The following is a 72,089-nucleotide window of genomic DNA, read 5'->3' on the forward strand; positions in this document are numbered from 1 at the left end:
CCATCTCTAACCTTAGAAATAAACGTTACCATCTCTAACCTTAGAAATAAACGTAACCATCTCTAACCTTATAAATAAACGTTACCATCTCTAACCTTATAAATAAACGTTACCATCTCTAACCTTATAAATAAACGTTACCACCTCTAACCTTATAAATAAACGTAACCACCTCTAACCTTATAAATAAACGTTACCACCTCTAACCTTATAAATAAACGTAACCATCTCTAACCTTATAAATAAACGTTATCATCTCTAACCTTATAAATAAACGTAACCATCTCTAACCTTATAAATAAACGTAACCACCTCTAACCTTATAAATAAACGTAACCATCTCTAACCTTATAAATAAACGTAACCATCTCTAACCTTATAAACAAACGTTACCACCTCTAACCTTATAAATAAACGTAACCATCTCTAACCTTATAAATAAACGTTACCACCTCTAACCTTATAAATAAACGTAACCATCTCTAACCTTATAAATAAACGTTACCACCTCTAACCTTATAAATAAACGTAACCATCTCTAACCTTATAAATAAACGTAACCATCTCTAACCTTATAAATAAACGTTACCACCTCTAACCTTATAAATAAACGTAACCATCTCTAACCTTATAAATAAACGTTACCACCTCTAACCTTATAAACAAACGTTACCACCTCTAACCTTATAAATAAACGTAACCATCTCTGACCTTAGAAATAAACGTTACTATCTCTAACCTTAGAAATAAACGTAACCATCTCTAACCCTATAAATAAACGTTACCATCTCTAACCTTAGAAATAAACGTTACCATCTCTAACCTTATAAATAAACGTTACCATCTCTAACCTTAGAAATAAACGTTACCATCTCTAACCTTAGAAATAAACGTAACCATCTCTAACCTTATAAATAAACGTTACCATCTCTAACCTTATAAATAAACGTTACCATCTCTAACCTTATAAATAAACGTTACCACCTCTAACCTTATAAATAAACGTAACCACCTCTAACCTTATAAATAAACGTTACCACCTCTAACCTTATAAATAAACGTTACCATCTCTAACCTTAGAAATAAACGTAACCATCTCTAACCTTATAAATAAACGTTACCACCTCTAACCTTATAAATAAACGTTACCATCTCTAACCTTATAAATAAACGTAACCATCTCTAACCTTATAAATAAACGTAACCATCTCTAACCTTATAAATAAACGTTATCATCTCTAACCTTATAAATAAACGTAACCATCTCTAACCTTATAAATAAACGTAACCATCTCTAACCTTATAAATAAACGTAACCATCTCTAACCTTATAAACAAACGTTACCATCTCTAACCTTATAAATAAACGTAACCATCTCTAACCTTATAAACAAACGTTACCATCTCTAACCTTATAAATAAACGTTACCACCTCTAACCTTATAAATAAACGTTACCACCTCTAACCTTATAAATAAACGTAACCATCTCTAACCTTATAAATAAACGTAACCACCTCTAACCTTATAAATAAACGTTACCACCTCTAACCTTATAAATAAACGTAACCATCTCTAACCTTAGAAATAAACGTAACCATCTCTAACCTTATTGTGCCATTTATGTGTTAGTGAACATAATAATGAATGTCATAGGCTTCAGCTGTGTTCACCCTTCCATGACATTCAAAACGGCTGCCGTGCAACGGGTCCCTCATCGTTTATACTGTGAAACTCTGCATTCTGCACTCATGCACCTCCTCATATCACAGGACAACACCAGGCCGTTGGTAAATTCCAGGCTCCGGCTCGTCCTCCCTGCACAGCGGGCTCCTGAGCATAGCTCCTACGCTCTCCGTGTCACTAGGGTATGGAGGCATGTTTTGAAACCATATCTCACGATGGGAACCTTCTGGAACGGGTTCCTCTCTCCGTGCTGGGGCCCGGCGCGCTGAGAGCAGGTCTGGGCATGTCCCCTTTTGCCTCCAGCAGATGGCGATGTTCTGCCGCTGTTCACCGTGGAGGGGACGCGACACCGGGCGCGGCCCAGACGGATGACCGCGTATGAAGGTAATTGATGGTGTGTACACAAAAGATCGTGTCTGCGTAAGCCTCACTGGCGAGCTGGAGGACGGGCGGCTAGGAAGTTGATGTCCACGTTTATTGAGCACATGGAAGCCATTCAATCATCGCATTTTAATTTGTTCACACACCACCAAGCCCAACGCCCGGAATGAATCATTCACATGATGTCAAATAATTCATTTCAGTATTCAAGTACACAACGGCTACTATATGGCCCACTTAGTTGTTTTAACCATGACCTTCTTCTTCTTATTATTCGTGGGTTTTTCTCCTGTGCTTTTTTTTTTTTTTTTAACAATAAAAAAAACAAATGACTGTAACTCTTAAAGGTGGTTAGGGTTATGAATGCACTTTAGCTTAGCTCAGCGTAAAATGGCGAAAGACATTCCATCACTACTCTTTCTATTGTTTGTTTTGTTGTTTAAAATGAATACAATTAATATTTCTTTCAAAAATATCGGATCCTACAGTGTAGGGTACATTACTGTAACAATGTCTTTTTGCCCGGTACAGTACAGTAATACATTTTTTTGATAAAAGCACAGAAAAAACACTAATAATAATATCATAGTTATTAACGACTATGTGGGCTATATAGTGGGTATTTAATACTTTAATGTACTTTAGTACTTTAATATTTTAATGACATTTTTCACATTCTTTGTGAATCTGTAAATCAATTTGTGTGTGTTTCTGTGTGTGTGTGTGTGTGCGCACGCCCCCCCCCCCCCCCCCCCCCCCCCCCCGTCCCACAAGATTGGATTGATCATGCCCTGAGATAATTACAACAGAGTAAACCTTTTAAGATACGTCCAGTACTACGGAAAAAGCAACAAAACACAGTTAAACAACATGAAATAACAACACAACGTGAAGGTTCCCGCCGGGGCTGGGATTTTCCAGAACATTCCAAATGCGATGGATGGGTGAGCGTTTCCTACTGTGTTCTGCACCGGATTTCAACAAAATGAGATTTATTGAGTCCATGGTGGGGGGGGGTTAATTAAAATACAGGTACTTCTCACTTCACGACCGTTCGGACTTAGGACCAGCTCTCTGACCAGTCTGTATTGTGCGACGCGTACGATACCACCGCGTCTCTGCGCCAAGCATCTCATCTCATCACCGTTGTCAGTGTCGTTCCCGCAGTCTGTCAGTATTCACTACACTAGCGTTGGCAATGGCCCACGCCCCCCTTACCGTGAAATAACACAGGACCAATTAGATTAACAACCTGGTGCTAGGAACGGCACACGGTTGTTAAGTGAGGAGTACCTGTACATCGAATGCTGAAATTAAAGGCTAGGACATATAACCAGTCAAAAGTGCCCCAATTGAGCTTCTAGTGCTCCGAGTCCCTCCAAACCCTTCCCCTTGGACGACACCGCTCCCGCCACATTGATAAGTAAAATACACAGCTTGGCTAGAGAGACGCACGGTACAAGGCAATGTGTCAAAGAAAACAATATTGTCAATAAGTACACTCTTTAAATAATGCAAAGGGTTAACTTCGGTAAATACTATGTTTCATGAGGAAATTATTTCTGTCAGGAGATTTTCAAAGAAGTCTTCCAAACATTCTGCCAAAGTTTCCATGTACACCGAGTGGGGTCTTTGGCGATGCAATGAAAACAAATTCTTGAATATTAGTTCTTGAGAGGGCTAAGAAAGAGTTTTGCGCTTAGCGTGAAGCATCGAGAAGTTTAGCACCATTTCGCAATTTTCTGTCCGTCCTTCTGTCTTTCTCTCTCTTCTATTGAGGACAGTTTTTTTTGTTTTTTGTTTTTTTCTATATGGAGCTGGCGGTGATAAAGACATAGATCCTTGCCACGAAGGTGGTGAAGGTCCCCTGCCTCAGGAGTTTCATCTCCACGTCGATGATGAAGTCCTTGGGCTCGCGCACCTGCCGCTGAAGGTAGACGGCGCCCGTGAAGCTGTTCAGCTTCCGTGTGCTGAAGTAACCCTCCTCGTTCCCCTTGGTGACACTGACGACGATGTGGTCGCCGGAGTAGGCGGGCGAGGGGCCGATGCGGAAGATCTGCGCCGGTGTGAGGATGTTGGTCTGGAAGCTGAGCTGGTAGTAGGTGATCCTCAGGGGGGAGTTCTGGCACTCCAAAGAGTTGCTGGGGCAGCTGAGCCTCTCGCAGCGCCTGGAACCAAAACCCAGACTGTCAAGACTGTGTATACCAGGAGGAGTGCCTTGAACCTTACAGTTCTCTTAATAATTTCACCGAATCAGAAGCATCACATGAGCCGTGCAATCTCGATGGTGTTTCCAAGGCCACCTCTTCGCATCATGAATGAGGGACACCAAATCTATACCAAGCCATAAGACCCTTCAGAAGGATTACTACCATAACTGTGCCTTGTCTTCTGCTCACTGGAGCACAGAAGGGAACTCCAGGGCCTCTGCCCCAGGAATCAAAAAAGAATCCGAAGTCAATCATGTTTGATTACAGATCAATCTCCATATCTGCAGTGATGGGGTGGAGTAGACGTGCACACTCGTGAAGATGCATGTATAAACAGTTCTTGGTTCCCTCCCCCACTCTTTTTTTTTAATTTTATTTTTTACTTACAGATGATACTTAAAGTTATGCAAGTAGCTTGTGTGTGTGTGTGTGTGTGTGTGTGTGTGTGTGTGTGTGTGTGTGTGTGTGTGTGTGTGTGTGTGTGTGTGTGTGTGTGTGTGTGTGTGTGTGTGTGTGTGTGTGTGTGTGTGTGTGTGTGTGTGTGTGTGTGTGTGTTCATTCTTTCATTGCTGAGGTTGATGCTGAGCCTGGTTAATTTGTCCCAAGTTTTATCAGGTCTTCACTTTTGACAAAATAAACTCGGCAACTCACGTGTCCGACACCTTCTTGTAGTTAGCTGGGCAGTCGAAAGAGAGACACCGGAATCCTCCCTGAATATTGTAGCAGTTGTGACCATGCGAACAGTTGTGGCTCCCGGTCGTGCACTCATCAATATCTGGAAATGATGAGAGACCGTGCCAGACGGGTTTAAGTACTTTCAAATAGTGAATATGGAGAGGACAGATATATTTATACTGTATGTTATTATTTAATGACAGGTCACAACACAACATATTTGAGCTTGAGGGTATCAAAAATGTTTTGTTAATTCAGCCACCGCCACTTGCATTGATCAAGCGAGCCAGCCCGGCCTGGCTCCGGGTGAAAATACCGCGCTACTCTGAGTGGTTTTAGGCGGTTGTTGTGAGATGCCATGACCACAATATTAGGGACACAATTGACACAAGATGATACGTTTCCATGTTAAATAATCCAACTCATGTTCATGAGCTTAATCTATATGGTGTTCAAGACATTAGAAAGTACGATCTCCAACGAATGCTCTAATAGTTGCCAATAAAACTGCATCAACTGCTCCATGTGACATATTTTAGGTCCATGTCTTCTCATCATTATCAATTTAACAATTATAATGAAATGAGTACAATATGACAGTCACAACAACATCTAGACCTAATGACAATATAGCTGCTTTCACACGTGCACTCCAGATAATGCCCGGACCTGATTATCTGGACATTGTCCAGAGTTACCCTTTCACACATGTAGCACACAACCAGTGATTGTCCGTGTCAGATGCGGTTATACCACCTGGTAATAATCTGTTTGGTTTAGCCGAGGGGCGGCGCCTGGGTAGAGCGTGCAGAAGGCAGGATGTGAGGCAATGACACTGCAGAGTTTTAGCAAGGCTACAGACTTATCGGTAGTTGTTTTTTTTTTTTTGCATTGATACTCAATGTATTTGGACGTATCCCCAATATAAACTACATAGTGGAAAGGAATAATCTTCTCCTCCCAGTGATCTGCGCTCTGCTGTGCCGCTCTGTTTGCCCAGGGCGGTAAAATGTCTAGAACTGGAGCTGGGGGTCCATGTGCCTTTTCTTTTCCTTTTTTGTGTGCCTGCCCCTTTTTAAAGTTTCTGTGTGTGACTGTAGAGTCGGGAAGTGGGGTCCAGAGTTTCTCAACAGCACTGAACGGAGAGGGCGAGAGCCTCCCCCCCCCCCCCCCCGCTCTCTCTCCGCTACAGTTTCGGAGCACGGTAAACTGCACTTAAACACTGCACTTTTAATGCTCGGATTTCTCGTGGCGGATAGAAAAAACATCTGCCTGTCTACCATCAATGTCAGTCGCGATCGATGGAGTCTAACGCTGATAGGCAATTTTAATCGTAAATCTGCCCAAGCCTCAGCAGAAGCTACGCTCCGCGCACGTAATCTGGCCAAAGGTAAATAACTGGTGCACGATAGACGTCGTCAACATGTGACACGCTCACTCGCTAGCTGTGAATGATCACCTGCTCTGTTCACACATACCGTTCAATCTGACATTACCCAGACTTTGTACTCGGGTGCTGGCTGGGTAATGTCAGGGCCAAATGATTCGGACATTTGCCTTCACACATACAGCTCCTCCAGGTAATGTCCAGATAATTTCAGGGTTGCAGTGCGTGTGTGAAAGCAGCTTACGATACTGCTAAGTACTTTACCTTCCCTAATTTTATCTTCATGTCAAAATGAGCCTTAACCAGGTAAGTTGTTGATTTGATTGAATGTTTCCCAAATGGAAACAGAGCTCAGCAGGATTTAAACCGCTGGAATCAGTTCAGCATTTCAAATGCATCTTAAATAGATAAAAAAATCACACTTTCTTATGCAATTGTTCGATTGGGACGCATGCCCAGTATCATAGCGTTAAATCACAGATGTAGAATGGGAGGTTGACTTCCCTCACCCCTGCACGTGCGTCCGTTGGTGGACATGGTGTATCCGTGCGGCGGGCAGGCACACTGGTAGCTGCCAGGAACATTGACGCACTGGAATGCACAAAGGTTGCCGATGCTCTGGGAGCACTCATCGATATCTGCCAAAAATAAGAATAGAGGAACAGGCAATTTGGTGAAAGTGTACTTCCACGGTTCGAGAATTAACCATAAGTATTAACGAGTAAAACTAATTTATAACTGCAAACGCTCATAACCCTAAATAACACCCTTAAAACAGCCACATTCTTGAGCCTCTGGCAGCTGGTCCTCCACTCACCCTCGCAGGCATGTCCATCTTCCTTCAGGTAGTAGCCCTGGCGGCAGTAGCACTGGTAGGAGCCATAGATGTTGGCGCATTCCTGGCTGCACAGGCTTTTGTCACATTCGTTTACATCTGAACAAATGCAGAGGAAATTTAGAAATATCACAGTTTGTATACGGAGGGGATATATACACTAAATGCCCTCTAACATTATTTACCACAAGAGCACCTGTTCTAAAACAGGGGGAGCCAGCAGGGGTTTGAAAAGAGTTGATCTGGGAAGACTTGACTAAATCCAATCATAGTGCATCTGCGAGTCCTATGTGCAGATGAAATCCAGCTCTGTAACCCCAGAGACGGAGAACAAATTGAATTCCCAGAGGGGGGAAAAAAAACCCAAAACATAATTTTTTTTTCCCCCGCCTCCAAGAAATTACAGATACTGTGAAAGTTCGACTAAACATTCCGCTATCGACGTCATCTCTCTAACCACTCCACCCAGCGCTGGCTTTCCACTCAACAGTGTTTTGAACAGAAGCTTACATTAGGGCCTGTGACGTTTTTATTTATTAAAATTTTTTAAGGGAAGGAGTTTGCATGTGGGGTGCCCATGTCAGTCTCTCTGCGCATTTTATTAAATATATTAGTTACCTTCACAGTTCTTGCCATCGAACGCCAGGCTAAAGCCGGCAGTGCACGTGCACTGGTATGAGCCCGGTGTGTTCTCGCAGGTCTGGGCACACAGACGTCCTGGGTAACGCCAACACTCATTCACATCTGGGGGGGAGGTGAAGATATAACTGAAACTGGAAAAAAATGTCCCTCTTCTACAACATGAGTTCCAAAACACGGAGACTCGAGAGTTTGGGTCTGATGGCACTTCGAAGCTAAATATTCGTTGATTATACCGATTGATTAAATGAATTATTCCTTCCATATTGTGCAACCCTAACAGAGAGACCGAGGGAAGGGAAAAGAGAGAATAATAGTGTGCGTGGTCCAGGTAGCTAGTTTTGTCTCATTAGTATGCATGAGCACCCTCAGGTCTCAAACTGGGTCTGTGCAGCCTGGATGTTCATTAATCTGCTGTCAGACTGTTTTAACCCTCCCTTTTCCCCATCATCTTCATCAGCCTCATGGTGTCTCAGACTCTACGTACCAGTGCACACCTGGCGGGTGGCGTCATACTGGTAGCCCGTCTGACAATCACAGCGGTAGCTGCCGGCAAGGTTGTGGCAGATCTGGCCCGCTCCGCAGCGGTGGCTTCCCATCTGACACTCGTCAGAGTCTAGACGGGGAGAAAGAGAGGGATTAAAACCCTGAGCGATGGCCCGGACACCGGCCGGCTGGCTGTTGGGGCTAACATGCTCACTAACACAAAGACAAACTTTGTCTATCTCACCTACACACTTGGCTCCGTCGGGGCTGGCGTGGTAGCCCTGGCCGCACATGATGACCTTCCGCTGGCACGTGTAGGACCCCACCGTGTTGATACAGTTGAACCCCGGGCTGCACGGCTCGCTCAGGGCGCCGCACTCGTTCACATCTGAGACCAGAGCGGGGGAAATTTAAATGTAAATAGCACTCTCCCGTTGTCATTGGATGTATAATCCTGACTGACAGCCGCACTACGGTGAACAATATGTCCTATAATTTAGATGGAACAATGGCGTAATTAAATAGTAACTCGTCGGCGGTGTTCGTGCTTCCTTTGGCGCGTATTCCATTTCCAATATTCTAATTTCGGAGGGACGTCACACAGACGTAAGTAATACCGATGGACCCTTACCGATGCAGTTGCCGTGGGGGTCTTGGGTAAACCCGGTGAGGCACTTGTGTTTGGGGTTGCACAGAAACGAGCCCTCAGTGTTTTCACATTCAAAGCCGACGCCACAGTTATGGGTGCGGACCATGCACTCGTCGACATCTGTGACAAGACATTTCAGAGACACATTGCACATTCCGCAACCATAGACATTAATATCATAGACATAGATAATACTGAATTAATGGAGTAACAAGACAGTTGGGGGACACACTCTGCTTGAGCTTACAGAATTTGTCCAGTAGGTGGCAATGTGGTTGAAGAACAGCACTCACAAATGACTCACAAATTTAAAATCTGTTTAAAACTTAAACTTCTCAAAAGTTGGGCTCATAAAACATAACTTCTGGGGAACTCGTGTAATTAACAAAAGCTGAACAGAACTTCCTAATTGACAGATATTGGGGCATCCATCACTCTAGAAGCCAAAATAACTGTCATTGAACAAGTGTGGAGTGGGTCGGAGTGGAAGATGAGGCGTCTTTCTTTTGTGCCGTCCTCGGGTGTATACGTGTTTTATTGGGTCCTGTGAGACTTGGAGATCTTCATTTGAGCTTTTCTCCTCCAATCACCTTCAAGAGGAGCACGTTACCACGCACAGCAGTGGCAAATTCGGCTCTCTCCCATGCAGCTAATTAGTTTTTCCCCCTGCTAGTTTTCCCAGCCAGTCTGCTAGATATTGCCTTCTTAATCTACATGCATTGATTAGCCTTCCACAGGGTGGAGTTCAGCAGACATGAGTCATAGAGCTTTGGCTATGCAGCGCTGCTGCCCGGTAAATACTGCCTTTCTGGGCGATTATCTCCTTGCACAGTGGACCTTGGCTGCTACAGTAAAAAAATGTTTTTACTAAAGTCCAATCAAATAACAGGTAATAATCTTAGCTCGAGATGGCCTCCAATTTTCATTCTCAATCATCGCTAGTAGACACACAGACAGTAACTAAATGTGCATGTGTATGTTTAGGGGATTTATTTTTGGCTTTTTAGGCTTTTTTTGGGGCTTTTTTTTCCAATATGTTTTGACCATCTCATGCCCAGAAAAAGGGAATGCAAGTGGTCTAAATATATCCATGCGACTACTAAATCTGGGAAAAATAACAATACTATTATTAAGCCCTACTTTGTTCACTTATTTATAATACTGCACAAAGGAAGTCCTTTATGTCCTGATAAGAAACTCACAGACAATTTATTTTGGATTGTCCCACATAGTCAGCATACAGTGCTGTAATGATGGACTGAGGCTTAGAACCTTTGTACACTTAGTTATTTCCGCCGTTGGATCCTGCAGCTTTAATCGCATTGCTCAAAGGCGCCCGATGGCCGCATACTGCACTCAAAACACAGACATCACTCAAAATCAGAGGCATGAACTGGAGTGTAATTTTGAGACTTTTGGGACTGGAGAAACATGAGTCTGACTTGACAGGAACGACTGAGCCAAAGGCGTCGGTCTTCCAACCACTCTTAAAGACACCTATGATAACGGCATTTAGGCCGATCCCCCCGACCCATGGAAACCGTCGCTAAGGCTCTTTGTGCACTAAGCGACATGCGCGATGCCGCGCTGGGGAACTCACCCTCGCAGATGCCTTGCCTGGACCGGAAGCCGGCCGGACACGTCAGCTGCCGCTCGCACACAAACGATCCCACTGTGTTGACACAGCGCTCGGCGGGCCGGCAGCTGTGAGTGTTGGTCACACACTCGTCCACGTCTGCGGGAGGGAGGAAGAGGACAACAGTGAGCGGGTGTTTGTGTGTTGGGGTTTGGAGTGACATTGGGTCACTGGGGCAATAACGAGGGAAACACTGGAGGTGAGGATGAATTGACAGGCTTAGTTGAGGAGCAGAGTCTGAGCATCAGTGAGTCAGCACCAGCAGACCGGCGCGGGCAAATAATTAGGCAGCCAAGCGGACAAAGGGAGGCCATTCTTACTGATAGCAGAACCCGCACGGGGCTAAATAGGGTTTTTATTTTATTTGACCCTGTTGGAAAAACGATGACCGGTGGCTTTTTCAAGTTATGTCACAGTCACTTGTATTTTTTTTACTTTTAACCATACATTCATCCAGCACAGGTAGCACTGGAGGATAATCGAATGACATTGCCCTGGCAAAAAAAACAAAACTTTCTTTTTTTTTTATTTATTTTTTTTTTAAATCTGTTTTATTGGGCTGTGTTTTGTCAACTTTGGAGGCAAACACACTTTGTTGAATGAGGGGAAAAAGGCAGGTCGGCACCAAGGGAGGGGCGGGGGGGTGGGGGCGCTTTGGACCCTACTTTACCTGAGCCTAGTGCGTATGAACACATAAAAATGCATGTGGAAAAGAATCCTAAAACCTTATCAGTCCAACAGCGCTACACCGGGGGAAAGCGATACTGTTGATTTATTACATTTGCGGACCTGTGCCAAGACGATGGATTCGAGCCCCGTTACGGCTCATCTTTATCAAACCGCTGCATTCTCTTATCGCGCATGCATGGAGGATGAGCTGGATGCGCTGCTGGGTCTTAACTGTGCCAATTGTATTATTTACTATTGGAGGGCGCAAAACATGTGCGGCAGTCATCTAGATTCCAAAATCGTTCCTAAATATGGTGCATTCCACGGGGGAATCGCGAGAACCCAGGCATGTGCAAAAATCTGCATCACAAAACAGAAACTTGATCGAACCAGAGGAGGAGCGCTGGTCTGTCTGAGAAATTCTATAATATTCAGTGTTTTTTGTCCCCCCCCCCCCCCCTCTTCTTTTCACCGCAAGGGGAATTCGTTTGAATGGCGGTAAGCCCCCAAAACACCTTCCCTGGGGGTAGGGATGGTGTGGCGGGGCAGCAGCCATCAAAGAGACAAAGCATTAATATGAGGTTCTTGAGAAGACGTTTGTGCCTGAACCCCGTCCCAGACTCTCCTTTCATTTTAGGTTCATTCCCATTCCCCTCCTCCCTACTACACTGCATACGGTATCGCCTTCCATTCGGGGTCCAGAGTTTTTTTTTTTTTTTTTTTTTCTTTCTTTTATTGTATTATGAAATGTCTCTTTGGAAAGGCAGGGAATACATTAGTCACCACAATGACTTTGCAGAACACCCGGTGGACTCTGCAAGGATGCGTGCAGCGGAGCGCTGCTGACGGGTTGTGATGACGATTGTAAATGCTCCTTGTTGTTCCCCAAACCGGGAGACATCTGTTGTCTTTGCTGTAGGCTCTCTCTCTCTCTCTCTCTCTCTTTCTCTCTTTCTTTCTTTCTTTTTTTTTTTCCCTCCCTTTCCCAAACTTTTGGCAGACGGGAGGAGCGATTTCTGCAAGTGTGCCGAGCATCGCCCTTGTCCTTTCAGCCGCTCGGCTTTGGGGACCATCATCGTTTCCAGTGAGTCAGCGTGAGCGAGCCCCTCCTGTCTCCCAAGGAGAGGTTGCGGGAGACTGTCGGATTACACTGTTGTCCGAGGAAAAAGCTCTATCAATACAAAGACTGCTTTAGAAAACACAGACGCTCGGCCTGGCGGAGAGAGGGAGGGCGAAGTGAGACCGGAGAGTGTTTCTTTTTTTTTTTTTTTTTTGTTTGTTTTTTTTTAAGCTAGGGCGGGGGGTCTGAGATACTACAGAAAGCGCAGAGACCACACAACACATTTAGAATGTCTACACTTCTATTCTCCGTTCAACTGGAACCAGCAAGACGATCATATTTTTTTCCCCTCTCTTCTCTCTCTTTCCCCTAATTTGAGTCCTGGAGCAGGCGGCGGAGTTCAAGACGGGATTGGATGAGGTCAACTTTGGCTTGCGAGCTGTAATGCTCGGGGTAGACGGGGCGGGCGGAATAGCGTAGCTGAAGGGCGAGCGGTGGAGAATTAACAGCAACATGAGCATCATTAAAGCTCATGTTCAGCGACGATGGATGGGGGCGTTTCTGAATGACATGACCCGACGCACCCGAAGCTTTCGGTGAGGGACACTTGGAATGGAGGTCTTTGGTGTGGGGGACGACGGCTGTGAAGTGAATTTTCGGTCAGAGTCCAACAGTAATATTTTCCAAGAATCTGTCATGTAAATGGCCGTGGCTGCAGAAACTACAATTAAAAGCCAACGGTATGGAGCAAGGGGCATTTTGTCAGATGGACAGATCAATTTCCCCGTTCATGCAAATAAGTAACGACATTTTTATTCGCTCCTCAATGCGGATCTCACCGCCGCGTTTTAATTGTAGCCAAAAATCGGGCCTTGCCCACCAGAAACCGCTTTGTCCGGAGAAAGGGAATGTCACAGTAGGGACACTTGATGCTTGACATTGAAATTATATTTGTTCAGCTTTGTGTGTGTGTGTGTGTGTGTGTGTGTGTGTGTGTGTGTGTGTGTGTGTGTGTGTGTGTGTGTGTGCATTCAAAAAGGGCCCAAACACACTCCACGAGTTCAGGTCCACGCGCTTGAAAGGACCCCTTTATTAACAAAAACAGGGATTCTGAGCGGGACCAATCTTGGGTTCCAGCCTCTTCTCGGAAGAGAATAAACCAGAGTAAACGGCGTGGTGAGAATATTAAGGCTATTCAGCCCAAACTATGCATGGGAATCATTCTTAAAAATAATCCTTAATCAGCTCCACATACTTTTTCCTTGATCTGCCGCAGTGCCTGGCAGGCAGTTTACAGTCCAATGTGTCCTATGCGTAAATCCATAACGGACTGTATTATTTCGCTAAGGCATCTACGGTGTCTCCCAAGAAACTGTTGGCGCGGCCTTTTGGTCTACCGATCAGTTAGCGTCTCGATCAGATGGAAGAATAAATCCATACACCACCCGGTCCCCCCACCCTCGTTAGGGAGGGTAGCCCAAAGCCCTGGCTATTCCCCTTGTCTCATTCCAGACTAAACCAAACGTTGCCCACCCACATGTGAACATGTGGGAACACTTAAGGGAGAGAGAGTCCTCGTCCCGCCGGCCCGTATAGCTGAAGCGACTGACGGGGAGAACACAAACTCATTAGAGCTGGTGGTGTCGTGCTCACGCATTCAGAGGACATCGAAAGCCACAACGAGCCACGTCCTTTATGCTACCCACTTTGATACGTGCGCATCCAGGGTGCTTAAACTCAAAAAGAGTGTATTTTTCCATAAGGTGTGGTGGAATGTGATGGACTCCTGGTAATGCCTTCAACCAGAGCACGGAGGAAGCCGCATTATTTACTTTCTCGGTCGATATACAGCGGATCATCTCACACTTGACCTTTAAGGGCTCCGCCTCTGTGATTTAGTTAATGGCACAATTTAGTGGAGGAAGGGATTTTTGGACAAGGGGAAAATTGTTTAGCAAATGTGTATCGGATTTCCTGGGCCAGACCATATATCACCTCTTCACAAAAGAAAGATTGCTGCCAAGTATAGAGGGGGTTGCAGCAAAATGCACAGATCAATTTACTAACTGCTTCACCCAACTTGTTACCGCAACTGTAGTGGAAAAATATTTTTTGGCATAGTGACAATTCTAATTTCCTCTGGCGTGGAGAGGTAGATCTGAGAGCGGACTGAGAACAAATGGATTCAGTTTAACTTGTGAGGCACCTTGGAACACAGAAGCAATGGCAAATTTGTTTTTGCAGCAATGGCCACCAAAGAGTAATTGGCTATGGTTGACTCGTGCCATACCACCAGGAAATTGGGAGTCCAATCGGGTTGTTAAGTGTTACAAAACCTGCATTTTCCTCCATAGTGAATGACTGCATCCAATTAAAAAAGTGTCTCAAACTAGGGTAAAACTGCTCAATTGCATTTTTGTCCTGTTCTGATAGCCATGAGTCTGCATATGTGTATGTGTCCATAGTGGGCTCTCAGTGGTTGTATTCTTATGGGGTATGTTATTTGTGAGCTGCAACAAACCTAGCTTGAGGGATATACAGTATAAGAGCGTTGCGAATTGCCCCAATTCGCCCCTGTCCTCCAAAAAAAACCCAAAAACCACAGGGAACAGTAATCCTTACCTTCACACATCCCTCCGTCTGCCATGAGCGAGAACCCCGGAAAGCAGGAGCACCTGGCTCTGCCCGCCATCACAAAGCACTGCTGGCTGCAGGGACCACCACCTAGAATAGGACAATGTACTGATGCTTTAACGGCAAAACACCTGAGTTTTGTGTTACAGCTACTGTACAGCAGAGGTTCTCAAACTTTTTTTCGCTGATGTTCGATCTAACAGTATAGTTCAATGGAGTTGGCACCTCATGTGATTAGAATTTGAATAAAATCATTGCCGTTTGTGCTGATTTCTGCCGCTATGGTTTTTTATTTTTTTAACATTATGTTCATGAGCTGTTATGTAACTTTCCAGCTTATCATCGTCCATGTCGCTTAAAAATCTTCTTCAGTTGTGCAACATTTGTGCTTAGGGTGACCAAATGTCCCGATTTGTACGGGACAGTCCCACATTTCGACCAATTGTCTGGCTTCCTGCAGCCAGACAGAATTTCACACATTTTGACCAATTGTCCGACACCCAGACAGAATGTCCACATTTGATCAATTGAAGCTTGTAAATTGAAATATATACATTTCTACCATCTTCTTTGTCGTCTTTCGGTTGCTCCTGTTAGGGGTCGCCACAGTGGATCATCTGCCTCCAATACCTTCTGTCATACTAACATTTATTCCCATGCATGGTTGCTGCACAGCAGCATTTGTGTCAGCAAAGTGTCCCCTCTCTCTTGCGCTGTCCGACTCGGAACAGGCGTAGGAGAGTGAGTTGCTGTGGTTACAGGGCGCATAGGCGCGCAAGCTCTCTTTCTCTCGGTCTTGCTTACGGAAAATGTAGCCGACTGAAATGATTCATTGTGCGTCTACAGAATATTTTAACTGAGAATTACTTCTGGAAATGTTTAGTCATTGTTCATCTACAGAATAATTTAACTGAGAACTGAAAGAACTGACTTATTTTGTGAAAAACAAAAAAACAAAACACATGTTCCTTATTTTAGTTCAGAAAATCATCTGGCAACCCCCACAAAACATTTGGGGATCCAAAGTTTGAAAACCCATGCTGTACGCCGTGGAACAAGGCCGATCCACCAAGGCACCTTAACTCCCCGATTATCGTGGCCGGTTCCCCCGCAACCACGTCAACAAGTAATTCATACTTGAATTCATACCGTGCTCCCCAGGGCCTCGTCCTTGACTGAGCGCTCGCACTCTACATAACCGTTTTGGCTCTGATCATCACTTGCTGTGGGAACGAGCCACCCTTAGTGGCCAGGGGAATCGATTCCTCTGTGCGCGACATTTTGTCAGCGCTGTCACAAAGGGGTATGAGCTGCAAATCCCCCGGACCGTCTCTTTTTCTCTGAAGATCTAAGGAGGTGCATGGCCCCCGAAGCCCGAGCAAGAATTAAATGAGGACACTATTAAGAACTAATACTCAACAATCACTTTCTTATAAGTGCCGCTTTTCCTTGTTGGATGATCAAATTAGTAGTCCTGATAGAAGAGAAATTTGAGTCTTAGCCTTTGCTGGTGTATTGCTACACACTGCTGCTATATTTGTAGTCCTGAATTCATTAATTGAGAATTTCACAGACAGTTGGAAATTGTAGGACTGTCTTTCCTCTGTAATCCCTCTCCCAGAGAGTGCCAGGGGGGAGGTTTTGAACCTCTGCTGATACCCCGGACCTGTTAACCCTTGTCTTCATTCCCAAGCGGCAGAGGCGTCAAATGGGACACATACCAGGCAGAGACCTGGATTTTCCATCCCACGAGAACTAAACAAAAGTGAGATTTAAAGATAACCAAATGACTGTTAATGTTATGATTTTAACTAGAAACCTGATGAACAGAGAGTCTCCCTCTCTATCTTACAAGAACACACGCCTTCTTTCCTTTGAACCCTGCCTCATGCTAAGAGCCTTGTCTCCAGGAGTCTTGAGGAGAGGTCCCAGCCATGGATTTTGTCTTTGTTTAAGTTTACCAATGCAAATCAGTCAGTAATTGAAGTAACATTATTTTTGAAGATGTTTCTATGAAAAATGATCTATTTTTAATCACTGTACAATGCAAAATGACAAAGTTACAAGATGCCATTTAAATGTATTAATTTTTAATGTGGTCATGCTGCCATCTAGCATACCTGCCAACCATCACACATTTTGTGTACCAACCATGCAATTCTTGGTCAAAATACGGAGGTGTGTGTGTGTGTGTGTGTGTGTGTGTGTGTGTGTGTGTGTGTGTGTGTGTGTGTGTGTGTGTGTGTGTGTGTGTGTGTGTGTGTGTGTGTGTGTGTGTGTGTGTGTGTGTGTGTGTGTTCTCTCGTATTCATGCTTGCTAAGTCATTTTTTATGATAACTTAATAGTTTAATAACCCATATAATGCTACCTTTTGGTGCCCTTTTTACCGAGCGAGTTTAAATTTCTAAAGTAGTCATTAACACTACATAAAGCTGCAGACATCTATCAGTGTAAGAAAATGTCACTGATTCACATACTGTACACTCATGCGTAGGTCTTTGCCCCAAAGCAGTTGGACCATCCCAAAACCCCCTTGCTTCATCAGGACAAAAAGAGAGAGTTGATGCGTTGACCAGATGTACTGTATATATGGCTCCATCTTTGGGCTCGCACGGATCAGCGACACCAGGGAGAGCAGCGTGGTGGCAGAAGGCTCGCCAGCCGGTTACTTGTGTACTCCCAAAGCACTCAATCCAATTCTCCTCCTCCTGATCCCCACCGATCAATACAAACACAGCTGTAGCACACAGGAGCGGAACCGAGGGGAGGCTTTGCTTCGGGGGTGAATATCGGGTTGCAAACCCGAAGCGCTTCTTTACCCATTCATATCTCTCAAATCTTTCACGATAACAATGATAAATTGATGGTATTTATTTGATACAGTTCGATACAGAGTCTGTTTTTCTCTACCTATGAAGACATAAAACCACCAATGAGGCTTGGGCGATTGGACAAATTTATCGGCAAGCGGCGAGTCTATCGGTGCTTGTTTTATTTGGACGATTTTTGTCCTATTATTTTGCCAATTCAATGACCTGTAAAGCACAATTCATTGCATGCCTGAATAGGAACTGGTATTACCCGTTTTAAGGTCATTCTGAAACTGGCTTTCTCGATTTATTTGGTTCGGTTTGGATTAGATATTGGAGGAACAACGCAGTGGTGCAGAGCACATACACACCTGTTACCGGGGATGGGGGGACCGTCCCTGGGGAGCTGCCCTGCCGCCGCTGCCTCCACCTCCGGGGTGCAGAGACGCAGACCAGGACGGGTTTTCTCCAGGATAATTACACAATTTAATCCTTTCATTTTTTTATGTTGCTACCCTTTTAAAACTAAGGGATTGTTTTAACCAAAGCTCTGCCCTGCGGCCGGTGTGACCCGGTGCTCTGTCCCGGGCTATGTTTGCAAAGACAACAAATGACATATTTTATGTCCTTTGGCTTGCTGGTTGCATTTGATTTAGAACCAAAATAATCCCATATAGGATTGAGAGGGAGAAGGAGACAGAGGTGCATCGGGGCACCGTGATCTGCTCCACTTACTTTACGGACTGTTCTCAGACGACAATGACGATTTATATTATATATTTAAATGTATATAATATATATTTATATTTGATTTACTATTTATTTAATTTATTTGTCTCTTTATGTTTACATACTTTTTTTTTTTTTACATATATTTTTCATTTTATTAATTCGGTGTTTAAAGTAAAGCCATGAGAATACACTTAAAACTGTATTTTGAGCATTATTATTATTATTAAATATATATCGTGATCATTATCGACATCAACCAATATAAAAAACATTGTAATAAGATTGCCCTACGTTGATATCCCTCCACAAGCTAATTAGCGGAAGTTGCTTATCTGCATTTGCCAGTGTCCGCCATCTCCTCAGTAGAACGATATGGCCTAACCCCTAAAACGTTTTGTTTTGTCCTGTTTTGTTTTGATTTTAATCTGGCTGAGGGTGCTGACTTTGCTGCTCTATAGCAAGCCACACATGCTCTTAAAATAAGGGGGAGTGGAGAGGGGCAAACAACAATGGGTCGGCCTTGATTTCATTGGAACTGATTGCTCTACTCGGTCAGGTGTGTGTGTGTGTGTGTGTGTGTGTGTGTGTGTGTGTGTGTGTGTGTGTGTGTGTGTGTGTGTGTGTGTGTGTGTGTGTGATATTTACTCTTGCTGTTTGGTGGATGAATGTCATTATTACACGGCTCCTTGGAAGACTCACTTCTGATTGGTAATGAACATGCTAATGCTAACACTAGCTAGCGGCGATATCTTTTGACTCTACATTGAAACTACAATGGAAGACATGAATGCATGTCTGATTTGACACATTTTGACAGTTTAACAGTTAATAGCTTGGTCATGGTTTTTTTTGTAAGATTCAAGATTAGTTTAGTTCATTTAGTGAAATGTCTTTGCAACGATTATGAGATTAGAGGGCGAATAGTAATAAGAAAATAATTTTAAATCAATATTCCGTCTCAATGTATTATTTTATTTAGTATGTAGTCGTGTAATAAGCCGGATAATGTACAGCCAACCGGTCATTATCGACAAATTACCCACTTCAGAGGGACACGGCTCTATTTTGCGATAATGCCCAGCTCGCTGCACATTATCCCTTATATACTAAAGTGTATTACCTGCACAAGGATCGTGGTGGGCTGTGGTGGTGGTGGTGGTGGTGGTGGTGGTGGTGGTTGGAGGAGTAGCCAGGGCAGGTATGGGGGTCAACACTGGGCGCTGCTCCTCCTTCTCCTCCTCTGTCACTCTGTTGTCCTCCTCGGGACTCACTGGAAATGTGAAAACGCATGGAAACAAGCGTGAAGCAAACACTGTCACACTGTTAAACCGGCTGCCGTTCTCTCTGGCGGCTGCTAAAATACAAGCAAACTGCCTCAGCCACGTATAAACTGGGTTTATGAAAGGGCCCGTAACTACAGGCCCTCCTTGGGCACTGCTGTCGAGATGATTTCACTTAACTGTTACACAGTCAAAGTAGAGAGGTTCCATTGTGTACGAGCGCTCATGGTACCTGCCAATTTTTAGTTCCTGTAATCGGGCATCTGCTCCAACAAGGCGCAAAGATGGGCAGCGAAGTGTGTGTGTGTGTGTGTGTGTGTGTGTGTGTGTGTGTGTGTGTGTGTGTGTGTGTGTGTGTGTGTGTGCGTGTGCGTGTGCGTGCAGTGCTTATCAGAACCGCTGCTAAAGCTTGTAAATTGCTTTGGACCAAAGCGTGTGCTTAACAACTACATACAAATGTGACGATGAACCAAAACGTTTGAGAAGATGAGATGAATGATTGTGGAGTCGACATTGTGATGAGACCCGCTGGGTTGAGAAGTAGAGATCCCGTCCTGACCTGGAGCGCAGGAGTGTCCGTCCCCCTGGAGCTCGTAGCCCCGGTGGCAGCCGCAGCGGTACGAGCCCGGCGTGTCGGTGCACGTGTGCTGGCAGAGCTGGCCCTGGTAGAGGTGACACTCGCCCACTTCCTCCTTGTCTCCTTCCTCCACCTTCTGCTGCTGCTGCTGCTGCTCCTCAACGGTGTTGGTAGCCTCGTCCACCGCGTTGTTGATGGAGAAGGCCTCCTTGGGGAACCTGTCTGAGACTAGAGAGAGAGAGAGAGAGAGAGAGAGAGAGAGAGAGAGAGAGAGAGAGAGAGAGAGAGAGAGAGAGAGAGAGAGAGAGAGAGAGAGAGAGAGAGAGAGAGAGAGAGAGAGAGAGAGAGAGAGAGAGAGAGAGAGAGAGAGAGAGAGAGAGAGAGAACCAGATTGCCGATATCATCTACGCCGCACGACTGCCTTGTGAAAATGACTAACTCCCACATGACATTCCAACATCTGGGCCTCTCCCGCTTCTCCCATCGACCCCTCCTATGACAGCAGCGCTATCGGTATCGTGTTACATTTACAGTCACTTAGTCGTGCTTAATGGACCCTGTTGGGATTGTCGATTTTACTTTAAAAAGCTAAAAAAGAAAACACAATACATAGAGAATACATAATACAGGCACTACTCACTTAACAACCGAGTTCCGTTCCTAGGACCAGATCGTTAAGCGAATTGGTTGATAAGCGAGGACCTGTGTTATTTCACTGTAAGGGGGCGTGGCCATTGCCAACGCTAGTGTAGTGAATACTGACAGACTGCGGGAACAAGACTGAGAACGGTGATGAGATGTATATAGTATAGATAATATATAGTGTATATAATGTATACAGTATATTAAGGGTGATGCGCGATTTGATGCTGAGATGCCGTGCGCACGCAGAGTGCACGCAGCGAGCACGGCTCGGTATTGTACGCAGCGTACAATACAGACTGGTCAGAGAGCTGGTCGTAAGTTTAACGGTCGTTAAACAGGTAGGTTGTTAAGTGAGGACTGCCTGTATATACAAAATGTGCTCTATAATAAATTCCAAAACAATAAAATAAATTAATTTACTTAGTTTATTACACAGTAATTACACAAATGATATGTTGTGTGCGTGTGCATTGTGTATGTTGGGGTGTCTGTGTGTAGAACACAGATCTGCCAAAAAAAACAAAACATTTAATGCTCGTTACGGCATTTTACTAGGAACCCAACTACTGCACCTCCTGTTCTTAGACAAATCACTCATTACATGGTTTGCTAGTCAAGGCTGTCGTATCGCCGGTGAGGAAGTATAAAAATACAGGAAATTCAACAGTGGGAAAGGCAACGGCTCTTCAGCTTTAGGTAAATACTCATCACAGTTATTACCTGGGCTTTAAAGTTTGAGCCGCCTAGGAGATTAAATGTTTCGAAATTTAATTAAAAGGGTGGTGAGTCATAAGACTGAAAGTCCCTCACACCCTTTGCTGATATATAGCACCTGCAAACATCGGTTTTGACGTCACTGGCCCTATTTTTTTTATACACTCCCAATCTAATCCAAGAGGTTCAGATGTTCCCTACAACGCAAAAACATTCCAGAATGCGCCGCATGTCAAGCGTATAGTAATGGTAGGAGAATGTTATTATAGGCCTCGAGTAGAGTCATTATCTTTTTTCTCCTTTGATCATTTGTTTCCAGGGGACAGTGGTGGACTGGTAATCTGGCATACCAGATCACCACTTAATTTTGACTGTGTAACACCACTGTTCCAGTGGGCCTGGCTACTTGGGGCCAATATAATTTTTTATAAAAAAAGACAAATGTAAGAAAGAAATTGTCCAATGGCCAGCCCATAAAGCAAGGACGGTGGCCCATTGGTTCCTCATCTATAATGACACTGGGCTTGCCCAATCACATCCTTTGCTAGTCCCCGCTCCTCCCCTCCGTCCTCTGTTTCTTGCGTCAGATGCTGTGGCTCCGAGCTCCACAGCCTTTAGCGCGATCAGAGGGATTTATAACGGGAAGACTTTGTCAATCTCTCACTGTCTTACCCCCCCTTCCCCTGCTGGGCTGTCTGGGCCAAAAATGCCAGGGCCAATTTTTTGTCCCAATCCAGCCCTGCCAGAAGAGCAGGAGGCTGACAGGATCTAGGCGAAACAAGTTGGATCTCACAGTTGAGAAGCTTGTAGAGACGGGACGCAGCGTTGTGTGGAAATAAGAGCAAAAGTCTAAATGTCCTACATAATGAGAACCAGCGGCTTGAATTCAGGGAGCGGCCGACATGGTGAAACGTAACGTGTCGGGCGGGTTGCTTTAGGAAGGAAATGGCTCATGGGGGAGGGATGATGCTCTTCATTTTATTTCCCAGCCCATAATTCTTAATTTGCGCTTTGATGTTTTCGCTTTTCGTCGTGGCATTAACCCAAAATTTGTCCCACCTCTGCACCGCTCGACCATCCATTGATCACTGGCGAAAGAAATGGAGTGACAACAATGAGTGAAGAGGCCTGAGAAGCCCTAGCGGCCATCTGCTCCCGATCCGCCGCGGTTTGCCAAGATCTCTCACCTTTCGACCCAACGTCAGCGTGGACGTCAGCCCTGGAGGATCTGTCTTCTGGCGGAGCTATCGAACTTGGCCTGTTCTCCACCTCGCTGACATGAACTTGAACTGGAAGCGATCATAATATGGCACAAAGTGGCAGAAAGCGGACCCACAAGACAAACGGACGTCTAGTTAGCCAGTGAGCTACGATCGGACAACATTGGACTTTTTCTCAAATGCGACCTACATGGACCTACAGATTTGCATGCTCTATGAATACATGAGAATAACAAGAGATGTAAAGGAAGGAGGGGAGGAAGAAAACCGTAAAAACGTATGTGTAGTGGAGGCAAAGTGCGTATCAGCTCCTCAGAAGTAGTTCTCTGCATCAGGAGCATCCATTTCCAGTACATCACAAGAGGTGAGTGGTTGAGGTCAGGAGGGTGTGGCCTTTTAATATCTGCTCTAGCGACCACAAGCAGATGAAGAATGCCATCTCTGTCTATGAACGCATGTCGTTGGACTTTCATATCAATTGTCAGTGAAGCCTGTGTGGGTGGTGGAATTGGAAAGATATTGAAATGTCACCATGGCACGTGTTTTTTGTTTTTTTTCTTGTCGTTTTGATGTTTGATTTTATTTATTTATTTATTTATTTATTTATTTATTTATTTTTTACATAAAATCACTTCCCTGTCGGTGGAAGGTGGCTCTTCAACTAACAGTACCTTTCCTGGGCAGGGCGGTGGGCCGGGGCTCCACCTTCCTCTTCAGCAGGACTTGGCCGTCGTCATCCTCGCAGCAGGTCAGGAAGACGTGTCCGCAGGGGTATCCAAGGTACTGGTGGCCGCCGCAGCCGCGGCCCTCGCCGCGCATCCGCAGGCCGAGTGCGCAGCAGCTGCAGCACACCTGCCCGATCAGAAAAAATCTCAAATCTGCGATCGTCTTCTCTGAACAGCCCCCTCCACTTGCTTTTCGGTAAACCACGTGGACGTGAAATAAAACCTTAAAAAGCTGATAGAGGCGAGCTGGGGAGGATTTTCTGCCGGCTAATTAATTAACTCACAAACTGAGCATTTTTGGCTTGGGAATTGTGAATAATGTGTTATTTGTTTTGAACAGTCTGACAGGCACGCAGGATAAACCTTCAGATCAGTGTCATAGATACCTTTTAGGATTTGGATTTATTTTGTGTCTACAGTATGTAGGGAGGTTTAGAAGTGGAGGTGAATTTGTAACAGTAGAAAGTTCTGAATTATTTTTTTTTTGATGAACTAAAATAAACCCTTCCATCTTGATTTGAGAAAAAAAGAAATACTTCTAACCTAACACATGAAATTTAAACGACTGCTTAACAAAATGATGAATCGTTGATGGAAGCTCACATTCCACTGTCCCCTGGATAACTCCGGTTTCATTGGATTATTTCCATAGAGCCAAAGAATCGACACTACTGCAGCGTTGCCTTCTGGTGTGCCCCTTTTGTCATTTTATTGTTTTTACAGCAGGATTTTTTTTTTTTTGTTGTTATCTCGGTGGCTCGGCACACCCCAGCATGCTATAGCTTTCACTGAAGGCCAAATCCTGTTAAGTAATAATCATTACGTATAAATGTTTCTGTTTCTTGCTATGATTCAGCCCCACGGCCGTGGAATTGGTCTTGCCTGGTGGGAGTCATCTCCGCATGGTTCCTCAGCATCCGCCTCACACACCTCTCCTCCTCGGGCTGAAATCATTCCGGATACACAGCGGCTCTCCCTCAGGGAGCTGGAGCAGCACTGCAGTTGAGCAATGCTGAACAGACAAGCGTCATCATTTTAGCAAACACGCCATCATTTACGTCTGGATCGTATCGGACTGTTTAGCCAAGGTGTCATGTAAATGCACAATACCACCGGTGTCAATTCTCTGTCACGTTATATGTATGTGTAACATGTGGTGTGTATTTTCTGAAGATGAAAATTACTAGATTCAGCTAAATTTGCATTTAAAACTGGCAAGATTTGAGGTTAATATTGTACATGGTCCCTTACAAATTAATATCATTAATAATAACAGTGTTAAAATAATACAAATAAATAAAATAAGCAAACAAACAATAATAAAATAATATAAATAAAAAGAAATTAACAGCACAGCACATGCTGCTCATGTTGGTTTTAGTGGTTATTTTGGTTATGTAGGCAGTGGCGGATTAAGGTTGTCATTGGCCCCTAGGCTACTCTTTGTGTGGGGCCTCCCCTTACTCCTCATGCATTTTACAGATTGAGGATGTCCTGTCTGTCCAGAAAAATCACCACCGCGCTGCTCATTCTGGAAGCTAATTTGACAGAGGAGAAGCCCACCTTCTCCCCCACCGCCAAACCGCACTCCTCCACGGAGAATCTGATCGCTCGAACAACAATCACAAACAACACAAAATAATCTACATTGAAAGGGAACGACAAAACAAAAGTAGAAAGAAAATAGAAGAGAAAGTCGCTCACTCCCTCTCCCCCCCTCCCTCCATTTCTATCTCTCTCTGTCTGTCTCTCTGAGTGGAAGGTGGCCACATCAGATGGGCCACATATCTACCCAATCAGCTCTTTAATTTTTTTTTTTTATGTTCCTTATGGTCCAATAGGGGTCAAGATTTTTTTTTTTTCTCTTTTTTTTCCCCAATCCAGGGCCCTTGCACATGTGGGGTCCCTAGGCTGGCCTGTGCATGAATCCATGTCTGTATGCCGGTCATCTTGGTTTTAGTGCCAGATTGGTTATGTTTTTCAGGTTGGTCATGTTTGTTATCCTGGTTATACTGGTGATCCTGGTTACGTTGGTTTTAGTGGTCAGATTGGTTATGTTGGTCATGTTGTTTATGTTGGTTATGCTGGTTATGCTGCTTGTGTGGTGATATCTTACCTGCATACTGAGTGTTGGTTGTCGCTGAGGAGTGGCATGCTGTAACAGTGCTGGTTCTCGGCGGCCCACCTTTGGCCGAGCACACAGCAGTTTTCCACCATCTCTTCAGAGGCAACGCCCGGCGAGGGCCCTGCAGCCGGAGACATACAGCTATTCATATACCGGCTTGAAAGGTTTACGGAAAGGAAAAAGAGCTCTACTGTAAATCCGACAGCGTTCATCAGTCAGCCTGGCTCTCCACACAAGCCGCCAGCCGACACATATGGCAGACTAGCCCTGGCCTCCAAGGCCACTTTTTATGGTTCTGACAGCTGAGGAGAAAAGAGCAGGAGACTGTTTTCATCCTTGGAACCACGTCTGAAATATATCACATGACATCTCATATATTAATGTTGTGAGGTATTCCACTCTGTATTAGAATACAATTTACAGTTCATTTTTCACAATAAAAGCTACCGTCTTCTGTATTGGACCAAAGAGTGACCGAGTAATATTAACAAGAGCTGAAATAGTGTGTTTTTGTGAAGCCGCTTATAAATCACAATGGATCTAGTGTTGAATTGGTAATAAAGCTGGATCTAGAAAGACCTGTGAGCTGCGCTGGAAATTTAATTGGTTGTCATTTTTAAAGTGTCCCACTCACATTAAATTCAATCTCATAATTGCTCGTATTCAAGCCCATCTCCATTTTCTCGCGCTCTTTGCAGGGCGGATGACAAAAAGGAATCAATTCAATGCAATCAGCTGATGGAAGGAAAGCAGACTAAAACAGTGTGAAACCGAGAATCCATTATATAAGATAATTAAATGAATGCATTTCACATTTCCCCAAAACCTCAAATTGCTGCTGTTTTTTCTTCTATAAGCCAGCAAAATGGTTTGTTTGAATTATTGCTGATTTAAAGGCGTTGCTGACGTTATTTTGGGACTACACGCACCCCATAGTCAACCCCCCCCCACCCCCCATCCTCAATACACACACACAGACACACACACACACACACACACACACACACACACCCACACACACACGGCGCATGAACCCCAGACACACAAACACACCCCTGCTGTCGAATCAGTACCAGTGAGGCTGACTGCTGAGTGCGGCGGCTCAGCGCGACCGGCCACCTGCTGCTGCTGCCTGGCAACGCTGAGCCCACCCTGCTTTACGCTTTGCTCCCCATCGTCTCCCCCACTGTAACCCGACGTGTCCCGTGCCACATGTGCGCACGCACACACACACGTGACTAAAAAAAGATGAAAAAAAAAAACAGCCCAAACTTTTTTTCCTCGTGTCAATGCGTTTTGAAATGACAACTTGCAAACAGCTTCTGTCCCGTTATTCAAGATTCAAGACACACGATTTTTACTTATCACACATACATTTACATATAAATACAAGCATACATACTCTATATGCAGTGAAATGTCATTGCATCGCACCTGGAGATTATGCACAATAAGTACTAACTGACACAATAGCTAACTAATTAACGAACTAACTAAGCTAGCTGAACTTACTGATTCCTAAAACGTAATTCAGTTAGTAAATAGAATAAAATAAGAGTAAAAAGGTAATATACTGAATGGTAATACAAAACAGAAATAAGAGGAAGACTTATGTATATTCAGTTATGTGCAGTAAAGAGAAGTAGTGTGTGTTGAGATATACAGTACAATATACAACAGTACGGCACAGCAACACAGTAACACCAAAGAGAACAGCCATACAGTTACAGTATGCAACTTAGAGTACAGTTAGGCAGTGGGGCCTATGTGTGTGTCTTAGTGAGGGCCCCTTGTGAGTTTAGCATTGCCCGTCTGTCCTTTTGGCTTGCGGAAAGAAACTCTGTCTCAGTCTCTCTGTCCTCGCTGTGTGACTGTGGAGGCGCCTGCCCGACCACAGCAGCTGGAACAGTGTGTTGTTGGGGTGATGAGGATCCTTCATGATCCTGCGGGCTCTGCTACTACACCTCCTGGTGTATAAGTCCTGCAGGGAGGGAAGGGTAGTTCCAGTGGTACGTTCAGCTGAACGCACCACCCGCCTGTCCTGAACAGTGCAGTTCCTAAACCAGGCAGTGATGTTGCCTGTCAGGATGCTCTCCACTGCTCCACAGTAGAAAGACTTGTTGATCCTCACCAAGACCCTGAATTTCTTCAGCTGCCTGAGGTGGTAAAGACGGTGCCTCACCTTTTTCGGAGTGTCTGTTTGTAAAGTCCATGTTAAGTCCTCTGTGATGTGGACTCCCAGGTACTTGAAGCTGCTCAACCTGTCAACAGAAGTCCCATTAATCACCGTTGGCACATGGGTCCTCGGTTGTGATCCTCTCCTAAAGTCCACAATCAGCTCCTTTGTTTTGCTGAAGTTCAGGAAGAGGCTGTTGTCCTGGCACCAGAGTGACAGGTCAGCCACCTCCTCACAGTAGGCTTTCTCATCATCGTCAGTGAACAGGCCCACTACAATGGTGTCGTCAGCAAACTTGATGATGGTGTTGGAGCTGGACCTGGCCACACAGTCATGTGTGTACAGGGAGTACAGTAGGGGGCTGAGAACACAGCCCTGGGGGGATCCTTTGTTTAGAGTGAGGGAGCTGGACATGTGCTTCCCCGCCCCCGCCCGACCACCGCTTTACGTTGCTCATCATTACCTTTCCATGTACGATGCACGCCTTGTAAACAGGAAGCAATGAGATGGCGCCATGGTCCGATTTCCCGAAAGCAGGGAGCAAGACTGTTTTGTGTCTGTTCTTGTACGGTGTGTAGCAGTGGTCCAAATTTCTCTCTACCCTGGTGGCACACGTGATGTGTTGATGGAAATTAGGCAGAACCTTTTTAAGGTTCGCCCTGTTTAAGTCCCCAGTCACCACCACAGCCACGTCAGGTTGTTTGTTAAGAAGTCCACACAACATATAATATACGTAGGCCCGATTGTGCTGTGCGGAGGAATATAAATGGCTGTGATGATGACCGTCCTGAATACCGGGGGAGGTAGAATGGACGGCACGAGTTGGTCAGCTGTTCCAGGTAAGACGAGTAGAAGGGGCAGAGAGTCTTGATGTTGTTGGGTTTACACCAGGTGTTGTTAGTCATGAGACAAATGCCTTCACCTCTTGATTTCCCCAACTCCCCCAAACCATCGGCACGGAACACTGGGAGAAGGCATCGGCTGGACTTATAGCTTGATCCAGCAACAGAGGGTTCAGCCATGTCTATGTCAGGCAGAGGACACAACAGTTTTTTATATCCCTTTGGAATGTTATCATTACCCAGAGGTCATCCATCTTGTTTTTTCTACGGACTGGACATTGGCAAGAAGGATGCCGGGCAGAGGTGGACGGTAAGGTTGCGTCCTCATACTGATCCAAATGCCGCCTCACTTACCACTGTGTTTTCTCCATGGAACATTGATGTTATTGTCCTTGTTGATCGTGTTGGTGCGTAGAATCTCTGCGGCCACTCTGGATCAGCGGATAAAATGTCCCAAAGTTGTTTTTTCAAGGAATTTTTTCTATCCATGAGTGCATCACGGTGGTAGATCACTGCTGATGAGTTTTTGATGGACGTATTGATGTAAAATGAAATGAAAAAAAGTACTAAAATGTGCGTAATCACACAGAGCGTTTGCACAGGTGACCACAAGGCATGGCGCCAAGCAGCAGAGGCTGCAAACAGCTTCTGTTCTGTTACACTTTTGACTTGAACAATGTTTAAGATAGTGACAGTGGCTGGGCAAATTATTATCATGACGATGATTGGGAATAACGGCAACCTGGTGGCTACGCATTTTATGGAGGTCTGATGGGGGGGAGGATACGTCTGTGTGTGGACAATTTAGCATTGGTTCTCATTTGACCTGATGAAGATACCAAAGTGGAATGATGGACAACTCTTCTAAATACTTGTTGAATTATTTTACTTGACATTACTTGACATCACTTCCAGTGAGGTCAGAGCCACGATAGGAATTCAGGAGCATTGAAATATGCTCCAGCAGTATTCCTATGTTGGCTCTTGAATGATCTTGAATGGGAGATTCAAGGTCATTGCCACCATATTATGCTGAGATGCTGAGATAAGTCAACCCATTAGGGGCTTGAAAGCGTATGGCGCCGCCGTCAAGTCATCTGCCCGAACTACTGTAGCTCCACAGGCCACGCTTCATTTCTTTTTAATAAAGATAATTTCTGCAGATTATCTAGTGTCTGCAGGTTTTACAGCGTAACCTTCAATAACAGGGAGTTTCACATAATATTGGTATATATATCATGATGTCAGCTTTCGAAATGGATAATGTCTCTATTGAAGAATCTGATTGATGGCTGATTGATAAAATGGTAATGTAAAGCGTCACATCAAATAAAAAATTGTTTTCTAATCAAGCTCCCTCAGAAGTGATATTATCATGCCCCAGGCTAAGTAATAGCACTGACTTCATAGCCAGAAAAACAAACTTTTAACTTAGATCAACACTACATTTTTTGTGAGGTTTCTCTATTATAGATGGGTTTTTTTTGTAAAATACAATTCAATTCAAACAGTTCAAATATTTAAGCTCTTTCTCAAAAAAAAATCACCTTGCGAGGGCATTGTTTGAACGAAGGCGGCGGTAAACAAAATGGCTCATTTCCCTCCGCATGTTTGGGCGGAAATGAACAGTGCATTATCAATCCTTTACAAGTTAGGACGACTCAAAGACTAAACTATGCTAATCCAGTACGGTGTACGTTCAGATAAAAGAGCAAGCAAACATCGGGAATCTGGGCCTAGGATGTTTCTTCCTTCAGGTTTCCATGCGGATCTCTCTCTCTCTCTCTCTCTCTCTCTCTCTCTCTCTCTCTCCATTATTTCTTTGATCTTTTATTTCACATTCCGCATTCAGATTTATCCCAGTTGATACTGGTTCCTTTTAATGTTCAGTAGACAATAGTTGTAAGCAGGGGCCCGTCTGCAGCTCTTTGTGGATAATTTATAAGCACTCTCTTCCGAAAAAAGGGGCGGGAGGAGACACTTGAAAATGAGAGCAAAACAACAGACCAGAGTGCGACATTACGTTGTGAAATATACTGTATGTTCCTCAGTGAACTTCCCATTCAGAAGTACGCTTTAATCCTCGCCAAAGTGCCATTTGGTCCAGTTGACATCGGCGCTTTACTGTGCGAGCCCTGGGGGGAATCTACGAGATACTTTGTGGAACCTGGGAGACGGTGACTGACAACGTTTTTCTCCGGTAGGAGTTCCCCCTTGACTCGGTCCCAACGCGGTGGCAGACCGACTCAAAAACAGCAAGGCATCCTTCACAGAAATAATTTCATAGTTTCTCTGTGTAATCTGGTTTCAAACAGCATCGAATGGTCGGCTGTCGTTTAAACTGGCCACCGTACATGTTGCTGTACTTCCCCCTTTCACGTGCTGTAATTTCCTGGCTGCTATGTGAAGTATGTCCCGAGGCGCTTGCCAAAGGCCAAACACGAGGTTGGACCGGAGGGTCAGAGGCAGCTTAACAATGTGGAGAAGCCTACTAATTACTGTAAGGAACAATGAAAGCAAGGGAGGGCAGGGGGTATTTATGGCTCCTAAACCAGACTTTTGTCAATAACCTATTGGCACGAGGGGTCAGCGCAGGGTTTATTGGTCTCTTGGTCAGAAAAAGACCGCAGATAAGAAAGCGCAGAGGTCAGGCCTGTTATCCAGCAGATACGCCAAAAATAAGACCCTCAAAAATAGAAAAAAAGATTCTCATGAATCTGCTTAAGTAGCTCCCACCGGGGGTTTGTCTGGACTGATTAGGTCTCATGTGGTGCTGCCATCATTACTCTGTCTGGCGGAAGGTGGACCTGTCTCACGGCGCACCGGCAAACATCTGCACCGCCCCGAAAAGGGCAACCAGACGCCAGACGCCAGCTGCCACACGCCACGCAAATAATCAATTTGCAGTCATTGTGATCTTTGGAGTAATGCGGCTGGCCATGGTACACAGACAGTCAAGCAGTTAGCCCTCCTTCTCCCGTTTAAACAGGTGTTAAAAAAATGCTGATGTTTCCAATGGCTGGTCCTCTTTCGGTCATGTTTATTTACGTTTGGGAGCGTGTATGGCTGGATAGACCAGGCTCTCATCGCATTCGAGGAGTGATGATATTTTTACGAAATCACAACAGAAAGCCAGCCAGAGTGGTTAATGGCTTAGAACAATGTGAGGATGCTTTCCGCTGTTCTGGAATGCCGGGAAGCATTTCTTGCTCTTAAAAAAGTCTAATGACGGCCATTCATCAATGTGCTTCCTAAACAAATACACAACCCAGACTGGGACTGAATTACAAAGTGCTTCGATCGCAGACGGTGGATTGGCCAGGAAGATGCTTCGAAAAGTGACACCTAATAACAGTAAGAATTGGCAAATTCTGATAGATTCTGGCTGGTGATTTGTTGGAATAATATCAGTACTAATGAGTCATATTAAATTCAAGAGGTGTGGTTGGACATACTGTATATTTGTTCATGTTCCAAGACGTAAACAGAAGCATCATTTAACCATATCAGGCCAGATGTCAACGTTGTGTCATGTAGGCATCAAGTAGGAGTCAAGCTGTTAAGTGTCGGCCATCTCTTTAAAACACATAAGACAATATGCAAGGGATAATGTAACGGAATATTAATTTGAAATTATTTGTAACTACTATGCCTGGTTTTAGAGCTTCCACTATGAGAAATTGTCCACAAGAACAACAGTCAGAACTGCAACAACGTAGCCGACTGTTAACCCTACAAAAAACTTTTTCCCTACATATAACTTACCTATTTACTGTTATTAATGTGAAATTTGACATATCCCCAATCATCTCTTCAACTCTATTGTAGTTACTAGTGCAGTGCCCGTTCAAAACATGGCTGTTTCGAAAGAGCCGATTGCTCTCACGGGAAGCTCCGCCCCCCGCTGGGTTGCTGTTTATTGAAAGTTTATTAATTTTACACGTGCCGCATGCCTGTACCAAACACGCCTGTTCGGAACGGGCCAATTGCGTTCACAGGAAGCCCCGGCCCCTGCTGGCTCGCTGTTTCTCACAGGAAGCCCCTGCTGGTTCGCTGTTCGCGGTTTATTGAAAGTTTGTTAATATTACACGTGTCCCGTGTAATATTAACAAATTGTAGCATATTCGGCAATGCACGTCCTTGGATCACAAGCAATACACCCCCGAAATGTGAAGTAGATCAGATGAACAGCTGTCGAGATAATCGAAGGACATACATACAGACAGAGATTGGACAGACAGAATCCTTCCTTTATAAGTTAGATCCCGTAGCGTCGCCACTAGCTTACCTTAGCATTAGCATGTAGGCGGAGTGATACGAGGGATGTGAATCGGAGAAATGGTTGGAGAGGTGGAGAAATGGTTGCCCATGGCAGCAGTCATGATTAACAGAGGTCATTATGCAGAAATAAGTGACTGCTGATTTCTGCTATTGACCAATCTGAATGGATATTCCATAAAGCTGTGTAATATAATTGATTTTAAACAAGTTAATTGTTGCAAAGTTGCAAAGTTAGCTGGACAGTTAGCTGGACACTTAGCTGGAAAGTTTGATGGACAGTTAGTTGGACAGTTAGATGGACACTTAGCTGGACAGTTAGATGGACAGTTAGCTTGACAGTTAGATGGACACTTAGCTGGACAGTTAGTTGGACAGTTAGTTGGAGAGTTAGGTGGACAGTTAGTTGGACAGTTAGTTGGACAATTAGTTGGACAGTTAGGTGGACAGTTAGGTGGACAATTTGATGGACAGTTTGATGGACAGTTAGATGGACAGTTAGTTGGACAGTTTGATGGACATTTAGTGGGACAGTTAGCAGGACAGTAAGCTGGACAGTTAGATTCGACAGTTAGCTGGACAATTGGTTGGACAGTTTGAAGGACAGTTTGAAGAACAGTTTGACGGACAGTTTGACGGACAGTTTGACGGACAGTTAGTTGGAGAGTTAGTTGGAGAGTTAGATGGCTCGTTAACAGGACAGTTAGATGGACAGTTAGATGACAGATGGAAAGTAAGCTGGACGGTTAGCTTGACACTTGGCTGGACACTTAGCTGGACAGTTAGTTGGACAGTTAGTTGGACAGTTAGTTAGAGAGTTAGTTGGAGAGTAAGATGGACAGTTAGATGGACAGTTAGATGGACAGTTAGCTGGACAGTTTGATGGACAGTTTGATGGACAGTTAGTTGGACAGTAAGTGGGACAGTTAGATGGACAGTTAGCTGGACAGTTAGATGGACAGTGGGATGGACAGTTTGATGGAGAGTTTGATGGACCGTTAGATATCAGTTAGATGGAAAGTTAGTTGGACCATTTGATGGACCGTTTGATGGACAGTTAGATAGAGAGTTAGTTGGACAGTTAGATGGACAGTTAGATGGACGGTTAGATGGACAGTTAAATGGACAGTTAAATGGACCGTTAGATGGACAGTTAGTTGGAAAGTTAGTTGGACAGTTTGATGGACAGTTGGACAGTTAGTTGGACAGTAAGGTGGACATTAAGGTGGACAGTTAGATGGACAGTTAGTTGGACAGTTTGATGGAAAGTTAGTTGGACAATTTGATGGACCGTTTGATGGACAGTTAGATAGACAGTTATATGGACAGTTATATGAACACTTAGATGACAGTTAGATGGACAGTTAGATGGACAATTTGATGGACAGTTAGTTGGACCGTTTGATGGACCGTTTGATGGACAGTTAGATAGACAGTTATATGGACAGTTATATGGACAGTTAGATGGACAGTTAAATGGACAGTTAGATGGACAGTTAGTTGGACAGTTAGTTGGACAGTTTGATGGACAGTTAGTGGACAGTTTGATGGACAGTTAGATGGACAGTTTGATGGACAGCTAGTTGGACAGTTTGATGGACAGTTAAATGGACAGTTAGATGGAAAGTTAGTTGGACAGTTTGATGGACAGTTAGTTGGACAGTTAGTTAGGCAGATTGATGGACAGTTAGTTGGACAATTAGTTGGACAGTTAATTGGACGGTTAGAAAGACAGTTAGATGGACAGTTAGGTGGACAGTTAGTTGGACAGTTTGATGAACAGTTAGCTGGACAGTTAGATGGTCAGTTAGTAGGACAGTTCACTGCAGAGTTAGATGATCAGTTAGTTGGACAGTTAGTTGGACAGTTTGCTGGACAGTTAGATGTTCAGTTAGTAGGACAGTTCCCTGGAGAGTTAGTAGGACAGTTCCCTGGAGAGTTAGATGGTCAGTTAGTTGGACAGTTTGCTGGACAGTTACCTGGACAGTTAGCTGGACAGTTTGGTGGACAGTTAGATGGACAGTTAGCTGGACAGTTAGCTGGACAGTTAGCTGTCACAGGGCAAATGTCATGAAAGGTGTGCTATTCTGAAAGGTTGCTTTGAGCGGAACGCTCATCCGAAGTTAATTTTTGTATGATTTTTTGCAATTGTAGCGTTGAAGTCGGACCAGTGGCATGTCTAATGGACGTCATCCCTCTTCTAACCTATCTTTTCTTTTACAGAGAACTGACGTCATTGCACTGGAGGGTTTCCCCGGTCAGTCATACTGTATCACGCCAAATACCACGGGCGTCAGTTCGAACCTTTCCGTTAGGAATGGCACGAGCTGTTTGGATGACATCTGAGACACAGAGAGCCTGGAAACAGATTGAAACAGAAATGGAGTTGGCCTCGAGCCGAGGCAACAATGAACGTTTCCTCCTTTCAAACCCGCCTCTGTCGTCTGTCAGGAAACCCCAGCCGAGCTATTTCCTTTCTGTTTGAATGTTACCCAATGAAAGGCATGAGCCAAGGATACATTCTGAACTCCTAAGAAACATGTCGGCGGCAACGAGACGCTCAAAACCCTGCCTGCATCTGAGGAAATATTGTGGACATGAGATGAAAACATCATACTACATTACATTACACAGAGTAAGCTTATCTAAGAACTAGGGCTGAAGCATTTGGGAAAATAATCTAATTCGGGGTTTTTTCGACCAATATTATGATTGCGATTTAGTATGCAATTTTTTTTCCTTATCTTCTGTATTATTCGCTAAACACAAGTGATAAATCATTCCATAGTAGTGGTACTCAACCTTTCCCAGATCAGGAACCACATTAACAAGAAATATTTTCGCAAGAGCCACATTAATTATTTTAATTATTAATGAATGAATGAATGAATTAATTAATTAGTTAATTAATTAATTAATTTTAGAAACGTCCCTTTCCTCCTGCAAACCATTAAGTTTAAAACAAGGCTACTAGTAATATCTTATAAAGAAATGAAAAGCATGATGTATGCAATAATAGCAATTTATTATTATTACCATTACTATATTATTATTACCATGTTTTTATTACCATTGCAACCACAAGTATTATGATTATGGGAAACGGTAAAGCGGAAGTTAGATAGAGAACGCTGAGCCAACTCTGCCAGGTTTTTGTGCTGCAGCGGCTGCTGCGGTAGATGCAGAGTTCTCTGGAATATCGCACTTAAATTAAGTTAAATGGCTTACATAAAAACCGTGGATTGTTATAAAAGTTGTTTTTTCCTATTTATTAATTGCATGGAGGCTGTTGTGGTGCTTGAGTGTGAAGAGCCGTCCGTGGCGCGTTCAGTCCGGTGATAAGTTGTGGCTCCATGTTATGACTGATATACGGTAATAATATAATGAAATACAAATAATGAATAATAAAATTGCCAGTGGAAACCAGGTGATCAGCCATTGATCACTCAGTTAACAGATCATTGATCACTACCTGGAAACCGATCTCTATAGATGCGCTCTCTCTCCAAGCCGTCATAGGTTGATGTGTCTAATGGCACATTCAGTTTTGAATACTACAGACAATGTCTCAGACCAAATGTATTGAAAAACCCTTTAAGAGTTTTTTTTATTACATTTTGAATAACACTTTAAAGAGCTGCAACTACATAAAACAGACAATTAATTCTATTATAAAATTATAGAACCCAGAATCGCAATTGTGGTGCCGCCCCTTGTGGACGCCTGCACGAGCGCCTCATGCCAATTACGCACATTTTTGTATTCTTTGTATTTTCAGAGCTTATAGAGCTTATTGTGCGTAATCACCGGGTGTCATGACATTTCACTGCATATATGTATGACCGTATGTATATGTATGTGACAAATAACCTCTTGAATCTTGAATCTTGAACTATTCATAAAAAAGCCGCATACGGCTCGCAAGCCGTGGGTTGAGTATCACTGGGTAAAATTGTGTAATAAAAAAACCCCACTTTTTTTTTTAATCGCAGCCTTTGCGATTTGAAAACTGTGTTCTATTAAATTGCGATGTCGGTTTGAATTCAATTAATCATTCAGCCCGACTAAGAACTGCACTTCACAAAACGGGCCACAGAAACCACAATACATCCAAATAGCATGGTCTTGGTACTGGTATATTTTTTGGACTATTTAATTCTACCATTGCTCAATTCTGCTCCAGTGTCAAGACCTGACACGCCCATTCTGAATAAATGATTATTATTTGAGAGATGTCCAATGAATGACCTCCATAGGGTAGTTAGGGAACTGCGCAAGGCAAAAGCTACATATTTTACACAACTGATTGCGGAATCTGAAGGAAATAGCACCTCTCTTTGGAAACACCTAAATAGTCTTACCAAACTTAAGCCCAGTCAACAAAAATCAATAACAGAGCTGGAAGTAAATGGACTGATTAGCACTGACAGTATATAAGTTGCAAATTAACTGACTAAATACTTCATTTAATCAGTGGAGGAGATTGCTGAAAATGTTAAACCAGTAAAACCATCACGGGTTAATATGACAGACTCATCACAATTTTTCTATAGTATAGAAAAGTTGCCTCCTTAATATATTTAAGGAGGTTGACCAAGAGAAAGTAGGTCAAATCATCAACAAACCAAGTAATTCAAAGGCAAAGGATCTGTTTGGGTTGGATACTGGGCTTATCAAAATACACAGCTCCACCCTGATCAAACCTATAACACATTTGATAAACCTCACCATCGGAACTGGTGAATTCACACAAAGCTGGAAAGCAGCGGTCATGACGCCAATTTTTAAGGCTAGAACACCAGACCATCAGGCAGCTATAGACCAATTTCTATTCTACCGGTTCTCTCAAAGGTCTTGGAAAAAATTATTGCAGAACAACTGGTTAATCACCTTGAAAGCAATGAACTTATTTATCCTAAACGATTCAGATCTAGGCCAGGTTACTCAACGGAAATGGCCAACTGCTATCTCACTTAAAACATCAAGAAACATAAGGTCTATAAACACAGCTTCCATAATGTAGTGGAAGTTGTGTTTATAGACCTTAAAAAGGCTTTTGACACATTGAACCATGAAGTACTTCTGAACAAACTTAGCATCTTTAACTTTTCTGAGCAAGCAACCGGCTGGTTTGCATCATACCTCCAATGTAGAGAGCAACGCGTTAAAATCAATGCAGAACATTCAATCCCCCAGCGATCCAGGATGGGCATGCCACAAGGCTCGATCTTGGGGCCTCTGCTCTTTAGCTTATACATGAATGATTTACCAACATGCTGTAAAATAGCTGGTTGTCAGATGTACGCGGATGACACGATCATTTATGTATCAGCTAAAACACCTTGTGTAGCAGCAGAGATATTAACAAATGAAATGGAGGATGTCTCCTAATGGCTCAAAAACAATCATCTAACCTTGAATCTTAAATAGACTGTGTCAATGCGTTTTTCCATGAGAAGGAAAGCAAAAGATAAGCTTACAATTAAAAAAGATCAAGAGGAAACACAGGAAGTCAGTGATTTTAAATTCCTAGGTGTCATTTTGGACTCCAAACTCAAATTTGGTAAACACGTTGAAAAGCTATGCAAGACCGTGAAGACAAATCTGAACCGTTTCAGAATGATAAGACATTACATACCTCTCAAAGCAGCTCAACTGTTCATGCATGCCATGATATTTTCACACCTATCCTATTGTGTTCCTGTATGGAGCCAGGCTTCACAGTCAACTGTCAAACCCATTACATCATTATACAAACAAGCACTGAAAATAATGGATCAAAAATAAATGAAAGGGCACCACTGTATAACTCAGAAAAAAGTGCAAGTTGCACAGTTATGGCAGCTTTATCAAGTTCTCTTTTATTAAAATGATTGTTAAATGTGTGAAAAATCTTGCCCCATCTGTACTTTGTCCATATGTGACAAAAACAAACACCAATAGAATCGCCACTAGGGGATCAGCGAATAACAACTGCAGGGTGGCACAGCACAAAACCACTTGCAGTCAGTCTTCTTTTTTAGTAAAAGGGATACATTTTTGGAATGCCCTACCAACTGAAATAAAAAGACAAACTGATCTGAAAATGTTTAATGAAAAGGTGAAACACATGCCGAAAACAAAACCAAACCTGTGATCATTGATCACTGATTACATACACATACGTAACACATGTAAATGATTATAATGTGATGTAATTATTGTACAATCATGTAAAGAATGTCACTACTTATTATGTGCTTATTTTAACTTACGTTTTTCTGGTAATGATGACGTGTAAGTAAGAAAGCCTAACCAGTGACAGTGGTCACAAATTAGCCTCGGCTAGAAATCCTTTATGCAACATATCTGTTTTATGTTTTTGTAACTTGTTACAATGTTTTTTGCATTGTACCTGACAAATAAATTAATAAGAAAAAAAAAATCATATATTCAAAGTTTAACCAACAGTCTACTGCTTTCCATTTCCATATTTAAGGTGTGAAGAAAAGAAGATGGTTTTCAGCTCAGTGAAGAGCATCATTTCACAGGGCTGTTAACCTTGTCCTCTGGGAACTATACATCGCAAGTATTTTGATGGAGAGCGAAGGCTTTTCATTTAGCATGTTCATGCGTGACGAGATGGTGTTCCAAACTGTTTAATAGTTTATAATTACCACTGGAATCAATCAAACATGGTGAATAGTTGTGTTTCAGATTGCCTGCCTGCCATCCCAGAAATTCACTGTCATGGCATTTTATACCCCGTCTAGTATTTTCTATTTAAATCGATGCTCTCCAAAAAGTATCAAATTCTGCACAAAAATCTCTGTGTATTTTTGTTCCAAGAAAAAAACAGTAAACACAAAAAAGATGGTGATATCATGAGGCTGATATCATGTGTGATATTTATCTTGAGAGACGGATCCAACATTATTCTTTGCACTTCTGCTCTATAAAAAGCAGAGCTGGCTCATGTCATATCTACCCATACATGCCCAGTATTGTATGACATTTATTCCCATCCATGTCCAACACTTTAAGTAGGCTATGCCAACTTGAGCCCTGCACGATTTCCGAGGCTTTAATAACACACAAATAACACACGTTGGGAGTCTTGCCTATTGCATAATGACTCCAATAAGCTGGTTCAAAATGCTTTAGACCAATTTCACGACTGTGTATTTGCTCCATTTCAGTTCACCACACTAAACAAATGCAAATCTCACAGATACACACTGGCACTTTAACAAAAAAGGTTTCACAAACCAGATTGCCAGCACACTGAAAAATATTAAAAAGCATTAAAGCTACATAAATTAAGCTCACCTTTCAGAAGTGTGCATGCCAGGCATTCTTGGCTACAAAAGTCTTGATTTCTCAATTTCCTGTGCCAGTCAGTGCTCTATGGAGACTGCAACCAGTCCATTAAACCTGCCCTGTTTTATTGTACTGTAGAGGTAGTTAAAAAAAAAAAAAATAAGAAAACTTTGTTTCAATTTGGGGAAGCCGTCCCCAATACCAACGTTTGGCCGAACCAGTGCTTCTATCGCCCTTGCTACATTCTTTATACAATTTGTCCGGGTGAAAACGAAAATGTCTAGCACCGCTTCGCACAGGAATTTGAATTTCACTCTCTGAAGATTTGACCTGCTTTCCTGCCTTTTCAGCACCATACAAGTCAAAAACAAGGTCAGCGTTGGCAGTTTAACTCTCAGTACTGCCTCATGAAATAATGCAAACAATAAGCTCTGTAATAATCCACATAATTGGTTATATTGCTGGATAGGAGTGAACAGGATAGGTATATGAGTTGAATGGTTATAGATATGATCCATGACCGGTCATGGATACATGTAATAGATATGGTTGTGAATAGGGGAGAATACACTAACATACAGTCACCGGCCACTATATTAGGTACACCTTGCTAGTACCGGGTTGAACCCTCTTTTGCCTTCAGAACTGCCTTAATTCTTCGTGGCATAGATTCAACAAGGTGTTGGAAACATTCCTTAGAGATTTTGGTCCATATTGACATGATAGCATCACACAGTAGCTACAGATTTGTCGGCTGCACCGTTCCACCACATCCCAAAGGTGCTCTATTGGATTGAGATCTGGTGACTGTGGAGGTCATTGGAGTACAGTGAACTCATTGTCATGTTCAAGATGATTTGAGCTTTGTGACATGGTGCATTATTCTGCTGGAAGTAGCCATCAGAAGATGGGAACACTGCTCATAAGGGGATGGACATGGTCAGTACCAATACTCAAATATGCTGTGGAATTTAAACAACGCTCAATAAGTACTAAGGGGCCCAAAGTGTGCCAAGAAAATATCCCCCACACCAATACACCACCACCACCAGCCTGAACCTTGATACAAGGCAGGATGGATTCATGCTTTCATGTTGTTTACGCCAAATTCTGACCCTACCATCTGAATGTTGCCGCTGAAATCGAGACTCATCAGACCACGCAACGTTTTTCCAATCTTCTATTGTCCATTTTTGGTGAGCCTGTGAGAACTGTAACCTCAGTTTCCTGTTCTTAGCTGACAGGAGTGGCACCAGGTGTGGTCTTCTGCTTCAAGCTTTGACGTGTTGTGCGTTCAGAGATGGTATTCTGCATACCTTGGTTGTAACGAGTGGTTATTTGGTTTCTTGTTGCCTTTCTATGGTCTTGAACCAGTCTGCCCATGACCTCTGACATCAACAAGGCATTTTCGACCACACAACTGCCGCTCACTGGATATTTTCTCCTTTTCAGACCATTCTCTGTAAACCCTAGAGATGTGCGTTAAAATCCCGGTAGGTACCAACAACCATGCCACATTCAAAGTCACTTAAATCCACTTTCTTCCCCATTCTGATGCTCGGTTTGATCTTCAGCAAGTTATCCTCACCATGTCTACATGCCTAAATGCAAAGAGTTGCTGCCATGTGATTGACTGATTAGCTATTTGTGTTACCAAGCAATTGAGAGGGTGTACCTAATATAGTGGCCGGTGAGTGTAGACCCTCTCAGCAACAATTGAAATGGTAGCCTAAGTTTGGCCACCCTTGCCAAAGTTTGCCTATATGTGACCCACTGCGGATTTTAGGTTCATTTGGGGCCGTTTGAGTTTTTTGTCTTTGTCTTTTTCACTTGTGTGAATCAAGCAAATATTTTTAAAGCTATGACTTGTTAATGACGAGGGGGCGGCAAACTGTGTTTCTGAGATAATCACCTTCAAAGTTTTCCCCACACTTGTCTTCATTCAGCCAGCTCCCAGAATGCAAATGTTGGAGGACCAGCGAAGCCACATGGCTACTTGCCACATAACCACTTGACACCCCGCTGAAAGGGGACTTGACACCCTGCTGGGGCAATCTCTGCATTGTTCTTGTGTTTTGAGGGAATGTTGAACAGCGTCATCAACACACATCTTTGTTTTTAAAAAAGCTTTTATTAAACAGTAAGAATATACATGTTTTTTAAAAGTGGAATTATTTAGGAGTTTAAAAGTGCGCGACACAACAAAATGTGCTGTCTGTCAATATTATTGGTCTTTGTATATCAACCTCAGTGTGTCATTTAATATATAAATGTGCGTATGCCAAATATCTTCAAAGTTCTTGGAGTTATTATGTGGTCTAACCCCAACCCTACCCCAGCTACACTCTGAGAGCCTGTTTGGGGCTGTGTCTTTTCATTTTCTCTTCGCCCCTGGCTGCATTTGCAGGTAAACTTGACAATCTTGTCCATTGCTACTTGTTCATTATCTGCATCACCAACCTCAACAGACTTCATCACGTCATTAACTTCTTCTGATGTAACAACAACGGATGTATCGTCTGTCTCCTCTGGTGGTTCTTGAAAATAATCTGTTTCATCATCATATTCAGGTAGAAATCCGCTGTTTGAAATGTTCTCCAAGTCTGGGATAACGCCGATATCAGATTCAGCATTGATGTCGGAGAACTGACTATCATCACAGAAAATGAAGTCCAGTATGCGCTACTTACACTGCCTTGGATCTATCGCACTGGTCAGATTAAGGTCCGTGATATGATTTAGAGCTTCCACCATCTGCTTCTCATAATCCATAAAAACACAGGGATAAAAGTTTTCACAGACAAGTGAAACTGAAGGCTCCTCGTCCGGCGCTTTAACCATCTGTTTCTGGAAGTGACGTCAGCTTTTCTCTTGCCGGCTTACACCAACTAAACAACAATGGCTCCAGGTGTGTGTAAAACTAGTAAGATTTAAAAGTTGCACTCTATCAAAATTGTTTCACATTGTGACTTCACATCACATGGAATATGAAGGAATGATTTTCACCTGGGCGGTTGCTTTAAAGGAAACGAACGATAGGCGTTTGCACTGTTCGGCGTCTCAGTAAGTGAACTGTGTTTCCCCATCTAATCTAACCTGAATATTTAACTTGACAGTTTAACATTTATCTACTATTTATAAATCAAACTCGGTTTTGAAAATATGTTGAGAGATAAAAAAAAAAAAAAATACAAAGGAATGGAATGGAATTTTTCTTCAAGAAAAGTTTTTTCAACTTATTTGGTGACTCATGGAGATTTTAGAAATGTGCAACATAGCAGGTTTTGCTGCGGTGGGTCACATATGGACGAGCCGGCTCAGAAAATATGGTAATTTTACCCAAATTTACAAAAAAATTATGCTTTTCAGCTACTTTTAGCTGCATGTTACTCATGACCATAACACCTCCTGTCAGTGGTCAATGCTTCACCGATCCACACTACAGGATCTCCACAAGGAAAGTCAAGAGTTTTCATTTACTTTTGCCGCCACACTCCCCACCTCAAGTGGCACGGTGGCGCAGTGCATTGCACTGCTGCCTCACAGCAAGAAGGTCCTGGGTTCGATTCCCGCCTGGGGCGCTGTTGGCACCGTGCTCCGGCGGGTTATCTCCCAAATAGGAGCCTTTCTGTGTGGAGTTTGCATGTTCTCCCCGTGCTCACATGGGGTTTCCTCCACCTCACGTCAGTAAGGACCCCCCTCAAAAACATGCACCCATCATCGTCTGACCAGCGATGGACACTAATCACCAGGTCCCCGGGCGCGTCCACGTATGCTGCCCACTGCTCCTGGCTGTGCCCCCGGAGGAAGGACAAGCCAGGATGGGTCAAAAGCAGAGGAGCCATTTCACCGGCCACCATCAAGCATGTGCATGTTGTGCGTGTGTGTGTGTGCAAGCATGTGTTGTGGAGTGTCGTGTGACAATTAAAGACTGTTTTTTCTTCAAGACCAAAAATATTGTCTTTACAAAACAATCCGTTGAGACTTTCGCTGGACAGTGAAAGCCTATAGTTGGACTGGGGTCAAAACAAACGTTGGAAGGCAAAGCTTACGTCTATTTATCTTAGGGGGTGTCCAGAGATAAGGAGACTGACCCCGACAGGAAGACGGATGAGGAAGCTACTCTACATCATCAGCCACCTTCAGTTTTGGAGGACTGCCGTCTTCCTTCAGTGGAGCGCCGTGCGCAGAGCGGCTGGGACATGGGCTGTGAACCAATGTGGGAGATACTGTAGTGCCATCAGTGCCCGACGCGCTCACCGATCCACTTAAGATACGTCAACGAAAACCATCAAGCTGAGTTATATGCAAGATAAAGAAAGGGAGAGGAGAATCCATAGAATCCATTTTTTCCAAGACCATTGCCAGGTGGTGTAAGGCATTTCCTCTGCCATAAACAGTTATAATAATAACAACAATAATAATAATAATAATAATAATAATAATAATAATGTCCTTATTCTTCCACTCAAAACAGCCTTAAGAAAGAGAGAGACAGACATGGAGTGAAGGAGAGAGAACGAGCCAGAGGCTAAGAAAATAAAGCAATATGTATTCTTTTGCTCAGACAATAAGATCCTCTGACACAAATGGGATTAGGTCCAAGTATATTGGCTGTTTTCCTTGGCCATGATAGCAGCACCTGCACGGCCCAGGCTTATTGAGCCATTGTGGTATAATACAGTGCAGTACTAGTGTAAGTTAAATATAGGTTAGGTATTAGGAGTGTAAGAACTTTTGAAAATCTGAAAATGTTCACAGTGTTCGATCAGCAACTGTCATCACCTTGGCTATCAGTCTCTTTTTCTCTTTGACCCAGACACAACTTACAATTGGACAAGTGAAGCGTGCCTGATCCTATCAGCAGGATCAGGAGAGGCACACACTCCGACAGAGAGCGAGAGGGAGAAGAAGTCACCACAGCCAACAATAACTGGAACCAAGAACTGGAACTAACAAGTAAATTGGCAACTGCAAATAATGAAGGAATTAAGCAGGAGAACCTCCCTTCTCCAACAGACTCGATGGCATCATTGGTAATATTTTACTTCTTCATTGAAAGTATGACAAGTATGACATGCAAAATGTTTGTATTGTCGATGAAACAAGAGCAGCTTGCCAGCGGTGAAACATGTTTCTGAAAAGGGATCACAGAGAAAATGTATTTGGCTACTGTGGCGGGCCAAGGGGGTCAAGCCGCCGCTGCAGACAGACGGTGCAGGCTCCCATCCCGGGGCCGCTCAGCTGCTGCGGATCGGGCAAAACAGCGGAGGGACTCCACTGAATGGTCCGATCCAGAACCAGGAAGTAATTAAGGGTTTGTTTTTCTCCGCAGTGAGAGAGATGCGTGCTTGGAGGACATGGGTACGGACCGGGCGAGACAAGCGCTGAGCATAGTGAGCAGGACACGTCACGTTGGCAGCTAGCCTTAACTCCGCCCTTCTGGACTCTTTCCCCGTTTGCCAGCGAGCCGTCCGCTTTTCCCTTTTGGCCCACAAGCCGCCTTTTGTTTAAATAATTAAGAAATACATGCCTACAGGCCTCCACCTGCCTCCTCTCTCTCATTCCCTGGCCCTCCCAGAACACACGTCCACAGCTACATTCACACTGCAGGCCAAAGTTAACCCTAACCCTAACCCAAATCCAATTTTTTTGCTCATATATGACTCAGATCTGTTTTTTTCATGACCAATGTGAACAGCACAAATCCCATGGAATCTGATATTTTCAATTCTGAATTGGGCCACTTTCATATGTGGTCCTAAATCTGATACAGGTCAGATTTTTTGGGGTTCCCAACCTTTTATCACGGACCCAAGTGCACAAAATGATCACGGACCGGGGTGAGTGTCGACTCAATACGCACGGAGGAAAATAAATACATTAAACACATCTACAATAAATGAGTATTCGGGTCACGCAAAAACGTACCCCTGTGTTTCGAGAATAAACTCCGTGGCCTTTCCCACCGGGGCACCCACACCCGCCCGTTTAGCAGCGTATACAGCACGGGGAGGGAAAATAAATAACAGATAGATAGATAAATAAATAAGTAGGCTGACCCGGTGAGGAGGCACTCGCTGCATTTTATGAATAGCCCCGGTTCTTAAAATAGTGTGTGTGTGTGTGTGTGTGTGTGTGTGTGTGTGTGTGTGTGTGTGTGTGTGTGTGTGTGTGTGTGTGTGTCCTCTGAGGGAGTGATCAGAATGCAATCTATTTTATTTTACTAAATTTCCTTATTGAACTAAACAAAAAAGCACCGTGCCTCTGCCTGTATTTAAAGATTTAATCTGCAAACTTGAGCTAAAGTACACGGTCCCAAACTGACCGACAACCATGTGCATTTGCCTGCCACGTTAACTTCCGTCTGACAGTGTGTGACGCCTTTGTTGCTTCTATACGTGCGGGTCAGGACTCTGACCCATTCACGCTGGAATCTGATATAAGGCTTGCAGTGTGAACGTAGCCTTTAAGTTCCAAAAAGAGGCCGATGCTTTAGGCTGCTTTTCAGAGAAAAACCCCCAGACACTTTTGTTTGTGCTGCTGCAATCGAATATGCAGTGAGCTTACACGGCTTCCTATCATTCCAAAAACATTGCAATTGCCCGTCCATCTCCTTCCTTCTCAGCCGCTGACAGAGCTCACCCATGCATCCTGCATTGCCTCCACACTACACGACTGCTCCCTGTATTAAAATGGTATAAGTTCTCCTTTACGCCTACAAAGCCGTCTACCACCTCTCTTGCCATGAATGTACTGCTTAGATATTGTATGTGTTTTACTTCATTGCCTCATTTATTGATATCATTTTTATTATCCCTGTGTAAGGTACTTCAATACCATGTGTCTTTGAGTAATTACAATAGGGCTATGTAAATAAAGTATTTAATTTTCTTGCCGGCATACTTGCCAACGTCTTCTGTTGACGAAGACTGAGCTTTTAACCGGTCAGTATTCCCGACGGCACTGTGAGTCGCCAAGCGGACCCACTTTTTGCACTAAAGGTTTTTGCACCTGCTGTTTAATGAGGCAATTCACTAAGCTGTTGAAAGAATTAGAGGTGATAAATTCATGGTTCTGCTCCGGCGATGGAGAGCAACACAGAGCTACTATTTCAAAAACGAAGGCTGCAGAATTAATAATGGCGTCCTTTTCAAGAAAATATTTTTTTACCAAATCACTTTTTATGTCTAGCTCTACGTTATCTTTCACTGATATTGCTATTAAGTCATTTTAAGTGTCTGATAGTTAGTAATGTCATAGTGAGTAAAGAATCTAAATCCATGATATCCACTCCCTCAACATCAAGATTTTGTATTTAAGAAAAAGATATGTGTAACATTAAACACCCTTTTTAATGGCTCCTCTGAGCCTTTAAAGACATGCAGGTTAGGCTACCTTAGTGTGTCTACTGTATACCCATAGTCTGCTGGAATTGGAGCCAGCACCTCCACAACCATGACCAGGAAGAGCAAGTAAAGAAAATGGAGGGGTGGGTTACACCCTTAAGTGCTGTATATTTTGGCGGTTGTGTTTAGGGCATGTGCTTGACTGTGAAAAATGTGGTATTATTTTTGTAATTGGGGCCATAAGGTATCGTATCATACTGTAACCGAGCCCCACAGTATGGTATGCATTGTTAAGCGAAGCGACATTATAGTCGGAATCCCTCAGAGACAGAAGGGCTGTTGGGATGCATTGCGAGGCCCAGGGGAGTGTGTGTGTGTGTGTGGGGGGGGGGGGTCAGCGCCTGCTCCCTTCAGGGTCCAAGGCAATAACAGAAGCCCCTCATCCATCACATGTAATGGTGTTTTCAGATGCCCGACTTCAAATGGAAACACCAGGGCACTTATTATTACAGTTATTAGGAACTCTCGTGCTAAATCCGTGGTAGGAAAGGAGGACGGCCCCCTCCGAGATGGACTGGAATGTCGTCGATCTCGAAACTCCTAACCAGAAGGAGATTCCAATATTAATGTCAATAACTGGGAAATTTGGTCTGAATTTGTCTCACATACCTGAATCCTTGTCAGGCCTGGGTCAGGTCAATACTGTCTGTAACACAGCGGAAGACACCAATGATTTGCGGCTGCCGTTCAGCCCGGCATTCTTCATTCTTTTTACCCTGTGACCTCAATAGTTTGACCCAACTGAGGTCAAATACAGAGGGGGAATAATCTGCAGCCACTGCAACAGTTTACGTGGTGGCTAGCAAGAGATTGCATGTGGACACAATCAACTTGAGCCACACAGCAGGCTGCTGCAACCAAAAGAAAGAGGTTGAGGAAGCCAATAGGAGCGCAGTTCAATCATTGATTGCAGTTCAACCATCGAGTGCGGTTCAACCATGGGGATGACAAACTATTATTTTGAAATGTCTTGCCTTGTCTTGCCATGCAACTCACACCCCTTATGCAAATATCAACAGATAAAGTCAGTACATCAAACACTACAGGCACAAAATACCTGGGATGCAATGATTAGATCTTGATTAGATCTCTTAGGCCTGATGAAAAATTCTGCCACTTGACCTATGGAGAATCCATAATGTCAGCCCTTGAGGGTAATCTCAATGTAAAATCTAGAACAGAGTCGCTCAGAAGGGTAAAAGAAGAAGGTTTTTATTTCAAAGGAGAATAAAAAGGTCTTAGTACTTCACAAGAAAACACTCAGTTATTAGGATATCGTGCTGGGAAGGCTTTTTTCCATAGTCAACCTTTCAATAATTCTTGTCTTATAAGATTTGCACCAATTAAGTAAATCCTGAAGGAGTCAAATGAAAAGTATATATATATGTTTATACTGAATATATATGAATTACTCCACCCTGGTTGGGCAATCGGGGTATCTATAATTAGTATCTAGTGGAGTGGTGGCACGCAAAGGTAGGATGAGGGAGAGTTTATAGAAAGGACAAGAGTGTAAGAGAGAGACAGAGAGAGAATTACAGAGATTCATTTGATTAACAGTTAATCATGATGAGATGGAGCCCGGCCAGAAAACAATCACTGTCTCTCTTGGATGGATCACAGTAATTAACATTTTCAATTGTGTCACTAAGAAACTGCCCCACTCAGTCCGGCTCTGTGATCAATCTGTTAATAAACTTGAGAGAAGAACCAGTTGAGATGTTCTACAGTGATTGAGCAGGTGCAGACCATTGTCTGCCATTTCTGATTTTTCATGAGAATTTTTAGCATATTGACATCTGATGTATTATCTAACTATTGGCATAGAACTGTACATACATGAGGCCTGTGTATGTGGCATGACAGAACTTGATGTGAATGAACACTTAGACAAATATACACATTTAATAAATTCCACCAAGATTACAAATGCTGTTACATTTGCTCCAATGTGTGTCTGCCTGTTTCTTGTGTCTCAGTAAAGTCTGATCTCAGTTGACAGGTTTGCCATGCTCTTTGCCATTTAATTTCAATAAGGGAAATAATAAATGCAAATCCCTTATAAAAATCAATCCCTCTCATCGCTGCCCAAAAATCAAGCCATGAAGAAATGCACGGTTTCCACGTCAGTGTACTTACAAGAGAAAGTATTTCAGTGGTTGGACAGGTTCCACATTTCAGATCGAAGTCACATTTGCACACAGCTCAATGTTTGCTATTGTATGGAGTATATTCCAGAGGAAACACTGGCATTATCGGTGAACAGATGGAAACTTTTGTCTCGCATTAAGCAAGCACGTTAAAACCGCTTTAGTTAAGGCATGAGAGAGAGAGAAATGTGTGCTGGTTGAGCTCTGTTTCCCATTTGAGTTAAAAAATGATCTTGTAAATGATGATGTGAAGAGTGAGCTGACGGTTTGTCTTTATTATGGTGCAGTTTAGATGTATGGACATGGACAGCCATGGCCAGTCCAGATCATGTCATATTCCTCTGACCGTGAGTATGGATTCCATGGCCATCAATCCTTCTCTGGGGGCTCTCTACGAAACAAGATCAACCATGGTGCCTGAGCTCATGAGGAGAGCCCTTTAGAGGCTTTCGGAGACCACAGAGCTTCATTAAATAAACATGGCTACATAGCAAGTGTTTATTTTTTTATCCAAACCACTGGCCACCCATTCACATGCTCAAAGCTCAAATTTGAGGCCTAGCAAATTGGTGTACAACCAATATTACTTCAAATGATTAAACAAAAGTCGCTGAGTAATGAAGACAATGACTTGTTGTTTATGTGGACATGTCATCCAAAAAGTGGTACACAACTAATGCTCAAGATAACTGGGTCAGAAAAACGGCTTCATGCCAAATTTGCAGATGTGTCAGACATCCATCATAAAGTTCAAAGCCGAGATGGGTAACAGAATAAAGCTTGACTCAGGCATGGACTCCAGCTGTTGCTGTTGCAGCTCCATCATGTGTTATTAATCATCACAGTAATCACTGGAAAGCCACTTCAGGACACAGTCACCTGAGTGTAGGGGCTGAGAGAGCCATACTGCTACAGATACAACTGATCAGACCTGTTTGACCAAACACTGAACTACATTGAGCCATAGGATCCCTAACTGTATGAATGTGCTTCAAATTAAGTGCAAGGTGGATTACACTTACATATTGGGCAAACCATAAGTATGCTTTGACAAGATGACAAAGAAGCATTCTTTCATCTACTCAATAACTTCTGTCAGAAGTTGAAATGCTTTGAGGCAAACCCTGAGTTCCCTGGGCTATGCGCCATATGAACTGATAAAGTACTGTCCCACTACCTTTTCAGCAGCCATTAGAAAGGCCTTGCCTGGCTGTCCTCTGTATTGTCCACAATAAGTCATGAACCTTTCTGGAAGTCCAGAACAGGAACTTGGAACAAGCCACATCGCTTGATAGGACACCCTCAGCATACCTTCAAACATATGCAACAGAAGAAGGTATGTCCTTATTACTCTGAATCAATGGCCTAAAGGATTAATAAAATGCGGCATATAGCAATGGTGTAATTAAATAAGTTCTACAAAACATGAATTGGTCATGAACTGCCTCCTGATAGACAAAGACCAGCACCACGTTACCTTTTGCTTGCTGATTCTAGAGTTGCCAGACTGTGTGCTGAGTATACACATGAAACATTTCTTTCAGAGTAGGGCCTGATATATAAGACAGCTATACAGCCATGCATACTGTCTGTTGATCCCATTCCTCCAGGGCACCAACATCTGGCTCTGCTATGACCAGGTGTCTCACATACACACAAACCCTTTTGGAAAAAAAAAACCGAATCTTCTGCCAGCAACGTATCAAATAACTCAGGTACCGTCTTGTGGTGTGCAATACCATGTGCCACCATTTAGAACCAACATTTTAAAGTCAAACTCCCTACCAAAAGGAGTGAAAAAAGGCCGGGGTTAAGACGGAATTTATGACCAAACTGAGTCTCTCTTGTCTGCTTGTCCTTCTCCGCCAGATTTGGGAGTGATGAGCAGACTAGAAACCCGGTGAGGCCTCATGTGTTGGGTGAGGAATGGTGTTCACTTCCAGGCTCATCAGACTGCTGAGAGAGGGGATGTGCACCACGGGAGGAGTGTTTGGCTCCCGGCCCCAGACAGAACCCCTGCAATCTTTTTATATTTTTGTGACCTGGGGACTGGTGAGAGACCTTGCTGCTCACATGCTCCAATAAATACAGCCAAGGATTTTGGTATTTAGAACTCAATAGATAAACAGTTTTTTGAGAACAATCATTGTGTGCCTAAACGGTTGAAAGGCTCCTCAGGCTTTACTTGATTTACGATTGGCTCTGTGCTCCAACAGGGATACAAAAATGCTTGATCTTATTACATCAGTGATGTTGATTGTCAATTCTCTGAGCTGGGGTTCTATAATACAAATTTATTAAACGATGATGATCTGGACTGGGCATTGTAAGCATATGTGCCACTGTGAGAATTAAAAACAAAATTTGGAGGCAAACAGCAGACATGCTTCGTAATATATATTACCAACTACCTGAATAAGTCTTTTTTTTTGTTTCCACTTAGACACAAATAACAGATTTTGTATGTTATGTTTTCTCCTTCATGGGCCAAGAAAAATTTGGAATGTGCTATGTATAATGCACAAACAACATTTAGAATTACACCCAGGACAAACTCACCCCCATCAGGCTTGAAGAGAAAAACCATGCCATCTTTTCTCTCCTCCTCCTCCAGCACTTCTTCGTCCACCTTCTGGGAGAGGTCACTGTGAGCCATCTGAGGCTGTCCTTTGCCAGCGCGCCACCTGCCGTTTACCTTTGCCCCAAGCTTTATCTGAGTAGTGGTGGTTACGGGGACTGTGGGGGTTGTCAGGTGCTTGGGCCCCCTGGGAGAGTAAGTGCTGGGTTTCACTGTGGTCTTTTGGTAGTCCCTGGCAAGGTCGCTGCCCTTAGACAAATGGTCGCTTTGCATACTTCTTTCCTCTTTGGGTAGCTTTATATCGTAGAGTGCCTCTCTTCCATCAGACCCAGTGGGATATGGGATGTCTGGCATCAATGTGCTCTGTAAGGGCATTTGACCCTGGGAGCTAGTCTGTGGATGAGCTGGAAAGTCTTGGCTTCCCACAGTATGTGATGGATGCTTAACAGTTATAAAACCCTCCCATGGATGGGTTTGACTCTCTGTACCAAGCGCAGGGTGATGTGAGGGGGGCTCACTTTCCAAGCCTTTCAGTGGGTGTAGTACACCACTGTCCAAAACAGTTTGTGAGACTCTTGGTGGATGGACTGGACTCTCTGAACTTTGCTCTAGAAAGGGTGGTTGGTTTTGACTGGCTGACCCTTTGTGCAGTGGAAAGATGACCCTGTCCAAACTGCTTTGTGCGCGCGTTGGACTATCTAAAAGAGCCTGTTGAGGAATTTGACTCTTTGAGCCATTTCCTCTGTGTGTTGGGCTCTGAGAACTTCTATGCCAAGCGGTAGTTGTGTCATCCTGAACAAACGGCCGGGTGGTACTATGCTCCACCATTACAGGACCAACGGTCCCTTGTGTTCTTTCTGGGCTATGCTCATGAACTCCATACCTCTCTCGCAGTTCCAGGCTGGTTCCTCTGTTGACGCCCCAAAGTGGAGAGGTCCTGTCTGCTCTGTCCCGGGACACTGGTACAACCATGTAAGAGGTGGAGGACTGGGTGGGGAAGGGTGGAATTTCATGCTCAGGCTCTGGAAGGTCAGTAGGATCGTAATCATATTCCTCCAGCTCCATCTTATCCAATGGAGGTGATTTGAAGAGAGGCAGATTTCCACTAGGGAGGAGCTGATGTGGAGGGGGAAAGGGATCCACATAGCCCTGTTGGCCAAATCCTAAAGGGTCAGCAAACTGCCTGCTGTTATGTTCTGTGGGTGTGGTTAACATGGGTTTATTTACTTTGCTGGGATCACAGTCAGGGACAGGGTAGCACATCAGCTTGCCGCCTTCATTGGGGCAGTGGCAAACCTGGCACGGGTCTATGTGGAAGGAGTGGCCGGCATCGTACTTCTGACCACCGTGGATGCATCCGATGCGTTCACATTGCATGCAGGCATCCGCGGGCTCCGACACGTCGATGCAGTTGGCCGGAATCTCAGGACAGCTGATGTAGTGGCAGCTTATTCTGCCACCGCCCTCGGGGCAGGAACACTCTGTGCTCCCATAGTCCACAAAATAAGAGTCTCCCTCGGGAACCTTGCCATTCTTGAACCCGGCATTGACGCAATCATAATACTGGTAGCCCTCACAGGTGCAGCCCGTGTGGACACAGGAGCTGCAACAGGCGCCACTCTCCAGGACTTCTTCGATGCAGTTGTTCAGCACCGGGCAGTCTACTCCAGTGCAGTCACGCTGGCAGACACAGCCGCTCAGGAAGAGGAAAAGCAGCCCGCATTTCAAAAGTGTCACCTCAGCTCCTGAGAGGTGAGCCATGATGCCGGGGACACATAAAACAGTCAGATCAAGATGAGATACTTTGTCTACAGCCGACAGTATGTCCTTTAGGGTTTCCACTCGATCTGTTCCTCATGAACCAACTTAACTCAGATCCTGCCAGAAAGAGAGGGGGGGCACATAGAGAAAGGGAGGGGAGAGGGAGAGGCTTGTTACATGCTGAAATAGCAGTTTCAGAGTCCAAGCCAACATCTGGCTTGGTAGTTGAGCTCAGCTACTCATGTCGGCCCCACTGAGCCCCATCCAATACGTTGGTGTTAACATCTATGCATGTTGTCACCATGACAACTGGGGTCATAATTTAAAAAGTGAAAATTAAATTTCCAGCACTCCATTGTTATCAGCTATTAGAGGGACTCAGCTGAGTGTAATTGTTTCAGGTTTCCTGGCAGTTAGGGTGTGGTAGCCATTGACTGCACAAATTACACTGAAGTCTGAAGTCACTAGCTATGTGGTGACAGAACTTCATGGTCTCTTAGAGAGTAGGTTACAGCACTCAATGTGTCCATTAATAAGGGTGCAGTTTAGGACTCACAATGACTAGAATTGGATGGCTAAGTAGTCTGTTCATTAGGATATTACACAGGATTCATTTCTGACTTCAAGAAAAAAAAACTCAGGAAGAAAAAAAACCTTCAAACCTTTAGCTTTGTTGACTTAAGTAGGAAATAAATTAAGGTAAAAAATAATATACCATACATTTTATATATTTATACGGGATTTGGTTGTCCAAAGAGTGAAAAACAATTATTTATCTCATTGCCAGACTGTTTTTGGACTCATGAAAGAAAACACATCCTTCTAAAATCATTCTAAGTGGAATTGGGCAGAAGGAGGATTTGTCTCATGAAGAAGATTTTGATTAGATGTTTGAAGACGTGGTTGCAGTTAAGCCAGCATTTCAAAAGGTGAGGCAAACAAGGAGTCTGTGGGTTTCATCCCAGGAAAACCATTACTCCTCTTTGGGATTCGGAGTGGGGCTCCTGTGACAATACACCGTTGCGTACCTCTGCGAAATGTCCAGGAGTTTAGAGAATGATCAGCGAGGCGAGGTGCAATTCTTTGGGAAAATAATTGAATTGAAATCTGAGCTATAGGTATAGTAATTGTAACAATTTAAGCCTTTCCGTTACATCTTTTTGGGGTTAGTCTTCTTTGTCCTCTTTGGCTTGACATACAGACGGTTCATTGACCTGGGGCTGGGCGGTATTGATCAAATGACACATCACATTATCAAATATCAAATTACCTCAATATCCATAATTTGATTTTATTATGGGTATGACGTTTGTGAAGCTCGGAAAACATTACTTCACTCTAGTGCAGCCTTAAAGCCATTTAAATGTATCTATTTGCGATAACCAAAATCCCAGACATCTCATATCACGATATCAATCAATATATCGCCCTGCCATAGACGGACCTGTACAAAACGCATTTAAATATATAACACATAAGCAAAACCCGTTTACTGTGTTCATCATTTGAATTGCAGCCCGTGCGACTGTACGCTTTCCAAAATGTTGCACTGCGGTAAAGTTAGACTTGTATCGTATATTCGGACTTTGCGAGCACATATGTTCTGTACGCCTGAAAGCCGAATAACCAATACATGACGAACTTCAACGCAGTGCGCGCCGCTAGTCGCAGAAGTTGCGTTATAAAGGCTGAGCGCAACCTGTTGCTTTCCGTCACAACACTGGGAAGTTGCGAAAGTGAAGTCACGGTGCTGGACATCATCTAAACACAAAACAGTGCGAGGTGAAAACATCGTCAACCTCTAACGTTTGACTAGTTAGTATTTCTACCGCACAGACAGGAAACAAACGGATTTTCTAACCGCAAGACACAAAACAAATCGTTCAACTTTCATCAGTCCTCCACGGATTTAATGATAATGATGACAATAGAAAGTAAGTAACCGGTTTGGATTCTTACCTCTGAGGCTTTACGTCCCACAGGCGCGCTTCTAGTCTGGACCTTTTGACCACTGCGATGGGTCCTAACCCAAAGCTGATGAAGGGGGAGGTACAAAACTTTCCTCCAGTAGCTTTTCTTCAGTGCCATTTTAGTAATACATGATCCATATTTTATACGTGTGTCGAACCGACGAAGATATTTTTTCAAGTGTAAAATCTTTGATTGATTGATTGATTTTATTTTATTTTATTTTATTTTATTTTATTTATTTATTTATTTATTTATTTATTTATTTATTTATTATTATTATTATTATTATTGGTTGTTTAATTATTATTTTAGTTATATTAGTTGGAATTTTTTATATCTATCTGTGTATTCTACTGAATAATAATGCATGTTGATATAAAGATACACCTGGATTATGTTGTCCCTTCAGCTTCCTTGAGAAAACTTATGAATTTTATAAACACAACAGTGCTAACGGCACTTAAACTAAAGGCTGTAACCTTATCTAAACTAGAGCCTCGTTCCGACATCCATGTTTCACACCCCTGTCTGTCTCGGGTCACCCCCGCATGTCACGAGGGCCCCAGAATATATACGGACCCCAGAAAACACCAAATATCTCTCAAAAGGCAGAGCTATCTTTAATTAGGTTTCTGATCCCTGTATCTGTGTTTGGGTTCCAATTTTGTCTGGGGCTCAAGACCAGCGCTGGATGGAGCCCTGCTCTGGAGCGATAAAGCAGCATGTCTTTCAGATGGCTGTAAGCGTTGCCACAGCCTAGTCAAGTTTAGAAAAAAGAACGCTATCCTCTCCTATTATTCAACACATCCTGCACAGTATTTTCAGTATATATTCCTCAAATTGATGACCCTGCAGCAGCAGTTCTTGGCAAAAGACTACTTTACGACCTCAGACCCCTCTGAAGTCTCCCAGTTTTCAGAGAAAGTCAAACAACACCAATTCCTTTATTTGAAATACCCACCCACCCCTGAGGTGGCCCTCGTAAATTTGTCACTTCCCACAGCGACTTCGACAGATTTCCTCAGTTCAAAGGACGTTTTGCAAGGGAGTGTCTCATGAAAACGGAAATTGTTGCGCATGGAGGGGTGGGGCGCGGGGATTCGTGATTGTGGGTGTGGGTGTTTTGAATGGAACATCAGTCATCGTGCCAGAGCACAGTGTCCTGATCAACCATCAGCACCCCCACCACAACCCCCTCTACAACACAACCCCAATCAACTTTCCACTCCACGCGGCCCTCCGCCCATGGCATTATCCACGGAGCCTGAAAAGGAGCGCTCCAGGATGGAAGGGAGGTGGAGGCCATGCCAGGGGCCGGGGGGGAGGCCACAAACCACAGAGAGGCTTCTGCCGAAGCAACATGGCCGCCTTGAGACAAGAGACTAAAACCGGGAGTGTGGTCTCACAGGGAGTGTTTACTAAACATGTCCATTGAAAGGACATGTCAAAGCATGCTCTCAGGGCCCACCTGGTTTGGTCGATCCTGTCTTTCACACACCCAGTAGGCATTTATGAATACCTCATGTCCCAGTCACACTGAGCTTTTCTGAGGACATTGTGTGAGACGGCGAACACTGAGCTTTTCTGAGGACATTGTGTGAGACGGCGAACTTGGAGACGAAAATTTTCTACCATCTGCATATCAAGACAGGATCCAGGTCCACTATAAAACACTGAGCAGTCGTCAACGCCTGGGTGAGATTTTTGGAATCCTGGCGTGACCTCCAGAGGGAAGCCGTCAGACACAGGGAAAGCCTTTGAAACGGCCACAGGGAGCGGGGCCCTGATCCTCCGGGGGCTGTGGGGCTCAGGACTCTCACAGATGCCCCTACTTAACATGGGGGTATCTGGTTTGTATTATCGAGCAATACAGAGGGGATTTTGCCAAGGTTTTGAAGATACAATAAAAAAAAAGTGATTCCTGAAAACACACTGGTCACATTCTGGTACGGCGAGGAAACAAAAATAGTTTGACGTGTTTCATATGTCGACTCTAGAGTCTAGACTCCACACATTTGGCATCCTGGAAGGCCATGACATGCCAAGCGGATGAACCAGAAAGGAACAATTCTCATTTCCTTTGCAACACAAGGAATAAAGGTATAACACACACCTGCGAAATGCCAAACCTTCCACTACAAGTGCAAGAGGGAGATTCATTCGGGTTATTCTCACTCCAACTATATAGAATATTACAGGAACCTGATTATTCATGAGTGAAACTATTTTTGCTTGTGCATTGTTCTTCTCCTGGAAGTGGCATGGAAGGCCCGAGCCGGACCTGCTGGACTGAGGCGCTGGCTTATCTGGAGGATATAGCACTGTGTGATTTGCAGCACAAAGTAAAGAGGGAGAGACAGGGAAAGAGAGAGAGAAGGGAAGTGGGTGGTGCAGAACTCTGGAATCTCCATTAACCCGGGCACTGTAGGAGATGGAGAAACCCCTGGCCCTGTGTGAATTACTGTGTGTCAGGTAACGCAGAGGGGCGTTCAAATGCAATGACGTTTCCACTGACCTGTGTGAGAGCAATACTTTGTGTGGAGCCTTTGAGGGAATGCTTTAAGCCTTGTCTGGAGCTAATCCTGGCTGTCCTCTAGCTGCATTCGCCTTCATGTACATATGGAATATGATCCGGCGTCCGATTACAAGAGTCGGGCTCGATATTTGACTTAATGGGACGCCTCTCGGAATGATCAAAGCCTTTTGACACAAGTCGCCTGCCTGCCACAGGCCACAGTGTATACACAATAGATGCAGTATTAACCTTCCCGGGGGCAATCCTTTGAAAAACTGTGACTTATTCCTTATTAGACGCGTATTGGTTCTACACTCCCGTCTGGCCCAAGAGAAACTGGTCAGGAGGAAATGCGCAACAATTAGTGTGTTTCCACAGTGTCACTGCTTGACTGGAGAAGATTCAACTGAAGCGACCGTCACAGACATTTCGTCCCAATGATGCCAGTGTGGGTGAACGGGGTCGCTGAAAAGCTTTTACAGGCTCTAATTTGTGATAAACGGGTATTCTGCACTAATGGGAATGTCAATGTGTAAAGATAAGGTTCACGTCTAGAGCACAAACAGGTCCTTCAGTTTGTATCCCAGTTGTTAATATATTGTATTATTTTTTTCTTCTTTTTATTGAATGTAGCACAGTATATTATGGAATACTGAAGATGTGACAAATTAAAATTTAATTTGCACGTACCAATGAACAGAGAAGACACTCGTGAATAAAGAATAGTAACTTGCGCAAGTTTAAATTGATTCTGAAAATAAAATAAAGAAGTTTACCCATTTTTCACAGAGACAAAGCTACTTGAATATCTATTGTTATTTTTCAAAACCTTGAACGGGCCTGACACTCAAAACCCGAATGAATCATCAGTACTCATGAGTAGAATGACAAAACCCAAAGAACATTGCATGAAGAGTCATTCATAGAGTTGGAGGCTAGTTTAGGATGAGACAAGATTGATAAGATAATTTAAGATGATAATAGTACAACTACTACTAATAATAATATGTAATCATAACTGCAGGGATCTAATTTTAAGTGCCAAAATCTGCCGCCCGCACTTATGGACATCCTACATGTTCTAAATGTGTCTACATCTGAAATAAAGACACCTCTGACCGCAACTGTTGCTTTGATTTATTGCCGCAAACTGTCATACCCTTTCACATTTTGTGAAAGTCTAACCCTAATCAATTCAGTGACTTGCTGTGATTGTAGCTTGATAAAAGACCACCGCTAAAGTGTTTCTCTAGAGTTCGATTCCCACCTGGGGCGCTGTTGGCACCGTGCTCCAGCGGGTTATCTCCCAATTAGGGGCCTTTCTGTGTGGAGTTTGCATGTTCTCCCTGTGCTCACATGGGGTTTCCTCAATGAAACATCAGTAAGGACCTCCACCAAGAACATTGGCACATCATTGAATGCTGTCTACTGCTCCTGGCTGTCTCCCCAGAGGAAGGATAAGCCAGGATGAGTCAAATGCAGAGGAGCCATTTTACTGGCCACCAAAGCGTGTGCGTGTGTGCATGTGTTGTCAAATAACTAATGACAAATAAAGATTCTCCTTGTTCTGCCACCAGAATGACTTTTCACTGCTTTAACTCTTCTGTCTCCACTAATCTGACCATTACATTTAGAGAGTAGGAAAGAAAGAAACCCTAATTTGATAGGTGTTAGGCCATGGAACCCATTTGATACGATTTTTTTCCTCTGGGACTCCGATCGAAATGATTTTTACTATTACATTTAGCAGACGCTTTTATCCAAAGCGACTTACAATTATTCAAACACCGACGGACGCAGCCATCAGGAGCAATGAGGGGTTAAGTGTCTTGCTCAAGGACACTACAGCATGCTAGCAGGAGGAGCCTGGGATCCAACCAGCAACCTTTAGATTACTAGACGACCAGCTCTACCTCCTGAGCTACCATCCCCGTCAGAAACTGGTCAGGAGGAAATGGAGATACAGTACGATTTAGTCCGAACTTTCAACGACTGAAGTTGAACTATTAGTCATTTTGCTAGGAACACCCCTGGAACCTCTCCAAGGAGGTTCATCAGCATCAGTTCCGAGAATGAACGCTTTGTCACTGACAATATGACATATGTTTTCATGCGCTCAATAGGGGTAGGGGAAAACTTTGTCCATATCATTGTTTTGGAGGCACCTTACCATAGTTTGCACATTGCTAGTTGGGAGAGTGTATGATGAGTGGATAGTGATAACATTTTCTTTCTCTTAGCCATAAAACTTGCAAACATGTCTGAGAGATTCAGCAGCTGTCACCTGTAATGCTTTTCCAGGGAGTTGGGATGGGCAGTGTAGACCAGATAGGAGGGATCCCAATGGGGATGACATCTTATCCCTTGAATCTTCGATCTAGCTCCTGTGAGAGTGTGTCACGAAAAATGAATAATACCTTTACCTGGTAGTATTCCTCCAAGGTCTGTGCTTGATGGTTCCTCCAGATACGGAGCTGTACTTATATCGTTAAGGTAACTTTCTGCATCTAACTTACCCGGGAATTTAAACTGGGACCTCAATGCTGACTGCCTTGGCTTGTTATTTTGCTTTTAAGTAATGGAGCTGGAATTCTTCATATTTTCTCATTGCCTTAACCCTATCCATGACCCCTTAAACAATTGTGTAAGATGCTGACAAATCCAGGTCTTTTCTCTGGAGTGAGATAAAGGCAATGTGAGTTTCAGTGAAGACTGGTATGGCAATCTCCATGCACAATATAAATTCAAAGTCTATGCTACGCAGGGGCATCTGGGCATCACCTGCTGCTGAGTCTGGTGGATCGCACTGAGCCATGTCCTGAAGTAGCTGCACCACAGCAGAAAGGACCTTTTTCCATTGTTCTAGGGCATCTTCTCTGCAAGTCAACCTTGTGTCAGACAGCCTTTTTAGCGTATGTACTCTCTGGTCTGGGTACATCACCTGCTACAGAGCACTCCATGGCGCTTTGTAGATGAGGCTATAAAAGTGTAAAGCCTCTCAACTAAATTAAACAACTTAACAAAATGTGGACTTGATTTGGTACTCTCCAACAAGATGAAGTTTAGACAGTGAGCTTGGCAATGCACAAACAAAGCTTTGTCTATATGACCCTGAATTTGTGAGTACCCTTGGCCCCTGATATTGTCCATTTTAAATACATTTTCCTCAAGGAGTGCCATTACAACATTCTCTAAGAATTTCCCAGTAGTTCCTAACGCGTCACAGACCTGGAAAAATCTCCTTGATTTCCATGTCATGTACATAACAAACAACAAATGACAGCTGTTCAACATGTGAAACATTCATCGTCTCATCCAAAAGAATGGAGCATATTTTCTCATCCATTTTCTTATGGATACGCTTATCATACAGTATGTGCTTCTGTTTTTTTATGTCCCTTAATTTTTTTCTGTTCCCTTTTAGCAGTTATTAACCCCCACTGTTCCCCAAACGATCTTACTTACTGTGACTTTTCCTCCTAAAAGTCATTGTGACCTTCTATGGCTCTGGTTTCTATGTCTTCAAGTCCACTTCCAACTCTATCCACTCCAAACTGTTCCTCCTCATAATCTCTCTCCCTGCTGTCTTCATCATCAGCATCATCATCAGCATCACCACCACCATCGTCGGTCTCACTGACATCCTCATAATTTCCTTCTCTGCCATTACTTGGCTGTCTGATGTCTGGACCGCCTATTTCCATAAGGTAACAAATAACAATATGGAAAATTGAATTGCACAGGAGTAAATGCTTAATATAACTGGTACTAGCCCTCCTGCCTTTCTTTCACTATTTTTTTTTTTGCTTATCTCATAGCAGTTCAGAGAGAGGAGGAAAACCTACCTTTATCTTTCTCATCTCCTCCCTTGCTGCTGCAGCCTTTGATCCAGTCTTTCAATGAACTGCTTTTATCGGCCTTTTGCAGATCCCTTTGTATGTTCTTTAGTTTGCTTTCTCGCTTTGGCATTCTGTAATCAAAGGGTAGCCCAATGCCAACTCCCTTTTTGAGTTAATTGGAAATGAAAGCCACACCAGACTTAGACTTACAGGCAAATGATTTCCTCAAATTAGGAGGAGAGTGAAAGATTTTACTTCACTTAGTTCTTGATTTCTTGATTGGAATCCATCATCACCCTCGAAACAGCTAAGCAGGGTAGCTCACTAAATATGGTACAACCTTTAAAAAACGAATTACAGCGTTCTAGTTGTTGGTAACTAGAATGCATAATAAATAAATATAAGCTTTACCTATGCCCTAGCATGTCAGTTGTAGCAGCTTGGTTAAATATAAACACTACCTAAATACTAGGATGCCAATAACATTGGCTTGGTACAACATAAACATTACCTGAATATTAGCATGTCAGGTGTAATAGCTTGGTTAAATGTAAACATTACCTAAATACTTGCATGGCAGGTGTAGTAGCTTGGCTAAATATAAACACTGCCTAAATATTAGCATGTCAGGTGTAGCAGCTTGGCTTGACTTGAATATTAGTATGTCAGGTGTAGTAGCTTGTGATGTAAAATTATGCAATTTTAGTTGTGTAATAGTGATGATTTTCACTTTCCATGTAACCATATGGGGTGATGTTATTTAGTCTTATAGGATCTTTGTTGAAATGTCAAACTTGTGTCACAAAGCAATGTTCAGCTTTTACACACTTTGTGACATCTGCCAGTGGAGGTCACCACAGAGACTATATAAACAGCAGGCCCCCAAAGATCGCTCTCTTTTTCTCGCTCCCCCCTGCCCCTCTCTGTCTCACCCCTACGGGCCGACAAGGCAAGGCAGGTGTTCACAGGGTTTAGGGACAGCCGAGCATGGGTTGTGACAGAGGCAGAGAAAATGGTGCGGGTCGCCACAGACCACTATCGCTCCTTTTTCTGTGATAGGGTGGTGGATGAGGACCAGGCGGGGGCTTTCCTAGAGCCGATCGCTCGGGCAAGTGCCGCCCCACCTGGCCGATGGTTTGGTAACCCCCCCTCACTCTGGAGGAGCTTGAGGGGGCCCTGCATGGGATGGGATGGGAAAGTGAAAGGTTCCAGGCATCAATGGGCTGCCGGCCGAATTCTACCTCAATTATTGGGGGATACTGGGTCCAGTGGTGCTAGAGGTGCTGACCGAGGTCTCTCTTGTATTTAAGAAGGGTGACGCCACTGACCTTAATAACTGGCGGCCATTGACCATGCTCTGCGTGGACTATAAGCTTCTAGCTAAGGTCCTGGCTAACTGCTAGGAAGTGGGGGCCTTAGGGTCAAGCTGTCAAAGTCCATGGATGATACTACGCTCCTGCTGGACAGTGATGCTTGCCTGTTCTGATCTCCAGACATCTTCCACGTTTTTGGTTGGATGTCGAGTACGGAGTTGAATCCCACAAAGTCCTTGGTCAAGTTCTTTGGGTGGTGGAAAGGCAGGATGGTCATCCCGGGGGAGCTGTCGCTCTATGCGGGACCCCTGAGGATACTCGGGGTGGAATTTTGAGGCAGCCCACAGTGCTGCGGCCAACTAGACCAGGGCGCATTGCAGCAGTCCAGAAGAAAATCGGCCTCTGGAAAGCCAGGTGGCTGACCCTCACAGGTAAGGTCCTGGTGTTAAAGGTGGATGTGTTGCCATCACTTCTGTACTTGTCATACATCTTCCCGATGCCGGCAAGCATGTGGAGGCCCCTCACGCGTTTTTTTGGTTTCATGGGGGGGGGGGGGATGAGTATGTGGCGAGGGTCCGTGTGTTGGCACCGTTTTGGAAGGGTGGCAGGGACATGCTCCATCTCCCGCTCAGACTGGTCTGTTTTTTTTGTTTCTTTTCTGTTGAGGGAGCTGGCCTCTAGTGGTACACCCATCGGGAAACTTCCTCCGGCTCTCATATCAGGCGAGGAGGGTTGTGGGAGTCTTGAACAACTTGGGGCCCCGGGCAGAGCAGGTGCCCTTGCACTACGGCCACATGGCAAAGTGGCTCCAGACTTTGGACGGGGGTTTGGGGCTGGATCAGAAGAGGCTGAATGTCGAGACAAGGTGTGGGGTGACGGCGTCGGCTGTCGTGGTTATTGGCGGTCTGGATTGTGGTCCAGCTGCCAGTCTGGACAACGGGTTCAAGGACCTTAACTGGGCCTGCCTCCACAAAGCGTGCCATCATACAATGACACCGCTTGGCAAGATCACATAGGTGTCCGCAAGTCGCGTGCTTGGGGGAGGAGATCATCCGTCACATCATGTGGGACTGTCCAATCGCGGGGGTTGTGTGGGTGAGGACGGGAGTCCTGCTCAGGAGGATAAGGGAGGATTTTGCGCTGACCTGGGAAAGGGGAGAGAGGGGGGTTGGCAGTGTGGGCTGAAGGAGGGAGCGTTTCCTGCTCTGGCTGAACACGAGCCTCTTCAAAAAACCTTGTGGGTGGCCAGGATGGACCTCATTGGGCACGGAAGGGAGTGGGAGGTGGGGGTGTTGTGAGGAAGGTGAAGGAGGACCTGAGAAAGAGGATCAGGTCACATGTGGCACAGTGGGGCCAGCATGCTGCCCTGGAAAGGTGGAAAGGTGGAAAGGAGGTTTGGGTTTGATGTAGATGTTTAGATTTCAGCGGGTGGGCAGTTTATGGCTTGTCTGTGTTATGTAGTCACTTGTAGGTTTTGACCCGATGTATGGGTTTGTGTTGATATGCCCCACGGTATTGTGTAATGACTTGTGTTTGAAGTAAAACCATTGACATTCAAAATTTAAAATAATCTGTCTCTCCCTCCATCTCTCCCTCTCACTCTCTTCTCAAAAAGACCCCTTTCTTCCTTTCTCTTCTTTCGCTTTTTTCCGGAACAGAACAGAACAGAACAGAACAGAAAAGACCCCTTAAAATGTTGTACCAGTACTTAATAAATACTCACCTTCTAATCACTGTTTTTGTCTCCTCAGTCCAGCCCTCTAGTCCACATGAAAAATTAACCATCTCTTGGTGAAATATAAACACTACCTAAACATAAGTGTGTCAGTTACTTAGCCTAAATGTAAATATTACTGTACCTGTAAGCTAACATGTAACTGCAGGGACCATATGCTATTTCTTCATGACACTCTCAGCTTCATGTGACAATAAGAAGGGATAACTTTCCAATACTGACTTTAACAAGGGAAAAGAGATTTCTGACTCAAAAATTTTAGTTAGTCTAGACTATCTGCCTCCTTCACTCTCCCTCCCTGGCTCTTTTGGTAGCCATGCCCCTCTGCTTATAGGACACTGACTTGCCCCCAGAGAAGTGTCCCCTTTCGATGTACCTTCAGATAACTTTGATTAAAACTTCATGCAGGAGGGTAAAAGGTTAAAGGATGTCAGGCACAGACATTGGCAGATATGTGAAGGTGTTATATGTAAACACCTTGAGTCCACATTTCTCAGAGTAACATGATGCCATAATTATGTGGAGAGAGTTGAACACCTTGTGGAAAGCTTGTTCTGGTATTTCAAGAGCGCTGAACGTTTCATCACATTGTTTGCGCTGAATTTAGCTAATCAACTCCTGATTTCATGAAATTTGCATGGACTACCTGCGGGCACACTATCTGGGATCTCAGGCTTCCTGTTTGGGGTGTGTGGGGGAGATTTCCATGACAGAAGAGGCATACAATTTATGCAGCACTCAAGATTGGCTCCCCGCGTCTTTCCAGCGTCAGAGACCGAGGCGGATCCACGGTTATGGCTAAGCGGCATTTAAAAGCCACAGCTTTCAAACTGTGAAACTGAGTAAATCAAAAGCCCCCCCCAAAATAATTATCTTCAAACCTCAAACCTCCTGGTTTGGAGAGGCGAGCCTACAATGGCGCTGATTAAAAGAAAATGGCGGTGGTGGTGGAGGTGGGGTGGGGGGGTTTCCAGATGTGCGAGCCTCAAAGGTAAAGAATTACCGGTGTTGACGTCGTCCATCGCTGCTGCATTGTGTGGAGAAAAGAAGAAGCGGCTTTGCAACCCTTCAAACACTGGGGGACGGCTGGTTATCTACAGCCTCTCTCAACAGAGTCATGGAAAAAAAGCCGCCAACGAACGATGACGCTGTGACCTTTAACTTTAAATTAAAACCCAGCTGGGTCCACGAGAGCGGTGTTGCTGCAGGACAAGCTTTTGCAAATGTCAGATATTATCCCCATTTGCGAGGAGAAGCACTACTGAAAAGGCCTCTGCCCCTTTTCCCTTCATCTATTGTGCAGAGTTGATTAAAACATCAATTGTAATTTGAGCGCTGCATCGATTGAAAAGGCAGTTTTAGCCCGATGTCGCCGACAATATCATCTTGTTTGCTTTTGTTTCTATAGTTTCTTTTTTTTTTTAAATTGGGCTCAAAAACCGGTAATCCTGGAGTTTCCTGTTGATGTCTTTGCATTGGACAGACGTGTCCACCGCTCGCCTTTTTGTTTGGTCTGGCTTTGGTCTGTTGAGATGTAGACATGGGCAGCGTATACACGGGTCTCACGCCATGTGGAGAGCAGATCCACACGCCGCAGCCAAGAGCGCTTGCTTTCCCCGTCTGCCGGAGGAAGACTGTGGTGCGGGAGACAAAGAGAATATCAAGGTCCGCTTGAAGCTGAAGCTCATGTTCCACATCGCTTGAGGCACCGACACTGCTTCATTTGTTCTTTTTTTTCAATCCAGTCTAAACAGCGCAAGTCAATGTTATTCTGTATAATTGTGCATTCTTATGAATATATAATATGCTGTTTCGGAAATGCAGGCATCATGTGTTTCGTTTGCCAACGTCTTCAGTTAAAACACCATCCTCTTTGTTGGACCGTTTTCCACCTACGTCGTTCCCCGTCTGGCTCAGGTTAATGATGTGGGCAGTGTGCATAGCTGCGCGGTGTTGTCTTCCCCTGGTAGAGAAGAAAAACACCACAGGAAGTAAACTGCTTGCGAGATGAGCACATAAATAACATCTGTTAAAGCCCACAAACCACATTGCATTACAACACTGGCCCACATATTAGGAGGTGTAGTTCGGTGATTGTAAATGTAAATGCAAAACATGTTGATAGCACGGCAAAGCGCTGCTCGGCGACATGACGACATGTTGATGTAGTTCAATGCAGGAGACGTTCTAGCACACAGGGAGACAGGACGACACACACACACACACACACACACAGGTGCATGTTTAAAGCATGGACAGACGCTCCCTGGGGAGGCTCCGTTGGTCTGCAGTCACTTTGAAGTGGTGCTTCATATCAGCTGAAGCCAAAGCAGGAGTCTGAGGCAGCGTACCAAGCATGTGCTCCATTATGAGAAGCTCTTTTAACAGCCCTGCTCATAATATGTCGCCCTATTGTGCTAAAGAGAAAAGGCTAAAAGTCAGGGGCAGTTTAAACCGTGATGGATCACCTGTGAATCCATACAAATCAGAAGTACAGTACTCATGTGTAACAAAATACAAAGAATCACCACAACAACTTTCAGAATCCCTTGCTCATCATCGTTATGTTGTGTTAGTAAAATTCCCTATGACAACGGGCCACTTGAAAATCTCAAAAATATTTGCGACCCACATCCAACCACAAGTAACACGGGGAGTCGAGATCTTTAAAAACTAAATAAGATGAAACTAGCAGTCTGCTTGCAGAGCCCCCGTGGACCTCTAGGGGATCCCACCCACATGCTGAAAATGGCTGAAAAATGTAGAACATTCAGCAGTCACAGATTGAGTCTTTAAAAACTTCTTGCGTAGCCTCCTACCTCCTACCTCCTACCTTCTTTTGCAGCTTTTGCCAAGGCTCCTGGGAGCTGATGCTCTGGGCAGTCTGCAGGATCTCAAAGGAATCCCAGGCGCTTCCATCTGTCTCAGCAGCTAATCAGTGTCCCCACCACTTCTTTCATTCTCCTCAGACTGAGTGTCTCTCTCCGAAACGCTTCCTTTTCCCTCGCTTCTCGTTGGACGTCTACACAGGAGTTTTTTTCTTTTTTGTTTCTTCAGGTGATATTGTACCCCAAGTTAATACCTATTTTCATGACACATCTGCTCAAATTTTCGAGCGCTTCTCAGCTCCTGTGCCATCTGCATCTTTATTTATTTATTTGTTTGTTTGTTTGTTTGTTTGTTTATTTATTTGATAAATACAATTAAAATAATAATAATAATAATAATAATGATAATAATAATAATTTTACCATTTTATCTGTGCTGTTAGCATGCTAGGCATACACCACAGAATATTTGTGTGCTATTGCATTTAGGACAGAGATAGTCTGCAAGTGGAGTTCAACTTCTCAATCTGCAATGCAACTCTTACTTCATTCTTTAATCATCAAGAACTGCTGCAACAACTCTGTCCTGTGGACGACCTGTAGGATGACAAGAGCATAGTTTTTTATTATACAGATCCCACTCTTTCGAAAACTATTTTTCCGTGTTTGGCTCTATAAACAAGTAATCACTACTCCAGTAGGGGGAGATTCACCATGGGTGAGACAATCAAACATAGAACCAAACAACATTTACACAGAAAACATAAAAATCGGACGACATCATATGTTCAAATAAAGATTTAATTAAGTCCAGGACAACTGGAACAGCAATTGGGAACGTGGCCTCTTCCTCTCATAGTTATGGCAGTAAATGAGGGAGGAAAGGAGAGGAATGCAACCAGGAGGGTGCTGGGGTGCGTTCAAAGCAGGTGTTGATGGTGTGTGCGTGTGTGTGTGATGGGACTGCCTGTATGTGTGTGTGTGTGTGTGTGTGTGTGTGTGTGTGTGTGTGTGTGTGTGTGTGTGTGTGTGTGTGTGTGTGTGTGTGTGTGTGTGTGTGTGTGTGTGTGTGTGTGTGTGTGTGTGTGTGTGTGTGTGAGGTGTCCACCGGTGAGTGTACAGGACTTATCCCAATTGGTTCTGGTGTAAAAGGTTGGTATAATGTCGTGGCGCCTCCAAGCAGTGGAAAAGCCCCAAAGTCCCCCCAAGCTCTGCATCTGCATAGACACCCCACGGCTGCAGGAAAGCGCCAAGCACCCCGCCCAGCAGCAACAGAAGACCCCCGGGCCTGGGAGAAGCTGGAAACCCGCGGAGCAACCGGCCCCAAGGAGCATAACCCAGTCCCAGGGAGCACGAGGAGACGCCGCACCCCCAGGGCGCACACATACATCCCACCCCCAAGTGCAGGCACAAGACGCAGCCGTAGGTGCAAAACCGGGCTTGCTGACAGACCAACACCCCGCCCAAACCGCCCGCCCCGCAAGCCGGCGGAACCCCCATACCCACCCACACTGCGCAAGAGCGAGGCTCTCCCCACTGCAGCCAACCAGACGCTCAACCCAGCTGCAAACCCTGAGGGCCCATCCACGTAGCATAGTGGGCTTAGTGCAGGGCACCCGGACGTTAGCCCCCCCCGCCGATGCCACCAGGCCACCAGATATATTGGCCCTCCACCACCCCCAGGACCTGGGGCGCCCGCTGCAGAGAAGCCACGCAGAGGGAGCAAAGGCCAACAGCGACCCCCCGCACCCCAACCCACACCCACAACAGCAAGCAGCCCCCCCCATGGGCCACAGAAGGCACCCGGCGGCACGCTCCGCAGCTCTGCCAGGTTGCACCACCTCCTTAAGCCACAAGGCGCAAGCTGCCAGGACTCCAGCCCAGCCGGCAGGGGCCGGCCCCCCGGCCAACCATGCCCCCACACCAACCCACCAGTTACCCGCCAACCCGGAAAACCCCAGTGCTCAATGTGTGCTGTTGGTAATTGCAGTTAAAATTGTGGAGTGGCGGGGCTGCGAGTCCTTCAACAACTCAAACCCGAATCACTCACAGCCCTCCTGCCCCGCAGACCCTGGTCCAGTGGAGTGTTTTTCGGAGTAGGATTGATGTGCGAATGGTTATAGACTTATATTGTATATGATATGCATCATGATATGTATAATTTTCTATTAATTTCCTGTTTAGAGAAATGGTTAACTTCGTGAAAACCATGGCCTTTTCCACAGACCCTCCAATTCAGATCTCCATCAGTGATTTAAATGGAATGCACGTTAACTTGGTTCCTAATTAAAACATATTTCCTGGCTAGTGCACTGAATACTGTCAGACTGCGGGAACGAGACTGAGACTGTATAAGCAATTGTTTTCAAAAATGTGTTCCAGATGATTAATTCCTTGTCTTTTCCCTGAAGACCTGAAGATTTTTGGTCTGTTTTTAAACAGAAAATATGGGTTGTGCCAGATTGGGGTGAATTTGGAGATTGAGTGTAACCACTGAATTTGAGGAATCTCCACCAGGCTGACAGTCATTGAGATGAATGGGTTTTTAAAGCAATTATGTTTCCTTATTGTTTCAGTAAGGAACGGGAGATCAGATATTGATAACTCCTGACATTCTTTTTGTTAAATGTCTGGCCATCCATGGCCCAGTTGGTGCTCTGGTTGTAACCATTGAATTATTTTTATTATTATTGTTATGGTTCGCTAGATAGTGTTGTCTGAAGTTTGGGGATGCTAGGCCTCCACAGTCTTTATTTTTCGGTGCTGTTTGCTTTCCAATAAATTGTATTGATTATTGAGTCTAAAGTATTAAACCAATGTACTGTTGGTTGCACTGGGGTCATTGAAAATATATAGTTTATTTTTGGTAGTATATTCATTTTCACTGCTGCTATCCTACCAATTAGGGAAATAGGTAGGTTGTTCCATCGAATGAGGTCTTCTTCAATGGATTTGAGCAATGGAGTAAAGTTAGGGGGAAAAAAATCTGACAGATTGACGGAAATATCAATACCAAGGTATCTAATGTTGCCTGTTGTGATGGTTAAGGGAGGTTTCTGGGTTACAGCAATCCAGTCCTCCGCGCTGAGTGGTAAGATCGTGGTTTTAGTCCAATTTATTGAATAATCTGAAATAGCTGAGAATTTTGATATAAGATTAAACACTTCCGGTAGGGATGGCATTGGGTTCGGTAGGTACAACAAAATATCGTCTGTATACAAACTGATTTTGTGAACAGAGTTTGGCGGACAAAGGGGACGTGGTCAAGCCGCTGCTGCAGACAGGCAGTGCAGGCTTCCATCCCAGGGCTGCTGCGGATCGAACAAATCAACGGAGGTACTCCGCTGATTCGTCCGATCCCAAACCCAGGAAATAATGTATGTTTTGGTGTCCCCTCAGTGAGGATCGGTGTGCTTGCGGGACATATTGGACTGGGCGAGACGAGCCCGATACGCAAGCCACCAGACACCTCATGGTTCGAGCTCACTTAAGCTCCGAACTTACAGACGAGTTCATATTAGCCTGCGAGCCGTTGATTTATCATTTTGGCCCACGAGCCACCTTTTTGTTAAAAAACTGAAATTAAATACAGACCATGCGGCGCTGTTTTGCCTCCGCCT

General features: G+C 44.1%; 1 protein-coding gene across 4 annotated transcripts; it reads right to left on the minus strand.

Annotated features, from left to right (window-relative positions):
• Positions 1 to 3,041: 3,041 nt before the first annotated feature.
• Positions 3,042 to 56,287, minus strand: fbln2 (fibulin 2). Of its 4 annotated transcripts, none has more exons than XM_080000393.1 (17): positions 56,228 to 56,287; positions 52,489 to 54,385; positions 25,767 to 25,896; positions 24,533 to 24,662; positions 23,597 to 23,777; positions 20,329 to 20,574; positions 19,610 to 19,759; positions 14,935 to 15,036; positions 10,548 to 10,682; positions 8,930 to 9,067; positions 8,543 to 8,686; positions 8,300 to 8,428; positions 7,792 to 7,917; positions 7,156 to 7,272; positions 6,848 to 6,976; positions 4,928 to 5,051; positions 3,042 to 4,234 (listed from the first exon to the last, which is right to left on the minus strand). In XM_080000393.1, the coding sequence occupies exons 2-17, from the start codon at positions 54,266 to 54,268 to the stop codon at positions 3,874 to 3,876; spliced, it is 4,122 nt and encodes a 1,373-aa protein (XP_079856519.1). In that variant the 5' UTR covers positions 54,269 to 54,385; positions 56,228 to 56,287; the 3' UTR covers positions 3,042 to 3,873. The 4 variants fall into 4 exon arrangements, with proteins under 4 accessions (XP_079856519.1, XP_079856518.1, XP_079856520.1 ...); XM_080000392.1 differs by having other exon boundaries at positions 20,329 to 20,568; positions 23,588 to 23,777; XM_080000394.1 differs by lacking the exon at positions 7,792 to 7,917 and having other exon boundaries at positions 20,329 to 20,568; positions 23,588 to 23,777.
• Positions 56,288 to 72,089: the final 15,802 nt, after the last annotated feature.

This window comes from Zeus faber (assembly GCF_960531495.2).
Source record: "Zeus faber genome assembly, chromosome: 5".
Taxonomy (NCBI): Eukaryota; Metazoa; Chordata; class Actinopteri; order Zeiformes; family Zeidae; genus Zeus; species Zeus faber.

Bases quoted from the DNA above. Each gene is read 5' to 3' on its own strand.
- fbln2 (XM_080000392.1), bottom strand. From the start codon at position 54,268: ATGGCTCACCTCTCAGGAGCTGAGGTGACACTTTTGAAATGCGGGCTG. The intron at 10,683-14,934 runs GTAAGGATTACT...TCCCTCCCGCAG, and splicing joins AGACGGAGGGATGTGTGAAG to ACGTGGACGAGTGTGTGACC. The intron at 8,687-8,929 runs GTAAGGGTCCAT...CTCTGGTCTCAG, and splicing joins CCCCCACGGCAACTGCATCG to ATGTGAACGAGTGCGGCGCC.